We start from the raw sequence: 57,658 nt of genomic DNA, 5'->3' as shown, positions 1-57,658 counted from the left end.
TAACCTGCTGTGACGTCACCTGTTCTTTCCTCCATCCTCCATCTTATTTTTTTTTCTCCCTTTTTCCTCCCCAAACACTGAGCCTCCCGGTCGACGGCTCCTCTCAACCCACATTTTAAAAAAACGTGACGTCAGCCCCTCTCTTGTTCCCGCCCTTTCTTATCCTCCTTCATCTGTCCTTGTTAAACCTCGGACCAATCTCTCAGCACTTTTTTCCTCATTCTGTCAAAGCGGTGAGGCTTCCTGGTGTTTCCACTTTGCTGCCTCAGCAGCACAGAAAAGGTTACATCACCCAAAAGAACAAGGTTCCCTGTAAGTCTTCCCAAAGATGCTAATGTTCAGGCTTGTCAGTATGAAAAAGGGCAGATACAAGGGAGGCACTGGGGAAATAAGCAACAAATGTGAGTAGAATGATATTATTCTAAACTGAATTTATGGTTGCGACTTGGTGGGAATTTAATTTAGATTCAAACCAGTGTCAAGTGAGTTCACGCAATGCTGATGCGGCGAGTTTGCTCCCTTTGACTCTCTTTCTATAGCAGTTCCATAAGATCTCATGTCACCCAGTGACAAAGCCACAGCAACACGGAGCCAGTGCAGTGACACAGCTGCAAAGAGGCAGGAGTATGACTGAAAACACAAAGAGGAAACCCATGAAAGTGAATTCTCCTGCTCAGAAGTTTGATGGAATAAATCCTTCTTGCTTCTCACGGTGTATACACACACACACATGCTCCGCGGCATATAAATCATTGTTTTTGTTTGTAAAGCCCAAATGTAAGCAGAATAATAACATGAACAAAAAACAAAAAAAAAACACACCAGAGTTTTAAATGTCAAGCATTGAAATGGTGTGTGTGCGTGTGTGTGTGTGTGTGTGTAGTGTGATCAAGGTGAAGGCGTACGTCTTATACATGGTCAACAAGCTGTCAAGGTCACTGCACACTGACCAAGTCACTTAATCTCTGAACTTTCTTGCCTTGAATTCAACTCCTCATGCAGCACTTAATCCCACGCTGTCCCCAGCAAGCTCCACCAATCATGATTAAATCCTCACAAAGACACCGAGATTTGTAAACAGGCACAGTGTCGTCTGGAACATGACGTTTTTTGTTCATTTTTGTTTTTTAAAACAAGACGTACTATGATTATACATGTAAAAATGCAAATGTGCTTACATTTCAAAAAGTAACGTTCAATGTGAAATGATTACACAATTAAAGGGATTAGCATGTTATGTTTACTATCTCGGTAATTTTGGCAGGACAGAGCACTTAATGTTCCCTATAAGCCTAATGTGCATCTGGGACAGGTTTGAACTACATTATCCTCCTTATTTTCTCAAACAAGACATGTGCCACAACAAAGTAATCACCCTTAGTCAATGCAGGAGGGGGTAAAAGTGAAAAACAACAAAAAGACAGGGTTTTTACTGCAAGACATTAAAGTTTGTTCCACCTCTTTACAGAGCACAATTCTTTACAGAATTATTTTCTAACAAGCGCTGATCTTGGTCGGTTTAAATTGGTTGAATGTACGCTACAACTGTAGAGGGAGAAAGGGAGGAAGACTCTTTCCTACCTTGCCAAACTTGACATTATGACTCATTATATGACTCATATTAAAAATGTAAAATCCTATATATCACATGCTTCACTATGCACAGACTTGTAAAAATGTAATTAAAAATCAGCAAAAGCGTATTAGCTGAGTCATGTTCGGCCTGACTATTTCTTCTTTTTGGGAGAACAATATTTGTGACACAGTTGGAGAATTATGTCTTTGAAGTGACTCATGACATTCCTACTAATTTATAGTCATTCATTTTCACAAGTTTTACTTTTTTTTTTTTTTTCAAATACATATTAAAAAAAATTTTCGACACTTTGTTTACAGGTTTTACTTTGACTTTTATTGGACACAAACACAAACTTTTAAATATATTGGTTGAAATCACATCAATAGTAGACTAAAATGAAATATGTCTTGAATCTATTAAGTTTCATTTCTTCCATGGCCCAGGACGTGAGAAGAAAAGTAGGATACAGATACTTAATAAGACAAATGAGTTGTCTGGTATGGAATTATTAACCACGCTGAGGCACAAATGATGTCCTTGAGCACAAATACAAATTCTTCTAAAGTGTCTTTAACTTGTGTTTTACCTGACACAAAATCTGTCAGTGACGCATTGCATTGGCTTGGATTGCGACAACAGTCTAAACTAATGCAGTATTTATTGCAGTCTCTGAAAGTGAGAAGAGGTCCTGCTGGTCGCTCCTGGAATCTCTTCGTGTTGCACTGATCACCTTTTATTATCTGATTTATGTGATTTCTCTGAAGGATAATCCGATTCTGATATGTTGAAATGAGATTACGACCCGCCGATCAAAGTACTCTTGAGTAAGACACAGTAACACAGGGTTTGAGCATTAAAAAAATAAATAAATGTGTCTCTATGTTTTTCAACAATCGTCAGAGCCAAAAAGAAAAAAAGGGCCCGGGACAAAGCTTTAAACCCAGGTTTAAATACTCTGAGCTCTTCCTCATGAATAATTAAGAAGCCCACAATGGCAAGGTGCCCTGGTTTCGATCCCAGGCTAATGAATATATCACTAATGGCTCACTTAGCTCATCAGACTTGACATCTGTAGACGCAACATTTAACCAGCAACACTTCATAGTGACTCTGTTCGGGTTGAAGTGTCAAATGCTCGTCTCCCGTCTCGTCTCCAGCGACTCTTATTTCCCCCGGGGGACGAGAGCGGAGGAGTTAAACAACAGTTGTGTGTTTGTTGTCTCGCTCGTCCAACTCTCCCGAAGTACTGAGGGCTTTCAAAAGGCCGCAGATAAGACCGACTGACCTTCTGTTGTTTTTGCTGCATTGAGATGCTTGTGCTCTTTGGGGCGGATTCATCTGCTTGAATAAACGATTAAACCAAAGTGAGCACTATACGACAATATCTTTAGAGACCGTCCAATTTCATGAAGCGCAGTCATGGGAGGAGGAAGCATATGACACGACGGCTGCTCTGCTCACTGGAAACATTATGTATTGAGGAAACGTAAACACTGAAGGCGCCGGGGCGGACAGATGGCAAGAATCCTGACGTCGCTGTGGCAGAATATGAGAAGATCACTGTCGTATCAGTTGGATTTCTACTTTGAGCAAAGAGATTATGTGCTAATTAGAAATTGTCAAATCATATTTTGTGCAGCCTCTTTAACATTTTGTACTAATTTAAACACATTCCTAAGGAGCCCCTAAACATCGAAAAAAATACTTTCTCGTTCGCACCAGATAGTATCTCGTGCTCACGAGAAAGTATCTTGTGCTCACCAGAAAGTATTGTATGCGTGCGTGATGTCCCCGAACGCAGTTTTAAGATCATTTGAGGCGTGAAAATAGTCATTTAGAATTCAAAAATGTGGTTTGGGTATTAAGATACGAGCGTCCGCTGAGGCGGGGCTGATCACCTCCGATACCGTCGCTGCCAAACTATAAATACGTCATATCTTAATTTCACGACTCAAATGGTCTTAAAACTGCGTTCGGGGACATCACACCCACATATAATACTTTCTGGTGTGCACGAGATACTTTCTCTTGAGCACGAGATACTTTCTCGTGAGCACGAGATACTTTCTCGTGAGCACGAGATACTTTCTCGTGAGCACGAGATACTTTCTGGTGTGCACGAGATACTTTCTGGTGCGCACGAGATACTTTCTGTTGCGTACGAGATACTTTCTAGTGCTCACAAGATACTTTCTGGTGCTCACGAGATACTTTCTGGTGCTCACGAGATACTTTCTGGTGTGCACGAGATACTTTCTCTTGAGCACGAGATACTTTCTGGTGCTCACGAGATACTTTCTGGTGCTCACAAGATACTTTCTGGTGCTCACGAGATACTTTCTGGTGTGCACGAGATACTTTCTCTTGAGCACGAGATACTTTCTCGTGAGCACGAGATACTTTCTCGTGAGCACGAGATACTTTCTCGTGAGCACGAGATACTTTCTGGTGCTCACGAGATACTTTCTCTTGAGCACGAGATACTTTCTCGTGAGCACGAGATACTTTCTCGTGAGCACGAGATACTTTCTGGTGCTCACGAGATACTTTCTGGTGCTCACGAGATACTTTCTGGTGCGCACGAGATACTTTCTGGTGCTCACAAGATACTTTCTGGTGCGCACAAGATACTTTCTGTTGCGTACGAGATACTTTCTAGTGCTCACAAGATACTTTCTGTTGCGTACGAGATACTTTCTGGTGCTCACGAGATACTTTCTGTTGCGTACGAGATACTTTCTGGTGCTCACAAGATACTTTCTGGTGCGCACAAGATACTTTCTGTTGCGTACGAGATACTTTCTAGTGCTCACAAGATACTTTCTGTTGCGTACGAGATACTTTCTGGTGCTCACGAGATACTTTCTGTTGCGTACAAGATGCAACAGAGATACTTTCTGTTGCGTACGAGATACTTTCTGGTGCTCACAAGATACTTTCTGGTGCGAATCTCGTGCTCACGAGAACGAGATACTTTCTTGTGCGAACAAGATACTTTCTTGTGCGAACAAGATACTTTCTGGTGCGAACGAGATACTTTCTGTTGCGTACAAGATACTTTCTGGTGCTCACAAGATACTTTCTGGTATCTAAAGTATCTCGTGCGCACAAGAAAGTATCTCGTGCGCACGAGATACTTTAGTTTCGATGTCCCTTTAGGGGCTCTGTACATTCCCCCTTGAGTTAAACAATTATTATACAAAATATCTCTGTGTTGATGAGGTCTATACCTTAAATAAATATACATCTATATCTATATAGATATAGATGTCGACTCTGTCCATTCATTTTTGCTTTGTTTTACTGAAAAAACCTCCCTCGCTCGTATCGGTCGCTGCAGAAGCAAAATGATCTGACTATTCAACAACAAACACGTATTATTTGTCTCTCATGAATGCAGCATTCTGAAAAATCCCAACACCGGTGCCACCCACTAACTGGGAGGTCACAGGATAAATATTGGTTTCCAGCAAAGCAAAACAATATTCATGAACGCCGTGGGCAGAAAACTCTCAGCTGATTACACACTACCTGGACAGGACAAAATGGCAGCGGGCCAAAGTAAACAAGTGGCTGCTGAAGATAGTGAAAGCATCCAGCAAGGCATGAAATCTCAATGTTGTTTCTCAGCATTCCGGCACAGAAAACCAGTGTTGTTATTTCAGTTTAAAATGGGTGGCAATAGATTAGTTTTCAGGGTTTCTCAATCACCGGGAAAGAAGACATCGACCTTAATCGAGCCACGGATGAGACATTTACAACTTTGTATATGTCTTTAAATATCGAGTGTACCTGATACAAGCTGTAAGATTCACAGCATCTCTTGTTGGAAGTCATTTTTGAAGCAAACTGCCATTTTGATGAACAATCGGATGTTATTGTTACAGTTACAGTGTATTGTAATTCATGACAAATATCAAAGACACATGTCATCAAAAGGTAACAAATGAAACAGTCTGATCAACTGATTTCTATTTGAAGTGCGTGTCAAAAACATTGCATTAATCCCGTTGTTTTAAGTCATTACCGTGACGAAGTGTTACACGTTATATCTTTTAAATGAAATAAATCAGTGTGATTAAACAGAATCAATGATAAAAAATGAGGTTTGTTGAAGATAGTGGATTGTAGGAACACTGGATGTTCTTTTTAATTATTCATTGCTCTCTATTACAAGCTTGCCATAAATCTGCTTTGGATGACTCAGAGTCAGTCTGCCTACTTACATCACACAGTCATGCATCACATGTAAAAAACCTTTGGCGTGCTGTGCAGCCACTATGACCCCTTGGACAGATATCCATGTACTATATGCAAAGGCTCCAGCTGAGTGGGGGAAGCTGGCAGCGTCCTGCCACTGACTGGCTGATGCTGTAACCATGAGGAAGCTTTTAAGAAAATGAGTTTTCAGAGCCAGAGCACGCAGCCACTGATGGACTGCTCTCATTTGTTTTTGTTTTATCTGCATGGACACCAGGACACAAGGTCTCCACCCGTGTTGCTCCGTGCGTGAGAACTCAGTCTGAGAATCTCACCGAATTGTGCATGTATTTTTAGTTTCGTTTCAATTTCTTTGGCGTCCCTTTGACACAACGCCTGGTTTCGAGCTGATAATGAAATCGCACCATAAACCAACACGATGTCGTGCAGAGCAGCAGCGGATGTCGACAGCAGCTGTCTGGGCCATGTGACCGGGCGGCCCATCGTGATTGATAAGCGCCGACATTGCTCTAATTGAAGACGGTGTGTCCGTCAGACATTTGTACATCCAGTCCTTCTCATGAGCACTCCTGTTCATTATCTGTCTTCTCTTTACTTCATTTCCTGCTTTCTTTGTTTCGTTCAAATCTGACTTCATCTTCAAACTGATAATGTAGTGGGTGTAGCATGTTGGTGACACAGTATACTGGTCCACCTCTCCTTCTCTTTGCCAACTTTTCTTCATTTTCTTCCTATAAATATGCTTTATGAGTAAAATCTGTTTGTTTTTAGATGCTGTCATCACCTGGTAATGAGCTGAGCTTAATATTCTACTGTAAAAACTTATATTTTTATTCCAGCCTTCAACTAGCTCCTTTGTATTCCACCCTGTGTTGTGTTTCATTTGCATTTTTATTGCAGTTTATTTTAAAGTTTTAACCTCTTGCCTCTAGCCTTTTCCTATTTTATTCCACCCTGTGTTGTATTTGACTTTTTTTTTGTTTTATTTGAAAGTTAAAACAGGGTTTTCACTCTTTGACTTCAGACTGTGTTGTGTTTTATTGTTGTATTTGCTCTTTTAAATTGTATTGTAAAGCACTTTGAGCTGCAATCCTTAGATTTTTAAATATTACTGTATATGTGCAATGTCCCTTGAATTATGTGTCAAAGGGAAAAGTCGATATCGATGTCATGATAATGGCGTTATTCTTTATACAGTGGCTTTCTTAAGGTACTTGCATTCATCACCTCGAATAAAACTGGGGGAGAGACTCAAATCATCTTACTCTATGTCACATTCCCATTGCATTATATCTGTGACACTTAAGTTTTAAGGTGAGGTTGTATCTTTTATCTTCCGGCACATAAAAGAAGACTCCATCCATTCTGGGAGGAGGTGAGTCATCTGGAATTTCCATATGAATGGATAATAAATAGTGTATGTTGAGCATTTTGTCCATTTTAATTAATAATGATATCCTGCACCTTATTACCAAGACATGGCAGTTACAGCATTGTACAGTGAATACACCTTTTTAATGATAAATGAGTACTGTGTATCAGGTATTATAGCGTCTAATCCAGCACATTTACACTATATAATGCATTACTTTCTATTGCAAGTGTTTGTCCTCTCTAGGCTTCATCTCTGTGCCAATTCTGTCCGTCGACGAGTCCAGGGTGCATCTGTAAACACAGCCTGGGTACCTGACACCTGGTGTAACAGTAGCCACATCACTCAAAGTGGCACTGCCGATAAGGAGATGACCACAGACAGTCAAATAAAGGACAGTCGCAAACTAACGCACTGAAGTTAATGCTTATTATTTATTGCTACATATATATATGCTAAATAATTCCAGTAACATAACACATCCCTGTTCATTCATTGTTTTGGACCCTTTTTTTTTTTTTTTTTGCTCTATATAAACATCACAGGCATGAGCAAAAATGTATCGTATTTGCAGGTTTTCGTGTAGTGCAGCCGGCACAGTGGGCCGCATGATTAATATCACAGTTGACCAAGAAGTGTGAAATAAATCACAGCCACTGCTTTAAATATCATCTTCAAGGCTTTGGTGTCAGCATAAGAGCTTTTCATGTAGGTCAGGTGAACACATTGTATTTCCATGGATCGCAACATAAATAGTGTAAAATCGGATTTAAAAAAGAAAAAAAAAAGAGGGGAGAATTTAAAGTGCAAAGAGCAGCTGATCCTTTGTCACTAACTGGATATTCTCACGAAAAATAAAAATAAAAATGATATTCCACTTCCTGGTGCTGCACTTTCTCCAAAAGCAGTAGGAGCGGGAATGTGGTTTAATTCTCTAGAAAAGAGAATCAAGCACATATCTGCGCTCTAGAGAGAAACACACACATGTGATAATAGCCAGTGTGGATTGGTTGGTGTCACATTAACAGCACACTCAAGTGAATCTGCCGCCCATCTGAAGCCCTCTTGACCATCTCTGCTCTTCCCCCGCTCTTCAGATTATAGTGCCCCCAGTGCAACAGCCACTTATACGTGTGCTCTCTGCACCAGCATTTATAGGAGACCCATTCATCTGCTTAATACAATATTTCTGTCTGGAATTTTCTGGTATTTTTTTTTTTCTCGATTAAATCATTAGCCAGATAGATCTTTGCAAACAATCATTTAGTCATTCAGACTTTGTTTCTAACATTGAAGTCGTTACAGAGAAGAAAGAACAAGCACAACATGACGTGAACTGTAATGTAAAGCAAGGCCCTTGGTTAAAGGACATATAAAAAATGTTTTCAATAGTAAAAAAATAAATGAGAATGAAATAACATTCAAGTGTGTGAATTTGTTTCCTCCAGGTTCTCCAGTTTCCTCCCACAGTCCAAAAACATGCAGATATGCAAATTGGACACTCTAAATTGATCGTCGGTGTGAGAGTGGACGGTTGTTTGTCTCTATATGTGGCCCTTGCCCCTCCCCCGCGACCCACATGCGGAGGAAGATGAATGAATGAATGTCTGCCCATAAATCCTGCTAAATGTTAAATTCACTGGACCTGTAATTGCACAGTGTTTGTTTTTACAGTGTGACTGTTCCAACGTGTCTACCTTCAAACCCCGCTTCTTTACGATTGTATGATCTCTATTGTGTCCCGTTTTAACATCGTCCACTCTGCAGTTAAGTGTCGTTGAGCATTTGTAAAAAAAAAAAGAAAATAAAGCACACGTTATTATCATTCAGTGAGGCGGATTTATCACACAAACTGCACAATAATATGTCTGCACACACAGAGACTACACTGCTGAAAATACTGTCATTCTGTGAATCATGTCTTTTCTTTGTTTGCTCTTTTCTTCACACCTCCTTTACTTCCTTTCTGCCCATCATACTTTCTCATATGCAACCCAGCTTTTGTCGCTAATATGATGATTCAGGGCGCTCCCTCCTAAACACAAGTCTTTGAGCTATGAAATGACTTGTGTACATTGCACAATAATATATTTATGACTCCTTAAGCTCACAGGCTGCCTAAGGACCCGAGCCTGCATCCTCTCTCTGCCCTGAACGAATGTGCATCAATGCTTATGGTGGTAATGTATACAGTTGCACTCACTACCCAGAAATGATGTTGTCAAAACACAGCACCAGATATCAGTCTGAGACAAATCAATCATTGGAGTTCTGCTGCCAAGCTAACTATCTATAGAAATAATAATAATCATATTGCCCCCCTCACGCCCGCAGTTGGAAATAATTCAAAATTCCTAATCTCCCAGCCCCAAAAAAGATCATCTTAATCCAGCTTGCTCAATTATATAGCTCTCTTTTTTATTATTATTATTATTATCATTATTTTAACTTGTGATCACGGTGAAGCCCTTCAGAACACAACACGGCCAGATGGCAAACGCCAGATGGTCATGATTACTGAGAAAGCAAAATGATTCCTGATTTTAACATCATTAGCAGATTAAAAAAAAAATAAAAATGAGAGGGGAGAGAGGGAGGGAGAGAGAGGGTGAAAGAAAGAAATTCCTGTTTCTGGCTTTGAATCAACAACACAAACTGGATCTCAGAGACCAGGGTCGGGGGGGGGTAGCTGGTGTTCATGTAATCATAGCAGAGGCTGGTCCTGCAAGGTCCTTTTCCCCCCAGATGTTGTTGCATAATTGCTCAATGAAAATGAAAGCGCTGTTGTTCAGTGTTGACTTTCAACCTCCCGGGAGCTGGAGCTGCTGTCAGTGACCACAGGAGGCAAAGCTCCACGCAGCTAGTGATGATGGACTCTGAGCCGAATGATGGATGAACGGACACGCCGCCTTAAAGTGTTTGCAAGCCAGAGATGTGTCAGAGATGATGCTCCACGACAAGGATACACTGAGCATCAGAGGAGATTTTGTGTTCCATGAATGAATTTTACTGCTGCTCATTAGGAAATTGATATAAAGACTTTGATTGTCAGGCCTTGGTTTTAACCACAGTGCTTTACTCTTTACATCCATCTCTGGCTTCTGCACGCATCACTTAATGAGTCAGTGGAGTAGTCATCACTCAATTTCTTGAAGCTTCACTTCCATAAACACCAGGCTTCACACAGCGTGAACAGATTCATGCATTTTCCTCTAGAACACCCCCCTAACGAAAATGACCTTAGAAAGGTAAAAAAGGTGTCACGAAAAAGTCCAGCGTGACGATACCGTGTTGTCCCGTGAGACATGCTTACATTATTAATCCGAGCAATCTCACCAGCTTTGCACCATGTGCCACTTAATCCCATGATACACGTCAGCATTTCAGTCCATAGGCCACTTAAGGTGAAAGACAAAGAGCAAGTTGGAAAAAGCCGATTCAATTATCTTTTTTATCAAGACATTGTAAACTGTATATAAATGTGAAATTGTGAAAGTAATAAAAGGACAAAAGAATGATGGGAAAAAAGGGAAACGGATGAAAATGGCATGGCATATTGGTTCAGTCATTTGTTTGATCAAATCTATTTTTAATCCCACTGCATCACAACTGGAGTGAGTCATATCACATCAGCGGGGTTCACGTGTGTCTTTTAATCAAGATGTGAATTCATTTCCCTCACATTTAGCAAACTGTAAAAAAAACAAAAAGCCTCGCAGACAAGCACAGTCCATATCACATCACTGACTGAAACCGTAGCAGAGTCTTAAATGTCTCCAAGGTACATGGATCACACACTGCCTGTCCTGTAACAGGAGAAGAGAAGGTGCCAGTACTCAGACAAGTGCTTATCAGGCCAGGGACACATCACAGCAGCAGCAGCAGCAGCAGCAGCAGCAGCAGCAGCAGCAGCAGCAGCAGCAGCAGCAGCAGTACGTCACCTCAGCAATCCAATGACCCGTGCCCAAGTGCCCTTGTTTTCACAGCAGCCCTCATTCATTCACTGCCGCGGTGGAATGAGCCTCTCTGATTTGCGAAGGGGTGGTGGCTTGAGGATCAGGTGACCAGTCACATTCTTATGTTGTGCCTCGGTGAAACAATGTAGGTCACGCCCTCCTTTGGCGGTAATTAAAAATGCAGGATGGAGAGACCTGCCTCATTCTCCAGTGGCTTTGCAAACAATCATACAAATTTGAAATCACTCAATGCCACCATAACTTGTAGTCTTGTCATGGTCATGCACATTGCAGCAGATGATACTTAGACTCTTAAATTGCATGGCTCATCTTTCCCAAAATCACTGAAAACATTTGGCACACTTATACATGGTAAATGGTCTGTATTTATATAGCGCTTTCTTGTCTTGACCACTCTGCTGCTGCTTTACACTACAGTTATGCCATTCACCCATTCACTCACACTTTCATACAGCTATATGGGAATGCTTTCCAGCTTTTCCAAACATCGTGTTACTGTTTTTTTTTATTATTAATCGGAATTTTATTAGTCGGAACAAGGGCATTTTTATGTCGATTTAGCATGTTCTCCATGTGTGTGCGCGGGCTTTCTCCAGGTTCTCCGGCTTCCTCCCACAGCCAAAACACATGCAATATGGCAATTAGGTAAATTGGACACAAATGTACCTTAGGTGTGGGTGTGAGAGTGAATGGTCTATGTATGTGTCTATGAATGAATGGATGGATGGAACAAGGGCCTTTTTGCATAGAGTTTGCATGTTTTATCTGTGTGTGTGGGTTTTTTTGTGTGGGTGGGGTTCTCCAGTTTCCTCCCACAGTCCAAAAACATGCAGATTTGGAGATTAGGTCAATTGGACACTCTAACTTGACGAGGTAGGTGTGAGAGTGGATGGTTGTTTGTCTCTATTTGGCCCTGTAAGAGAAAAACGTATATAAATTAGCTGATTACATTCCTAAGCACAAACCTCAACAACAACTCAGGACGGTGCCAGCCACAACTCACTAATCACAAAGGCCTCGGTGTAGCACTGGCACCAGTCATTTATCTAGAAAATGTGCCTCTTTATATCTTTAAAATATGCTGTGTCTCGCCTGACTGGGACAGAGGACTGATAACTCAACTGTGCAGTCCTCCCAAAGGTCAGCTCTATGTATCAGCAGAGAGAGGCCTCCACAACCCTTTCAATATCCTAACTCTGGGACTCACAGGCACACAGACAGAGTTCAGTCTATGAGGCATGACGATGAATGCTACGAATGATACCTAGACAGTAACAGATGGTGCAAAATATGTAAATATATATATATATTATCTGAATGATTTTGTTAAAGTCTTAAGGTCTTAAATCATCTAAAATAGAAGATAATGACAAGCTCATTGAAGTTCTCTAGAACAAATGCTTGATGAGTTTGGATGTTAATGATCCAAAGGAACGTTGATTATCTGCTCTGACGACGTATGAATGGACCTGTATGTTCGTCATCATTTGGACCAAAGATGAGAAAAGGACAAGGATGAGCAGTGAGGAAAGTGTGACGCAGGTCATTGACTGATCCGTAGTCGTGCACTCTCGGATTCCCAGAGCCATTAGTCATTAAGAAGTGTTGTAAAGGGACTATGTCTTTGAGTTTCCTAACTAAGAATATTGTGCACGCGTGTCTCCAGCTTGTATGTAACAATCACGCTGCCCTCCTGTGGGAATTGGCAGCATTACATATTCATAACCGGCTCTGTTCACACTTGAACGAGAAAATGAAGTCTGGTTTTAGTAACTGAGCAGTATTGATCTTCCAACCATGAACATTTTTTAATGAATAAGGTAGCTGTACAAAGTGTATTTTAATATACTGGCTTGCATGACTTAAATGTTGCAAATAAAAAATGCAATTTTACACCTGAGTGAAAGACAGTCCTGTAAAGTAATTGGATATTCCAACATATGCTCATTTGGATGCAGACAAACACGTTTTCCCTCTTGAGTTCTAACCCTTTGTGAAAAGGTTTTTTTTTTTTAATCATTACACTACAAAGGGAAGGTGTGAAATTGTCTTATACTGAAACTAGAGTTATACACAATCTTTTGGCAAGAACAAATTATGAGGATTGAGAAAAAACAACAATGTAGAAATAGTGCCCTCCAGGATTTCTAATTAAACTAGATCAAAAAATAATTCAGCATTTATTTTTTATTTTTTTTACTTTCTTTTAAAATCTGTGTACTGGTTACACTGATCGATGGTTGTTAAATTTATACCTGGTGAGGTCTCTCTCTGAAAAAGCCTCCTTCTCTCAGGTGCAGTGCTGCTGACTGCAGGTTGAATTCAGTTTTTATTGGCTGCACTGCACACTGGGAAAAAAACAGATGGGTAATAAGGTCACAGCAGACGTATCTCTTGCCAGCACAGACAAATTGCAGACTCAACGTGACTGCTGACTCAGGAAAACACTAGACCCGGGGGGGAAGTGAATTAAGATGTGGTTTTGTAATAAGGACAGTTGTTGCGTTGTGTGTTGTTTTCCCTTCATAGAGGGGGGGGGAGAAGATCACAGAGAAGCCCTAAAGCTACGGATAACCTCCCATCTCAATCACTTCCTTACTACATAGGGTCTGTATTTATAAAGCGACCGCTCGACGCTGCTTTACAAGTTTGGACATTCACCCATGCACACGTTCATCTATGCGCAGTGCGTTTTCAATCACACATTTCATACCCATTCACACACAGTGTGGGGTTAAGTGTCTTGCCACAAGTATCAAAGCCACAAATTCTCAGTTGGAAGACGACTCGCTTTACCGCTGAGCCACAGGCGCACAGAAGGCTGAGGCATTACAAAGACACTGAATCGTCACAGTTCACATTCGTCCAACACCGGCTTCAATTTAGCAGCATATGTATGAAAATGGGATGTTTGCTCCAGTTGAGACGTAGTCTGGGTAAAGTGGATTAGTTTGCAAAGAGATTACGGCCTGATTCAATCAACAACTCTGATGTAGTGTAGTGTCATAGTACCGCACAACAATGCAGTGGCCATGTACTGTATTATATGCCCAGTATAATAATCAACGATTATAATAATTATTTATCTTTGTGAAAATAGTGATATATACATTAATTAAGAAATAATAACTACAGCACACCAACATCCGTATTTAAACATTCTTTATTTTACAATATTACGGCCTATGAGTGACAGGTCAATAAATTATTACATATTTTCAAACAGGCACATTAACTCTCCTTGCTGTGGCTTAATCACCTCTATTTATATATATATTATTATTTTTTTTTTCTTCTTATCTTACTGTGTATCCCTGTTGTTTTGATTTATAGTAAGCACTGCGATAATTACAACACCTTGCACAGGAAATCAAAACTACACGTATCTCTAACTCAAACAAACATATACAGGTTTTGGCCAATAAGAAGTTTGTGTTCAGTGCATAATGTGCATGGCATCGGAGAAGATACATTCATTACTGTGTTAATTGCAGCTCTCTCTGCCTCAGTCCTCGGTGTCGGAGCTGTCTGCCGGCTCCGTGTTGTGGGTCAGCATGTAGTTGTCCATGTCGATGGAGGGGCAGTTGTGGATGGAGTACCGCAATCGCTCGGCGAGAACAGCCTGGCTCGTGTAGGGGGGCAGGCGAAGTAGGAAGAAGCAGGTCTGAGCAGTAGGGAGGCCATTGATGGGCTGGATGAGAAGTTTTGTTTTGGTAAATATTAGTATTGGTTCTTGTACATTAGGTTTATTAAACTGCTGTAAATGCACATTCATACGCTTGCTCATTTCTTCCCAACGACCTTACCCTGTCGACCTTGATGATTTGGAACTTTTGTGTGATATCAGCGAGGTTGGAAGGCAACCTGGACCTGCCAGAGACGAAACGGAGGAAGAGCACCCGCTCCTCATTGGTGAACTCCTCGAGGCTCTGCCAGAACCAGCCAATGAGCTGGTGGCTCTCGGTGATGTCCCGGTAACGCACCAGCTTCTTTAGCATCTCAACCGAGACCTCCGGCAGACCACACACCAGCTGTTCCAGCTGCTGCGCTGTGAGCAGGGAGAGAAGGGGCACGGGGATGATGGTGGACATGCCCTCTCTGACTGCTCCCACCTGGACACAGCAGAACCACGTCAGCTTTGATACGTCTTCCGACCAGACACAACATCAGGAACAAACAGTCTGTCTGAGAGCACTAATGGAAACTGGTGGTCAGACTGTGGGTTTTCAAAGACTATAGTGTTTAAGGTCACATAAAGACACACCAAAGGTCTGCTTTGGTAGGAGTTGATTGTTTGTCTGTTTGGATTCAGCACAAACACCTCCAGTATTTGTATGGATTTCATCAGTATAAACACAACTCAGTATTCGCTAATGTGTAAATCTTCGCTTAAGGGGTCGCCACAGCGGATCACCTGTCACCATCTTGCCCTATCGCTATGCTAATTTTGAATCCTGTCCATCTCAGTTACCCAAACCTCAGCATCTTCAGCTCTGCAACCCCCACCTCTGCTTCCTGTCTTTCCGACTACAAGCCATACATCATTAGCAGGTCTGACTAACATGTTGTAACATCTAACATCTTTCTGTCCCACATCCCCCCTGTACAGTGTCCATTTGCTTTGGATGGTTGACCCCAGGTATATAAACTCATCCATTTCCTTACTTGCATCTTCACCATACCACGTCTCACTATCAATTACTAATGTGTTAATATGAAAAAGTAATTTTCTTCAGCCTTCTTGTGTATTTGTGTGTTTTATGTCTCACATCCGTGGTTCTGCCCACATTTCTCTATTGTATCAGAGGCAGTTTTTTTTGTAATGTACTATAATGTATATTCAAATTTCTCTTTTTCCTATCATGTGCAAATAAATAATACTGATAATAATATTGTAGTTTCCAAACTATAAACCTCGGTGTTTACAGCTAAATGCATACCTGTGAATCCATCTCATGCAGCCTGTAGTCCAGAGCTCTCTCCACATATTCAGTCCGGTTGGCAAAAGTTAAAGAAATGTTCTGACCCCCAGGAACCACAGGTACCAACCTTCCATCAGCACTGTGAGCCATAAATGAGTCCAGGGGAATCATCTTCAGACCAAAGCCAGGGCAGAACAGAAAGGATATTATCAACAAATAATCTCTTAAAATGTCTTTTTTTTTTTTTTATCTTGTTAAATTAAAGATCAAGGGAATTAATAAGGAGCTCTCACCACATGGAAATTATCCTCTGTGATTCCACTATTTTCCAGATGAAGGATGCCTTGGAGAGTGCGGTATGTGAGCAAGTCAACCTCCTCAAGGTCGGGCCCTCCCAGGGGCATTGAGCAGAGTTGTTTCCACACCAAAGGAGCGAGATGCAAGTCCAGAGGCTTTTTGGTGCGGATGGCCACGGCCATAAGAATGCCCAAGAAGCGAAACTGGACAATGTGATCCTCGGACAGTGCTGCTGGGTTCAGCAGGAACCTGTAGGGATACACAGGGTAATGCCAGACATGTTTGATCTGTTAAACTATGAGTGTTTATTTATTGTCAGTGCTGATAAAAAAGAAGACACGCAATCTGCACCTGTCAGTGTTACTGCCAACATCTGCAAAGCTGTTGGGCGTATGAATCAGAAGATCCACCACACCAGACTGCAACTCCTGATGAAAACATGTTGTCAATTCATGCAAAGTAGAAGAGTCACAACGCTTTTATGACATTTCTCTACGGTTTCCAACATACCTGGCACATTTCAGTGATGGTGTCATCAAACACGCCGCCAGCATCATCAGCTCCCTCCCCAACAAGCTTTACTTTCCAGGCTCGTGATGGTAACCGAAGCTCCAGAGGATTCAAGCTCACTATCTGCTTTGCAATCTGCACGAAGATGGGCTTGCTCGAACGCCCTCTGTGAAGTTGATCATTAGAGGAGATTTTATACAGCAGTAAAAATATGACACAAACATACAGACACCCTCAATATAGCAAATAATAAAATAATAACACATGGAGCTGGAAGATAAATCCCAGATATGTACAGTATCTTACAACCCAACAACAAGAATCTAAATCAGACGAGGTACCAAGAGGTACCAAATGCTTCCTCGTCGTTATCCTCTAACAGGCTTTGGTTGTTCTGGCCACCTTATTTTTCTTCCTACGACACAAATGGATGGATGTTTTCATCAAACTGACAGTTACCTTGTGGAAATGCGCTTCACAGTGATCTGTGGCCCATATGTTTTGCCCTGGGTCATTGTTCTGCCGATACAGCGCACCAGAGGAAGAGTGTTGACCTTGGGTGATAGTAGACCTCGGAGCTCGCCCCGGATGATGGCGGCTGTCCCTGAACTGTAGCGTGAAGTAGACACCTGAACAGGAGGAAGTGTTTGAGGGACCACACAGAAAAAAATGACAGCGCAGCAGGAATACGACGACAAAGCAGGAGGGATGTGATTATCAGCAAGAGATTCTGGTATGTCCATAGACTGTGTATACATATATATATATATACATACAGTATATACAATATATGTGTGTGTATATATATATATATATATATATATATATATATACACACACATATATTGTATATACATATGTATATATAAGTGCATATAGTCTTCCAGTTGCAAAATTAACTCATTCTTTGAAGCGGTTTTGAAACCAGAAGTTTACAGATTTAATCTGCAACACGGCACACATTGGATGGTACCAGCTGTCAATGACATGGTCTCCTCATATGTGTCATGCTTTATCATTTATTTTCCTTTGAATGGGAACATAATTTACAAAATTGACAACATGTCCCATTGAAGAAGACCTTAAACGAGCAATTGAGACAATTGAGTCCTCAGGAAAATGGTTACTGATATTGATATTGATAATTCAAGAGAGAAGTAGGCTCATTTCCCTAGACTTCGGTTCAAATTGAGTTCTTTTTGAAACCAGCAGAGTCACCCCCTTGTTGCTAACTGCTACGTCCATCCTACTTTCAATGCTTTTCAAAGTCTGTGATTAATTCTCTCTAACATTTGTTTTTATAATGACATAAAAGGGCAGAAAAGAGGATAAATCATTACTGGATTTTTGGTGTCCAGGTTGAGCAGCCTCCAGGACTTGTACATGAGATCAGAGAAGTGGTAAAGAACTCTAAGGCGCATGCTGAGGACATCAGGACTGCAGTCTTTCAGGGTGTTGTACTGAGGAGGGACTGACTGGGGAAGACCAAGTTGGAAATTTCCAGAGCCACCTGGAGATGAAGTTAACAAATGAGGTTTCATGCTTGTTGCCTTTCATGGACAATAGATTCAAAGTATATTTGCTTGTTCACATGTGTTGCGAGACTGTGGGTGTACCCGAGTTTTTCAGCGAGGTAGAGGGGGTGGTCCATGCTGAGCTGTGGCAGCGGCCAGCAGAAATCTGCCTGATGTTTTTCCCCTGAAGGGCTGTTACGAGTGTGGGCTCCCTCACTGGGTTGTTGTGACCAAGACCGAGCTGAAACGCAAACATTCACAGTCTTTATAGAGTACTTTTCATTCGCAGTATGTACACATTTTTTATTTGAGCATGATGATTACCTGTCCCTCACTGTTGCAGCCCCAGGCATAGACATCCCCAGTGGAGGACAGAGCGAGGACATGTTCACAGCCCACAGCTACGTCTTCTATGAACAACCCTTCCAGTGACGGCACCACCTGGGGGCAGGACTTGTTCTTCAGCATGGAGTCGGGCAGACCGATCAGACGTTCTGACGAGTGACCAGAGAGAAGATAAGATACACAATCATGCAAAATTAATATTTGATTTTGTTGGTGAATGAAGTTAATTTTAATATTAAATCAGTTGTAAATATTGAAGAAGATTCCTTTCATATCGGTGACACATCTTTCTCAAACTTGGATTTTCAGAAATTGTGCACGTTAAGAAAAATATTAATCAAGCCCCCACAAATTAAACATTTACTAAAACATTAAATGGGTCACGGCTAAGTGTTAGTCTCGGTAGAACACAGTGACAATGAGCAATGGAGGTCCATGCAATTGCCTTAACCTACTTCCTTACATTGCATAAAAATTGTTTGGAGGGTCCATTTATTACATTCCCAAACAAATAATTTACAGTTAGTAAGACGTCATTTTATAACCTTTAGGGAATTAAAAAAAGGAAGTGAACAGTCGAGGGTAATGTGGAGTTGTACCTCAACAATATTGTTAATTACATGGCTGCTATTCAAATCCAGATTTAGTAGACATATACCTTGTCCAAATGTGTAAACATGTCCATCGCAGGACAATGCAGCGGAAAACTGAGTTCCACAGTTGACCTTCTTAATTCCCTTGTTGCACAGCTGCTCCACTTTCTGAAAATATGAACAGGCAAATATCACATTTCATCGACAGTATAATGTAGAAGCACCTGTAAATACATGGAGGGGGGAAATACAAGGTAATGAAGCAGATTGATACAAAATAATACATTTAAAGGTGTTGTTCTGGTGTTTCTCATTGTGTTACCAAAGGAATCTGCCAGGTAATGTAAACAATCTTACCTGGGGATAGTACTTTGCTGTAGAGGAACCAGTTCCTAATTTGCCATAATCCCCATCTCCGAATGCCCACACAACCGTGCCGTCAAGGGAAAGCACCAGAGTGTGGTTGAGGCCACAGGATACCTGAGAAAAGTCATACCATGTGAATGTATTCTATTTGTTCCACAGTGGAAACTACAGAATCCTTGTTTGAGTTTATGAATTCGAAATAAGAATAATAATAGTAAAAAAAATATGCTCTATTCTATACCTGCCCCACATGATATCCCTCCAACGCTGCCACTCGTTCAGGCAGCATCTTATTGGATGTTGACCGCTGACCAAGGCGGCCAGATTCACCACTGCCAAAGGTGAACAGTTTCCCATCTGCTGTTACCACAGCTGAGTGACGGAAACCACAAGAAAGCTACGAGGAGAAGAAAGCAAGATTTACTTTAAATACCAGCATGTAAAAATGTATGTAACTGTAAAAAACCTGTAATTATTGCATTACCAATAACTTCCTCGATGCTTCAAACACATAGGAAATACAGAGGAGATGTTAGCTTTACCTGAATGACCTCTTCTCCTTGTAAGGCCTCAATCTGTTTGGGTCTTCTCTGCCTTTCACTGTTGCCGTGCCCCAGTTTTCCAAAATCTCCGTCACCCCAACTGAACACCTCCCCCGTCTCAGTCAAGGCCATGGAGTGTCCATCTGATCCACATGATGTCGCCAGCTGAGTCACCACATACCCTGCCCACAAATAAAGAAGTCAGTAAAGATTGAACGAGAAGCTCTGTCCTTTCTCTTGTGTAAAAAAAAAAAAAAGACCGGATGCAAGGAATGTGAAACCTAAACATCTAAAAGCAGACAAAGCTCTGACATAGTTTGTTAGGCTCTTGATAAATACTGTACCTTGAAAAGCAAAAATAACAGTGGGGACATAGAGATCGTCGGAATTCCCCAGACCCAGTCTGCCATATTGTCCTTCCCCGACAGCTAACACAGTCCCATTGGACTGGACCAGGAAGGTACAGTTCTGACCACACACAACCTAGATGACAATGACACACACACACACAAAAAGAGACATTTTAGAAAACAACAGCGATGTAGGACAAATACTGTGTCCTGAGTGAAAAAGCTGCTACCTGCTGTGTCTGCGATAGAGTAGGTGCAAGAGTTGGCATCATGAGGTTGGTTCCCATTCCTGCCAGCTGTCCATAACGTCCATTCCCCCACAGGTAAACCTCACTCTTACCCCCCTGTTGCCAGTCCTAACAAACACAGCAGGTGAATTGGAAATCACTCTCTAGCAAAAATAGATTTTTCTTGTACAAACACTGAAGAAGAATTCTGGAGCTTTAAATATGACACAAGCTGTTACCTCGGGTCTAGTGGTTGCCCAAGACATCAGCTGTTCATCCATCCGGAAACTCCACTTGCTATTATCCTGAAAGACAGAAGAGTCTCAGTAGATGTCTACACCAGGGAAACTTGTTCCACATTCCTGAAGTATATACAGCTATTCACCAGTGCCTTGATGCTTTCACTGGCTTCCACCTCCTGAAACTCTGAAACAATGAAAGACTCCGGGAATGCAGTGCCACTGGCAATAGCCTCAGCACTGCGCACAGTAATGGCGTAGGTGGCGAGCCAGCTCCACTCTGAAGGGCAGGAGTTGGCGTCAGTGCTGGTGTGATGAGGAGGGTGTGGGAAACGGCACAGGTGTTTCTCCAAGGACAGACCGACCGCCAAGGAGGCCAGACTCTGAAGGAAGGCACTGTGGACGAGCTGATCGCCTGCCGCTACGTGGGTCTGTGTACACAGAAGGGATTTTAAAGTCCAAGCAGAGAGCACTTGGACACAGACATGCAAGGAGTTGTGAAATGTTTTGGGTGTCGCTGATTAAAAAAAAAAAATTAAAAACGAAATAACCGAAGGTATCCGCAGAACTAATAATCAAATTAAACAAATGTAAAATAAACTACTTTCAACACGTAGTTGTGTTAATGACCCGCTCATGGTTGTACTGCTCCTGCAACAGCAAAGGCAGCCTCTCCAGGAAGACAGCCAGACATGGGGCACGATTTAGACCCAGGATGTTCTGGCTTCTGAGAACCATTCGGCAGGAAGGTAGGACGTGATTTTGACTGATCCAGTCAGGGTTGCAGCAAATCAACAGAACATCCTGGGAATGAAACAACGACAGAACATTGAGTAAGTAAGTCATAGAAGCAAAACTTTAGTTTTAAAGTAGTAACAAGGCAAATTGTGATATTGTGGCACAAGTTTAAGAAAAGCATCTTTCAATTGTAGATATCAATATACAATAAATAACAATTGATGTATACGAGTATGGTATCAATTTTCTGATACACCTTTCTGAAAGCAGACAAATATGTTGATCTATTCCTTTAAAGTTTAGTTTAAATGCATGTTATCCTAATTACCTTTGACCTTCCAAAGCAGGCAGCAACACCCAAGTTTGGTATCCAGGTAGTACTGACGACTGAACCCAAACCTGTTACGGTCTGTAAGACTGAACCATCCTGAATGAGACATAAGGATCCTGAAATCAGACTTGAAAACATTCAAACACTTTTTACAATGACATTGTAAGATACAATACACGTTTTTCTCTGACCTGTAAGGACCAGATGTTGAGCAGTCCCCCTATCCCTCCAGAAACCAGAGTCAGTCCACTGGAGCAAAATGATAATGACTTCACTGCTGTAATGTGTCCATGGAGAACAAACACACACTTTGCACTGTCCTGCAATAAATAAGGCGCAGAAACAGATGATTTCATGAGATGAAATAGCTATGAAAAACGGTTGCATTAAACCTTTAAAAAACAAACAAACCCATTTTCATGAATTTCAAGATAAGAGTGCAGAAGAAAACCCAACAAAACAGCCCATCTGACCTTGACATCATTGTCTTTATCTTGGCTTGAAGAGTTGTTCAGTATGTTGTACAAAGACACAGTGGTGCCCCCTTGTGGCAAAGTCCAGACATACACAGAGCCATTCTGACAGCCTCTACAGAAACAGGGACAAGAAAAAATTAACATCAGTGGTACAAACATATTAGTGTATAAGCTTTTGTACTTAAGAGAAAGTTGCTTTACAAATTATTAATATTTTGCTCTACCATGTTCCTACAGCAGCCAGTGTGTGCATTATGAAGGAGAAGCTTACTACGCAAGAATGACATCCTTTCTTATACATATAAACGCCACCGTAGTTCTCTTTCTCCTGGTGGTTACCTTTAAAAAGAGGCAGAATATTCACAGAAGGGAAGAATGAGTAAGGGGAACTCACACAGCCATCATGAGCCTGGGATCAGGTGCTCTGCCAGCGAGTGGACACCATTCAGCAATGTTAACAGAGCTGCTGTGTACGAGGGAGTGCAGGGTCACCCAGGTGCCTCCAGAGCGTCCAAGAATCTTTGTTACCTCTGACCTCCCAGAACAGAGCAGCAGGTGTCCTGTAGGGTCCCATTTTAAAGAAGTCACGCTGTCCTGTAGGGAGAAAGAGAGAAGAGAGTCAATGAGAATAAATATTATTCACAATGTGTAGACAAGTCACAGTCACATATTCATTTAAGTTTTAAAGGCACAGTGTTACATTTAGCAACATTTATTATTTAGTGTGTTGGAGAGAACTTTCAGTTCGAATCAAAACTCAAAACATGTTAGTTTGTCTATTGTGGGCTACTGTAAAAACATGATGGTCAAAAATGTACATCATGATATATTAATATTGAAGGCTCATGTTGGGGTAATGAAAAATCTATATTTCTGCTAACTAAAAATAAGTGTTCCTACATTTTACACACTGTACCTTTAAGTTCTTCGACTACTTGCAATCAATTAGAACTAAAGTTTGCAGCCAAACCTGGAAGACAGACAGCACAACAGGCTGCTCATTCTCGTAATTCTCAGTTGTGGCCAAAAGGATCTTTCCATTGGAATAGCCCACTGCAAATGGCTTGTCCTCACTGTGCCAAGCAACACATTGTGGGGCTAGAAGGAATTATTGGGAAGATTAACGATCTTTGTAACAAAAAAAACCAAAAAAAAACTTTCAAGAATGCACATTTACTTGCCAAGAGGACATGAGAAGATTAATATCACTCTAGGGTTACATATGGAGGCCACAGCCAGGAGTAATTTAACAATGAAGACTGAAAGCAACTAAGTAGCCTAGCACTCACTAAAATCACCACTTGTCATTCCATTTTATTTACAGTTTGTATACAGCTCAATAAGCCTGTTTCTTTCAGACACAGTCAGAAAAGCATTTTCCCCTCCAGAACCTATTCAAACACATCTGTGGAAAAGGAATTATTGACAATAGGTCTTTTTCATTACTGACATTTTGATATGTCAAAGTAGAGAAAGCCACAGCCTTTACATTGACATGAAAATAAATGTGAAATGTGCATTTCCTTGACAACCCCATGTTATTCTCTGTGCTGAGCAGCCTCCTCACCTTCATTTCTGTGGCAGGAATTAAGTTCAGTGCTCTTCACTTGCAAATCGATTTCCTGCATTGTGACCTGCAGCCAACAGAGAGAGCCGTCCAGCCGACCCACTAACAGGCTTTCGGCAGGTCTCTTCTTATTTCCTGTAGGCTGCTCAAGAACCCACAAGTTGAAGGTCTGAGCCCAGCAAAGGGCCGTGACCCGGGACACCTGAGCCTCCACATGACAGTGAGAGCCTGGGAAGGTGGAGAAAATTAAAATGTTAGTGACTAATGTTGTAATTACTAGTTATCTTACACTGGTTAGGTCCTGCTATATTCAAAACTGCATTTAGATGATGATTTAGAAGAACTGTTTCCAACTGTGAAAAACATGCCTGGCAATGGTTAAGGTCTTTCAGTAAGATTTCATGAAGATAACAATTTCACATTTATTATATTAGCAGCTGTGTTAAAAAACATATAAATCTTGGACGAGTGAAAAAGACAGATTTACCCCTGATGCTCATGATGTTGATGTGTTTGTTTTCAGGGGCAGCCAGGAAGTTTCCCCCTGTGCTCCAGCAGACAGGAGACATGTGATGACACCGACCTGCAATCTCACTGTTGGAGCGGTCTGTCTTACTGGAGAGTCAAAGGGAGAGAAAAAAAAACTAGAGTTGACATCCAGTTTCTCTGAGAGCAACCAATCTGTGACATTTCCCAAAACTTCTAAGTTTAGTCGATAGAAACCATTAACTTAATAGAATCATAACACAAAAAATAAAATTAAGCACACAATTTTGGACTTTACCTACAATAAAGACAAGTTTGGATTGATAATGGAATACGTGCTTTTACAAATTAGCTGATTTGGAGCTGATCTAACCTTGTAATACAGGAGAAGGTGGTCTGTAACTCGGCTGTGTTGTGGCTCATGCTCCATAGTTGCACCACCTTGTCCTGAGAGCATGTAGCCAGCAAATTCTGCTCACTACTCCAGTAACAGCTGGCCACCTGCAAAGAAGGAATATGTTACAACTTTTCACAAAATCATAATACATCTGTGTCTTTTAGCTTTGATAATACACACAGTGCATACATATATAATCCTGTACTCCAGACTAGTTAACATGCATATTTCTCTCAATAAATTAGAAATTCCCTGGAGTATAGTGACATACTTTTTTTCTAAACTAAGAAAATCCAAAAATATAGTGGCTTTGAACCAGCAAATTTATAATGCAGACTGCTCACATGAACTCTACTGAACTGACTGTCCCTCACCTTGTTGTAATGTCCTTCCAGCCTCTTGAGAGGACATTTGCGTAAATCACCAGCCAGGTCACTGTAAGTTTGGGGACGATTAGGAATGTCTCTTCCTGTGGCAGCTAAGGCCTGGACGAGCTGCTGTGCTGCCCAGTGGCGATGTACACTGGTCAGCCTGGCTGAGAGAACACACGCTGCCAACGCATTAGCCAGCTCCAGGGGGCTGACCCTGGAGCTCAGGAGGGGTAAAGGGGAAGGAGGCAAGGACGAAGAAGACCCCCCATGGTTTCCTGCATCTATGTTAAACAGACATGAGGCAACAACGATTAAAAAGAAAAAAAAACATTTCAAACACTAATAGATATATAAGTACACACAATAAAACATCAGAGACAAAAGAGCTCCTTTCTCACCATTCCCCTCGTGTTCAGCCTTGTCTGGGCTGGAGCAGTGAACACCCTTTTCAGTCAGCAGGGACACCAGACTTTGTGTGACCAGGAACGTTGGTGGTGTCTGGTCACTGCAGTCTCTCTGTGGCTGTGCAGCAGCTGATGTACGAGAGTTCAGAGAACCTCGCTGCTGTGAATCACTGATGGCACCGATGTTCAGCCCCGTAGCTGCTGCCATTAGGTTCTACAGACAGATATCACATTTTAATATTGACATAAAACACTTACATGTGTTAATGTTAAATTGTCTCTTGATTTAACGACGTTTTTCTTATTTCAATTTATAATTTTCTTGAAATCTAATCTAATAAATTGATGTTATATTGCTTTCTTAATCTGGTTTAAATACATTTAGAAAAACAATCAACAATCTAGATGCTCAACAAATTATGAGTCTACATTTTTGTCCCACAAGTCCAAAGTGCAAGTAATTCGACTAAAATCAATTGTAATAACAAATATGAAAACAAGAGAGACAATGTAATTTAAAGGTTTATCAAAACGATTTTTATCTAGTAATATTTAATATGACACACTGTGATATAGAACCAATAAAGTGATATACTGTAATTCTTGTGCCCAGCCTTAATAAATAGCACATAGAGTGTTTACAAATAGTGAATTGACCAAAGAAAACTGACCTGAGTGCATATCGCCACTAGCTGTCTGTAAGCAGTAGAGCTGTGGGATACCACACTGCCGATGGCCGAGGTTAGGAAGCTGAGGCAAGTGAAGTTGTTTCGCTCGGTCGCCAGCCCTTTCACACCTGACTGTCTGTCTACACAGGTGTGCGCCCTGCCCCCCGCTGCTAGGGTCATCAGTCGCACCAGGATACGAATATCTGCCAGACCCAAGGACTCCAATCCATTAGACTGGCTGCCAACTGAGGCGCTGGAGGAGAGCAGAAGAAAAATGAACCTTGAAAACACACTGATGATGTTGTGAAAAAAATTAAAATATTGAGACATATTCTGTTCGAACACGCTGTACCTAGAAGCCGTCTGAGACAGTGCTCTCATCACCATGTTGTAGGCTAACAGAATCTGGGCTGTAGAGGTGACTCTTCTCAAAGCTCTCAGTCTATCTTGAGAGTCTCTCAGTGATACCGCCTGCTGTCCAAGGCTCAGACACGTCTTCTGCTCAACGAGGACATTTCCTGGTGGGGAAAGAAACAAAACAAAATTTAACAGAAGCACTAAATAAATGGAGTAAGTAAATGGAGAGAAAGTGTATGGTTAAAAAAAAAAACAAAAAAAAAAAACACTGTGCAGGATCACTGGCACAAATGTTAGCCCAGCAATGATAAATGACTACTAACTCACTATTCTGCAGTAAGTTTAACTGTGGATGGATTGTACTGCTATACTGCTAACAAGCACAGAGGGAATGTGGGTGTGTGTTGTAAGTGAGCTAAATCTTTCATTAAAGACGAAGTCAAAGAAACATTAGTTTCATCAGGAACACAAGGACGATTAACCTCTCAGCAAAATGTCAAATGGATATAATTCACATAATTCAAATGGAATTCCGTTTAAATGCTCAATATTCTTTTCAAATATCACATTTTAACTATATAATTAACACTCATGAATACCTTTGGGAGGTACTACTCTCGCTGGGTCAGCAGAGCTGTAAACCCGGGCCCCGAGTGGATCTGGTTCAGTGAAACCAATGGGGTCTGGTACCAGCTTCTTTTCAGTCAGCCCCAGTGGTCTCAGCAGGAGCCCAATGTCCTCCAGTCCAGTGAGCTTGTCTGTGTCACACTCTTGGTGGCTTATTTCCCAATCATCTGAAGAAACAGAGGCGCCATTTGTATAAGAAGAACCAATTCATATATCCTACCTGTATTGTGGAGTAAAAATATCCTTCCCTACCATCAGATGTGCTGTCCAACTGGCCAATCAAATCAGATGTCAGACCTTTAATCCTAAAAGCAAAGGAAAGACAAACCAATCATAGATAATATGGAATATAAGTAAAATAAAAGTATGGGAACACTAAACCAGCTCAAGGTATTGTACTTAGTTGCCATATCATATGAAGGATGTTGCATGCGTCACCTTTACCTTTCATACTTGGAGTTTGTGTCGCTTAGGTTTGCGGCCAGATACTTTTCCCTGCAGGAGCTGCAGAGGAGGTAGAACGGAAAGTTGGAGCCACATTCCCCTTTGAACCACACATCCACGTAGGCCCCAGTGCTGTCGTAACCCTTTCGCGCAGCACTCTGCCCACAACCTGGGTGACGCCGCTTTATATGATTGTTAAATTGCAGGGTGAGGGTGTTGCACAATTCACACTTCACCATCTGACTGTGTTCTTCTCCGGTCTAAAATGAGGGTGATAGAATAAGACGGATGAAAGTATTAAGAATTTAAAGGGCAAGAAGCAAACAGAATATGAACAACCTGCAAGAATGTGAACAAAGCAAGTCAAGACATGCCTATATTTATCATAAAACAGGTATTATTATGTGTTGCAACCATAGTGATGATAATATGTGTGTATCACCTCTACTATCTGGAGTGTGTCTCTCTCCAAATTGAAGAAAGAGGGAGTGAGCAGGTCCTCATAGGTTTCCTCGTGGTATGGGTCATCCATGTAGCCTAACTCTGACTCCTCCTCAGCAGAATAAGGATGAAACTCTACCTGCTCGGGCCACTCACTGACTACTGTGTGCTGTTGGTAAAGCTGTGGGAGTGGGTTTGGTGATGGCAGGTCTAGAAAGATTATGTTTGTTTCAGATGAAAACAATGTATCAGCAAAATACACAGTGAAAACGGTCCCTTTTCAAATAATATTTGAAAAGTTCAAAAATGAACTATTCAATCAGGCAAAAATGATTTAGGTATGATTTCAAACTTTAAGTGATTTTGTTTTATTTGATGTTGATTTTAATATTCTGCCCGTTTATTCTTTGTGAAAGTAAACAATGTAAAATGATTTGTATGCTGCATCCTTCATCTGAAAATGTCTTTTCAATCCTACTCCAATGTTTTAGCGGTCATCTTCTTTTATATCTGCTGTTGCTTAATATAAATCAAATGACGTCCTGTGTACAGCACAGGAATGTCACACAAGATCTATCCACTATACTGAGAAACACAGGGACACACATATTTGAAAGTTACACGCTACAGTTTTAACACAGGCATGAAGTGTACATTTACTGTCATTTCTGATTCAAAGCTGTTATTCTGACCTGCCCTTCGAAAGGACGTCCTCTGAGTTGAGCCTGAGCGACGAAGCCGCGCTGGAGGAGGTCTGTTCCTGGTCAGGTGTACATCCAAGAAGTTCTCCCTCTCTATCCAGTCTAACCCTGGCAACAGACTGTGAATAAAAATATAACAGCATCAGCAAACATTGATAACATTAATAGTGTGACAAATGGAAAATGTTAGTGTGTTTCTAAAATCTGTGACCTCTCATTGGGTTGACTTGTGGCGCGCTCGGGACATTGCACAGTCTCTGGCCCGTCTGGGGACGGGGTCTCAGGTGAATCCTCAGGCCTTGGTGTTTCAGCTGCCTGCTGCTCCTCAGTCAGGGGGTGCTCCAACATCCAGCTGGCCAACACCTCAATGGTCTGCGAGTCCAAGTCACCTGCTACATCTGGGAGGGACCACAGGGAAGTTGAACAGTCAGAGTTCAAAAAGAAAGGATGAATCATAGCGTGTTGCATTTTGTTCATCCAAAACTTGAAAAATGCAATAAATTACTATAATCATTAAAAATACAAAGGACAGAAGGTTGCAGCGCACACACAGTGAAGGACAGATGTTTAAAATAGAAAGCACATGAAGCAAAAATGTTATGGCATCAGACACACTCCACAAAGCAATACCTGCTGCCTCCATGGCCCAGTAGATATGTCTCATAGAGAATCCCATTTCTAGCAACCGACTGGTGACAAACATTTGTGTCCGTTCTGGTGGTTGAGGAGAAAAGGAAAAGTACACAAAAATAGAAAACAAAACTGACCCATAGCTGCATTTAATTTTGACACATGGTTAGTGTTAAGGAATTTAGCAGAGAACTAAATTACCTTTTTAATTACTTCAGTTTGTGTCTCCATCCTATCTACAATGCACCCCATCAATTTAGGTAACATCCTCAGTTCTGGGATTAGACCTACCAATCAACTGGCCTGTTAATCCTTATGTAATCTGAGTTCTGAGTTTAATGCACTCCTCTGAAATGTTCAAAAACAATACCAAGGAAACTCACAATGGAAAAATGGTGCCATTCAAGCATGTAAGTGCACAAACTGTGTTGTGCATGCAGTGGATAGTTCAGTAACATGTGTATATATATATATATATGTTTTTAATAGCAGAGCAAAAAACATGCTGTTATGTGTAGCAAAGAAGTTGTGACAAGTAGCTGGACATAAATGGTCATGCAAGAAACAGAGTTTCCAGTGAGTAATCATCATTTTACTGCCCTGGTCTTAAGATAAAATCACAGTTTAGCTTTTTTAGATTCACTATACATTTTAAAATAGCATTTTGAATATGGAGCCAGAGTGGGGAAATTGAAGTGCAGATCTGTAATTAGCAAAACAAATGAAAAGTATATATATTTTTGTACAGCTATATGTTGATTTCTGGCTTTTTTTTCTCTCTCCCATTAACATCTCTGTGTTTCCTCTTACCCAGGCTGCTTCTGGCCTGTGTGCTGCAGGGACCCGGTTCCATAAAGCTAGTCTGCTGCTCTGTGAAGGCATCACAAGAAGCAGAGCTGGCCAGGCTGAAGCAGGGGTGCAGAACAGGGGGAGCACTAACCAGGCCGGTAAGCGTAGGGAACCGAGTTAGCACCATGTGCCTAGAAGGGGTGGAGATACAGTGGATACAGTACACAAGTGGTGCCGCATTAGCAATCATCAGTCCCAAACAAACTTCTGAAATATTAAGTATCAAAAAATAAGGTAATTTTCATGAACACATGTTAAGCATGTATCCTTTTGTGTAAACATTTCTGATCAAGCTTGATTGATTGATAAATGATTGTGTGTGTGTTTTGAAAGAGCCTTGTACTAATCCTGTAAAAAGTATCCATCCAGGAGAGCTTTGAATTTATCCTGTTTAATTGCACAACAAAGCCGTTTGTTTGCAGGAATAACACTGACTCCTTGGTCAGCTGGCAGGGTTAGGATAAAGACAAACAGGCAGAGCTGCAGCTTAGACTTAAGATAGTGCAAGCAGAATCCCCACACTCTTATTTTCACAGTGACACTAACTCACCCATTCCCTGGACTTCAGAGAAACTGGGGCTGCCAAAAGATACAGGTCTATAGCAATCAGTAAAATTATACTCACACAACTCCTGTCACTGTGTTTGTGTTCTTTAAAGGAAGTCAGGTTAACGTGTTGTTCTAAGATTTTAGTGTAATGTTCTCAACAAACTTTAAAATTTCATATTGAACCCATTCTCTACTCACTGGAGGAGGCTGATGGGGAGGAAAGGGTTAAAATTTTCCAGGCCATCTGCCTGCAGGTTTATTGGCAGAGAAGATGCCAAGTCGGTGTTAGAGGATGATGCAGAGGCTCTGTTGGATTGGCCAAAGATGGCAGTGCCTTCTGAACCTGCACTGTACAAGGACACAGAGCTGGAGGACTTGGAGATGGGCTGAGAGGACGCATGGTGGCCTGACTCTGCAAGGAAGATGTAGTGATAAAGGTCAAATTATATCCATTAGTAGTTGCCACACTGTATATTCATGTACACAAAAATCGATTTTTAGTCAATGCAAATCCCCAGTTCTTTGAGCACAGGTCTAAGCCAAGTCTTTAAAGAAAACTGTGAGCTGTAAGTATGTAGAAGATGTCACCTTTGGCTCCAGGATCTGTCTGTTTACTTCCTGATATTAACAGTGTTAAGCCACATAATTATGTAGTATGGCTATTGGCTAACTCACCATCGTATTTACCTCTTAATTGTCAGTAGATTTAGTAAGTAAAAACTGACAAACTCAAATCATGAGCGATATCTTTCTGTGACTTAAGTCCAAAACATGTGCAACATAGATACCTTTGCGGTCTTTGTCCTCCTGCAGTCTGTTCAGGGCTCCTTTGTAGATCATGACCTGAGCCCTTTCCAGGTCAGTCAGAGACACACTCTGTTTGATGGGACAAGGTCTGACTGCCCACTTCACCATGCTCTGTACCACATACTGCAGCACTGATCTCAGCTCAGCACTCTCATCCCACTGTTTGCAGCTGGCCTTAGCCTGGTCAGGGTTTAGGCTGGAAACAGGAATCGGTGAAGAGCTGGAAGCATCGTGTTTAGGCACCAAAAGCATATCCGAAAGCTTCTCACAGCTAAAAATGACAGTAAGGGATTTCAAAGCTCCAGTGAGAAGATATGAGACCCGGACTGCTCTCAGTTCAAGTGCAAAGGCATCTACTTTAGAGGTCTGAGATGTTTGGTGAGGTAGGGGTAGACAGGGCGACTCCTGTTGGTCTGTTATTGTGACATCTTTGGTTGAGGATGGTAAAATGAAAGGGTCTGACTCAACTTTCTGATCCTTCAACTTCTTCCTCTCGTCTTCCGTCTGCCATCTGAATTCATCCGACCTGTCTTCGTCTAGACAGCTCTGGGTCTCCGAGTTCTCCTCTGAGTGTTTCCTTTTAGGGGCGGAATAAGCTCCCAGCCACCCCTGCTCCTCCAACAGCCCCATCAAATAAATCAGATCTAACAGCACCGTGGGCTTGAGGCCACCGAGTCTGGTGACATCGCAGCAGGAAATGTCACAGGGCTCCAGAGAGATGATTGGCGTGTCGCTGGGTGACCAAGAATTCATGGAGCTTAGTTATTTGGAAGGATGAGAAGAACCCACAGATAGAGCACGGTTTGACACCAGGACGGATTCAATGGATTCAACAGGGATTAATGGATTTAAGAATGAAGAAGAAGAAGCAAGAAGAAAGTAAGATCAGAGGAGTAGATGATGAAAATAAAGTAAAATGTTAAGACAACTTACAGAGAAGGAAAAAATAAACACTAACAGAAAAGAATCGTACAGAGTAGTAAAGATGCTGACAAGACCAAGACGAGAAAAATATAATTGTATAATGGAGGTTAATGAGAATCCTCAACTAAGACATTTCCTTATCAGGATGTGGAATATATATATGATTGTGTATTTGTAATACCTGACAGAGAGGTCTGCTTCCTCCCACTGGAGCTTGGTCAGTGAGCTTCCTTCTTTCAGGACACCAAGCAGAATCGCCCTGCGTCCACTGGGCTTGTGCATGCACAGACCTCCAGCCCGAAGACCATTGTCGACTCCACCGATCAGGGCCAGAACTGGCCACACTTCACTGCACAGAGCAGACAGCTTGGCCTCTGACAGGGGCCGGCGATGTGCGAGCAGCTCCCCCGTGTTGTCCCCAGCCAAGTCTTTGTCTCTCTGGTTTTCTTCTCTCTCAAAGTGTGAGGGACTGAACCCTTTGGGAGAATGCAAGACAGTGCAAACTTAACACACTCAATCCTGGCTTTACATAATATTTGGAAACATGTCAGAGTGACAATATGATACATTGTACTTATTTTTAACTTAATTTGCAATTTAGAAAACTCTCACATATCTGTAAATAAAAAGAATATTTAAGTTAATTTTAATTTCGTATAGATCTCATTGGATATAATGAAAAGTATTTATAATACTAGTGTGTCTATTATATAAAGTTGAAAGTCCCAAATTAAGAAAGCTAAAATCCCTTTGTTCACTACTGATTATAGCCTATACATCAGATGACATTAAAACTATACTGGGTAACTTTTAGATAAAACAAATATCTGTTCCAGTAAACTATTATCAAATGAGTTCACACAATAATGATTTAGTCTATCACCTTCACACGACTCTCTCTGTTCTTCTCAGTATACTAGTGTTTAGATCTCGTGTAACCTGGCAACAATTCTGCTCAAACCAGCAGTGTGTATATAAATAAAGACTCTCTCAGTATAATAGTAGTATACAACAGAGCCCATTTTCAGCTGAAGAATGCCACATCCAAATAATGTAACATAGTTTTTGTTCACGAAGACCAAACGGAGGCAAAATAATAACATCAACAACACAAATCACTAAACACTGAAAAAATTTACATTTTCTGAACTGACTTAAGTAGTATAAAAGAAAATGGAAGAATCATAACAAACCCTGACTGAGGTTTCCAAAGTCGTCCTCTTTCAACAAGATTCCAATGAGCTCCAGGTGACTGTGGATGTACTGGTTGATGTGCAAGGCCCAGTGGTCACACTGATGGAGCCTCCGCAGGAGCCGCACTGTCGACTCCAGCAGCACCATCAACCGAGGGCTGCAGAGAGGATCTCCAGGAAGCAGATTACTGGGCATGCCTCTCATTTGGAGGTCATGCAGTGCCACCTGGGAGAAATACAGAGTTTTGTTGCACTGCAAAACATTGCAATTTGACTAAAAACCTATATAAACAGTAAAGAGTATTGATCAAGAGTATTAATAATATTCATTCATTCACTTATGGCGCAGGTTTCTACAGTATGTAGAGCAAAATAGGTACCTTCTCTCCAGGATTACTGCTGTAGAACAAAACGCATGGATACAGTTCAGAGGCAACCACACCTTCAAATGCCAACTTTGGCTCCTAGAATAAAAACACAAACACACATAATTGCATCAGCACTGACTATGACTTGGGAGCAACAAGGCTCCTGAACGCTCATTGTGAATATTTGACCAGACCTTGTCATTCTTAGCAAATGATATAGTGTGACCCTCCATGTCTAGGATGCAGGTAATGGTGTCACCCTGGGTAAAAGAGGGAAGCGTGCGAACCAGTTCCCCTCCGTGGTACAGGTTCCCGCTATAAGCACGATAAAGCCACATGTCGGTGGTGGTATGGTGGTTGTGATCTTTGACTGGCCAGCGTGAAACACCAATGCATGTGCCCTCATTGCCTCTGTTCTCTTTGGTGATCTGGAACTGAGGAGAGAAGAGTGGGTCCATATCAATTTGGGTAAATGGTAGACTGTGGTCAATAAACAAGAAAGAGAAAGCAGATACCAGTCCTCACTTTCCATATGAAACAGCCAGAGGTGATAGCAGTGGTCGCAAGGCCATAACCTTTCCCTCCTGAACCATGCGAGAGGACGTTCCCACTCTCCAAAGAACAACAGACAATCTTGTGTGGGTCAAAGGAAAAATCTCCAATGGGAATGCATTCATCATAGCTGCCAGGGTTCTGCAAAACACACAGGGGATAACAGTTAAGCCACAGTGTACCAGTATTGTTAATTAACTGACAAAATATGTTACATGTTACAATGTGCACGTGATGAGTCACAGTCACACGATCAAATGCTAACTATTGCTTTATATTCATGTAATTCTTGTAAAACTACTTATTTGACTTTTCATCCTGCCCACACAATAGAGAACATGCCCATCTGCTCTATCAAGTATCCCTGCTGTTTTTCTTTCATTTCTGCCAGGAGAGCATTACACTTCTTCCTAAAGACAGCATTTATTCACCCTTTTCAAATAATAATATTCACCAGCCACTTTTGCTTTGATATATCAATGTTATAAAAGGCCAGGTAGTTGTAAACATTTTTGATTGAAATACCATGCATGTAGAATGTACTGTATAGTATAAATATGTCGTCGGAAAATACGTTAAAATGCTACTATATTATACTACTATGACATACCAATATAATATAGTAAACATATAGTGTAGTATGTTGTATGCTACATAGTATTACTTAAAAGTTCATTATTACCCCGGTGTCTTTTTCAGCCATTTCATGGTTTCTCTCAGCTTGTGGTTCCTCCCACATATAAACAGACAAGAGCTGAAAGAGTTGTTTAATAATCTAAGTCAAAGAAAAAAAAAACATATTAATATACTATCTTAAATTCAGGGAGCCATTCATTTTCATGACAAATGCACAACTGTCTGAAACTTGAACTGAATCCCATGCCTGTTGAATTTGAACTGGCTCGGAACAAGCAGGTAACAACCTTTCTAGCACATGAAAGGCCAAGAGCTTAGTGCGAAGGTTCTGGAAACAGGGGAAGCCTAAAAAGAGAACAGTGGTGTCGGTGGGGATGATAATCACATAATCTTTCACCATTCTGAGCTGTAAACAATATTTGCTTTAAACGATTTGCTGCTTTAAAATATTTGAAATGTGTCTTACCTAAAGGGCACTTATGCGAAATAATGGCCATGAGTGGATCAAGCCATTTGACAAAAGTGGAGAGTCTTTTCATGATTCTTAATGACATCACACGCCTCAGGAATACCAAGAAATCCGCGAGCTGAGATTCAACCACTTTGATGCTTTCCACTCCTAAATCAACAAGACAGAGAGAACAAAACGTTCAAAAAAAGAAAGGCCATTTATGGCTTAACTAATGGCCCTTAAAAGAAATGCCAGGAATTCAATATAGCTGAATTTGCCACACCAACTAGATTTGCGCTCCTGCCGTTAGAGTCTGGATCGGTTCTCTCAGCTGTGTGCTGCTGGTGAAAAGTGTGCAGGACATTTTGGAGCTGATCACACATCACCTCCATTAGAGCATGGGATACCTCAATCGGCAGTAAATCCTCACTGGAGCTGAAGGCATGAAACAATTTGTCAAGCAAATATTGTAGTTTATATTTTCAGTGACTTGAATTGTAGAAAAAGCCCTGAACACTAATCATTTTCATATTCTCACCTTGCAGCTACAGTCAGTATCTGAAGCAGGCGTGTAGAAGCTAATCTGACAGCCCCACTTAGTAGCATGGATCCAGATGTAGACGCCGCAAACCAGCTCTGGTTCATCAGAGCACAGCTGTTGTTGGTCAGCTTTGAAAGGACTTCCAGGATGCCACATTTGATGACCAGCACCAGGTCCACGGGTTGATAACAAAAATTAAGTGCAAACATTGTGGCTAGGAGGAGATGATGGCAGGAACCTGAAGAGTGAAAATTTACTGCCGCAAACTGTGACCAAAGCAACAATAACATGGCAAACCGATGCAAAACAACAACCAGAACAAACCTGTATGTTCTTCTTCCAACAGAACTCTCTGTCTTAGGACACATACCACCTGCTGGTAGAAGGTGTGAGCTGCAGATTGTAGCTCTCTTTGTGTATCCATAGAGGCTGCGCATGTGCCAGACTGGATTGAGATAAGACGTATGACAGATTGATTAAACAAGTAAGATATTAATCTAACTTCAGTGTTATCCCTTCCCCATCTGACTGAATTAAACATTAGTCCTTTCAGTCACAAACAAGGCGAGAGAATGATTACTTCATGTACCATGTAATGCTGCGTCTCATAGTTAACTCCAGAGTGAGAGCCAATGATTTGTGTTCCCAAAGCAAAGCATCCAGAGAGGAACTGTAGCTGCACAGACTGCAACAACGCGGGAAACGGAAGGGCAACTTCTGTGAGCCCACTGTTCTTGTCCTCCATTTTGGAAAGGAAGGATGACATCTGACACAAAGCCTCCAGGCGCATCTAATCATAACAAAGAACAGATAAAAGTGAGTTTTAGCCATAAAATGTTATTAGAGCACATATCCTTTATTATTTCCACCCACACTTAACAATATGTAAAACTACAAACCTACAGAAATCATTTGGTAAACAATCAGCTGGAAAAAAAAATTGTAACAACCTCAGCCCTCTGTTGTTGCTGCAGAATAGCAAAGGTAATGGCTTTTGGATCTGCCTGACTGCACATCTGTCCACCCGGCAGTGACTGTGAGGAGGATGACAAGTGGATGAGGCTTCCACATGCAAAGTGGAAGACCTGGTTGAGAATTGGCAAAGTGTTGTTGCCAGAGTGGGACATGGTGGTGGTCGGGCTGATACACTGCCGCAGGCGGTCCCAGGCGTCTTTCATGATACCCAGAGAACACAGAGGTAAGCCTGGGAGAGACAGAGCAAAGGGATTTTATCTCAGTGTTTTCTGATATAAAACCACAAGGCCTCCTGTAGTGTTAATCATTCAGTGTTAACTCTGGTATGAAAAAAAGATGGTGTGAGTCCTCTCACTGACGAAAAAAAAATGTGTAAACAAGTTCTGCTCCAAAGCAGGAGATTTCCAGTGAGAACACGTTTCATACTGACTAATATATTTTGAAACAGTGATGAAATGCTATAAAACAAAATGAGTGAATATTTTGGAGATCTGGTTTTGTTACAGATTTTTTCCTCCAAAGACAAAAGTAAAACTTTGAATAACAGTACAGTAACTACATGGTGTTCTTACCAAGCTTGAAATTGCAACAGATGGTTTAACCATAATACTGTTGTGTTACTGAAAGAAGTTATGTTAATCTGATTGAATCATAAAGTGTTAAAAAATTGATTTGTGATTTTAAAGGGGCTTCGGAAATGTAAAGACAGTGGTGCTGATATATTCATACAAGAAAATGATTGATAATAATAGAGGATTGTGAGGCATGTTGTTTCTGAAGGAATGCATTATCTGTTATTGTGTCCTTTTACACTTACCCATTTTATTCTTAGAGGATCCCAATGCGTTTTTGGATTGCTCAGACTAAATGAGACAACGACAGTATGTTAGCACCGATGCGAAGGTGTAGGAGTAACATTTTGGTGATGGGGGAAAAAAAAGACTAACCTGTTTACGGCCATCAACACCCATTGCAAAAAAGTCTGGTGATGACTTCCTAAAAGTGGAATGATTTGGACACATAAAAAAACAACAGTTGTAAAAAAAAAAAAAACATCCATCACTGACACAAACTCTACCTTGATCCTGTGTTCATAGACGGACTCTTCTCTCTCTCGCTGGGTTCCACCCAAGCAGGTCTGACTCCCAAAAGGAGGAAGAGACAGCGGGACACCACCAAATGGCAGGCAGCAGGGAAAGACAAGCTTTCCTCCGAATCCCCCTTCTTCTCCCACTGCTGCTTGGGGTCTGGCTCCCTGTCGGGACTCATGGGGCTTTCCATGCTGCTTGGGAGGGTGGAAGTGCCAAAGGACTCGTACACCGTCACATTCTGCTGAACTTGCATGGCCTCCCGGGTGGCCATGAATGATTCTAGGACTTCTGCCGAGACAGGAGAGCCACTTAAGAATCAGGTGTGTTGTGAATATGTAGTGCTAGTTTGGTCTGCCTACACATCTGTAAGTACAAGAGTACATTATATATAGAGATACATATTTCTAACCTGACAGGTACATACGGCCACTGCCAAATGCATCCTCCTCTGTAACATCCTCCTGGTTGTGATTGGCTGTGGGAGGTGGTGTCACCTGCACCTCCCGGCTACAGTGACCTCCTGACTGCTGCACATGATCCTTCACCTGTTGTTCCACAGATATCCCTGGCTCTTGCCTGTCTGTATCAGGACTTTGGGGAGATGGAGCAGTCTGCAAGTCACCAAAAAACAAGCAAAGTTACATGTGCCTGTTTTTTTTTCTCTTTTTGAATCACACGGTGTCTACTGTAGTGGAAAAATGAAAGAAGCTCCTTAAAAAGTGTACTTGGAAAGTACAATTTTTGGTTTTTAATGTTTTTTTACCTTCTAAAAATAGCATATATTACATTGTGACAAGTTTTGTAATCATACCTGTTTAGTAACAGCCTGCACCGGCGATGTCTTTAGAGAGTTTTTGTGTGCCAACAGAGTGCTTTTTATTTTATAAACCGTTTCATAGACATCTACCAGCATCTCACAGGGCTCATATCTGTCTCAAAAAAAAGAGTTGATAAGTGGATGATTAGTATTATGCTGCTTTGCAGTAAATAGAGGTTACAATGACAGTTCATTCACATCACTGTACATCTCATTATGTAAGAATTGTTGATTTGGTAATGTGCAGAAAAAAAGTAGGCATATTTCATTTAATGTTACTGACCTGTCCTGCCAGCAGGCCTCATTCTGCAGACCTGTGTGTTTCAGAAGAGCAGCAAGACTGCAACGACAGACCGCCTGCAGCAAACACTCGACTGAAGAGCCTCCGCTCTCCCATTCTGCTCCCGCAACAAAAAACAAAAAACACCATAATTATAACAGAGTCACAAACAGGAAGAATCCACTCCCTAAAACCCAGAGTCTAAATCAAATGATAACTGTGTTATAATATTCATAAAGTCTGGTTCAAGCAACATTTTCAACATTTAGTCTATGATCACCTGGGTATTTACATAATAAACACTCAAACACAGTCATGCATGCATACACACAAACAGAGACGTGCAAGTGGAAATACCTTTGCTGTAAGCATACTCCTCCATCTTCTGCCACAAACCACATGCAGGTCCTCTTGAGGATCCCAGTGCCAGTTCCAGTAAAGTCCTGGTTTCCTCATTCATGCTCAGCTCTGCGAGTCTAGAATCGCTGTTGCCCAGCAGCACCATCTCAGCCAGCCACGCCACACCAGAGTCTACGGGACAAAAGTATAACATCAGAAACTGGACAAGAAAGAAGCTAGAAACTCAATGACATGATAAAATGATATATTTAAAGCTGCAGATTATAACATTTGGTGATTTTGTTTTTGTTGTCGTTGATGACATTACATCACACTCCAACATGTTTGTAGCCATCTCACTTTAATAGCTGAACGTCAAAAAATGACTTCCTGTGTGTAACTGTGTGCAACATGTCACTGGGTGACAAGAGACATATACCACTATAATGAGAAACACAGAAAGAGTTGTGTGAAGATGACAGGATAAATCAGAATTTGTAAATGTAAATTAAGATGTATAAACAACAATAATAATAACTTTACAGAACATGGACACATCGGTCTATATTGAACTGCATTTGGTTAGCATCTAAGAACCAAAACATTGACACATGTGAACGCATGTGCAGACAGTTCAGTTTTACTACCCAGCTGTTCATAGTCCATCTCAAGGCCATTCCTGAGGAGGACATTTGATAGCCAGAACTCTGATGTTTTCTCCTGGAGAGAGGGTGACGGGCCTTGCAGCATTCCACCAAGGCAACGGCCAACTGCCAACGCTACAGACCGTTCCAGGTCCAAGAGCCAAACCCACTCCCCCTCCTGCTGCTGCTGTCCAAGGCATGAGTTACCTTCACTTTTATCTGTGGAGAAGAACATTTTGTATTTTTCATAGATTTGTAAATTACACTAAAACTTAAAAATCATCATTATCATAAAAGATAAATGTGGATCAATCAGATAGGTCTAAATCCACTGACCTAAATGGGACTTTTGAGCCTCCAACCGTAGTTCCTGTTCCTCCAGTAGAGCGGTCTCTGGCAGCAACTGATTGAAATCATTGAGATGCTCCAACAAGGCCAGTAAATGGCTGAGGAGAGGTTGTACTGTGCTCAGGGGGAGCAGCAGTAAGGAGTACATTACCTGGCACAGCAGGCTGCCAGCCACTGAGTTATACAACACCACTGGGAGAAAGGGTGAGACAAGGCAGAGGGATCAGACTCGAACAATTTAAACATTTAAATGGATTTAAGGATCAATTTATTGAATTTGTTAATATTCTAGTCATTAGATCAGCCGACACCTCAGTGTTGACTCATCCGACTTTTGTATACATTTGGAAAATGCCTTCTCCACTGGTCATTAAACAATGAAAAGGTAAAATGACTTCCCTGGTGGTTTCTAATTATATTTGTGTGTAAAAGAATGTACACGACACACAATTAATGACAACAAAACAACAAGTTGAGTCAATATTCTTACAATTGAGCTTCTTGATAATGTGTTTATCCAGGGAACTGTCCTTTAACAGTTTGGTGGATCTCTTGAGAGTCTCGGCAGCACAAGGAAGCAGCAGGCACAGATGCTCACGAAGCAGCATCACACTACTGTCATCCTACAAAACAGCAAAGTCAGTGTGAGTTACTAAATACAGTTACTAAATACGGTTATAAACCTTTTTAGGTTTGATAATATATCAGCATAAGGTGTGAAAAGGAAAGAGAAGAAGGAGTGTCAACTGCCTTAAATCACCAAAAAAGGAGATTACCGTGTAATACAAAAAAAAGGAATTCTGTAATGACAGGACAATTAACATGTTTTTGTTTTGTGAAGCTGTGACTGTCGTGTACCTCAGAGCTGGAATAGATGTAGCAGTGGGCAAGTAGGTGTTTGTGAAGTCCAGACAGCAGCTGGTGGAAGTGACAGGGAGGATCACTCTGTCCCTCTCGGTTGATAGAAAGCTGCTTGTCACTGTTTTTCTCCAATTCCCCATATGCACGTTCCTGTATGAACGCACAACCAAAGAAAAAAAACATGTGACTGAATGACATTGTGCACCAAAAGGTCGCGAAATTAGAAGAACAGTAGGGAAACGGGTAAAACAATGCAGCGCATTTACACCTAAATTAAATATTTTACCAATTCAATGCACCTTAAATAAAGTTAAACACATACTGTAGATGGGAGGTCCTTACCGTGTAAAAGCCTATGCTGAGGAGCAGGGTTTTGAGGAGCACCTCTGCTAAGTGCAGTGGGTCATAGGGGTCAACGGAGGATGAGGATGACGGCCGGACTGACAGAGCAGGTGTCAGAGGGGGTCCCAGAGCTGCTACCTCCCCAAAATTACTGTAGCCTAGTAAAGAAGCTATATGACTCTGGTCTTGAAGACTGCTGAGGACCATGTCCAACTGCAGACGCTTTGTAAGATACAGATAAAAGAAGAAGAAGAGACAAGTGTCTAGCATTTGCTAATGTGAGATTGTCAATATTCCTGCAGTGAAGAAATAATAATTTCACAGCAACACATTCTCTCACAACATTCAAGAAGTGTTCACATATTGTCTGGCAATGCTCCAAGTCGTCGCTGCGATTATGTGTGATACACAGTTTGCTCACACCATCCATTTCATAGCTTACTCACTCTATCAGAATCGTACTGTTGGTAATTTAAAAAAAGAAAGACAGCACTTTATCCTGCATGTACACTAGCATCATCTATATCTACATCTACAAAATCACATTCTGCCATGATAACATGTTATACTGTACATTTATAAAATAAACAACCTGTACATACCTGTCCTTTGGAGAGGACATTTAAGCTCTGAGGGCCCTGAGGAAGGAGGGAGAGCAGCAGTTCTGTTCTTTCTCTAAGTGGAGGCAGCAGCAGAGTTGCACCAATGGACAACGTGTTCAAAACAGCCTGAGGATGGAGCAAGAAGTTATCAAAATGAGTTTGTATATGCTCTAATAGATGCATGATTTAGACACAGAGCATAGTTATTATCCAGGATTTTGCTCCGACATTAGACCCAAATAATTCCTCCCATTCCTCCTGTCATATGTGACCATTAGTAGATTATTAAAACATTTTAGAAAACCCTTAGTTTACCTGTTGTATGGAATCTGGCATACTGGTGTCTATGAGCCTGAAGAGCAGGTTTCGGAGAGGTCTGCTTTGAGCCCCCAAAACCATGGCACCAGTGCCCCCAGCATGGGCCAAAGATAAGTGGATAGACAGCAGCTTCATGCACAGGAGAAGGAACTGATGATGGTCCCTGAGGAACAAATACAGACAGAGATTAAGGGTTTGGCTCACAGAGACAGGAAGGATGTTTTTGTGTGATAAACAAAGTTTCAAACAGAAAAGAAACAAACTTTATGTAACAGAGTAATCATAACTAGGTGTAATTAAAGTACTGTCATACCTTTTGGATAAGAATGGAGCAGGGGGTGTGTCATTCCCGATGCCATCACAGTAACTTTCTAGGAAGTTGCGAAGATAAGTGAAAGTACTCTCTTCCAAGTCGACACAAAAGGGCCTGTGCCATGCCACAAGTTGCCTGGAAAAAAAGATTGACTCACTTGAAAATAGCTGTACTTTGCCAAAACCCAGTAAGAGTGAAACAAATTAGAAAAAAAGAAGAGATACTGTAATTCTTAAGCAGCTGCTGATGTGATCCTGATTTGCTTAAGAAGACTAATTCACCTGTCAGTTGGAACTGCGGTCCAGGCCAGGCTGTGAGAAGTGCCAGCAGTGATTTGCTGAATGGACACCCCCTCCAAACCAAGGACTTTCTTAGGTTTGGTAATCGGTGTAGATGTGTGGCCTTGGCCGCACTGGCCCATGGTGTTGTTCCCCCAGGCATACACTTCATTCTCTGATAGAAGAAGGAGGAGGAGACATAGCACACTGCATAAATAACACATATAATCCTCAGAGTAACAGACAAAGAACTGTTGCATCTGCATCTTACCATGGGACAGAGCCAGACAGTGGCTGTCTCCACAGGAGATATCAATGATCTTGGTGATACTAAGATCCTCTATGAACCTGGGCCTCAGAGAGGTCATCTCAGAGGAGCCACACCCTAAACACGAGCCACAGCCCCATGCAAACACCTAAAGGATTGACGTGTAATAAACAAATATTTATGCATCATTGACACATTATTTCTTATATTTTCTAATATTCTAATAACCCAAATACATAACTGAGTCAGGCTGAATAGTTGGGCGAGTCCAAATCATTCAATTATTAAACAGAACAAGTTCTTGTTCTCAGACATTTGATAAATCCTGCTGTCACTAAAACTTTATTTTTTTTTATAACCAAAAGGCTTATTTGACAAAGTTTTGCAATAAATATTTAATGTATCTAATATTAAGCTCATACATTATTTTCATTTAAAATATATAAGTGCACTACAAAATGCAGATTGGAGGGACAGAGGATGGGTTTTGTTCAATACATGTTAATTTAAGTCAAACATTTTGGTGTACATATGTTATTATTTTATTAAATGGGGAGCAAAATTGTCTGTAAAAACTGTATTTCATATTGATCAACAGCTGCACGGATTTCTGAAGACTGGCATCAGCAAAAGAAAAACCCATATTATTTAACCTCTAAAGAAGAATACAAGCTCTGGATGACAAATTCCCTCAGAATAAAAGCTTGCCAAAGACAGTATAAAACATATGGAGTTAGCTTTGTTGTAATGACAGCTTTTGTATATTGTTTTTAGTTTAAACAAGTAAGAACTATGTGTACAAATTTTAAAAATAGATAAATACATAAAGGACTTCGTCACACGGCACTGTGAAGAATCATCTCTGATGCAAAATACGAAGTCTCACCTGTCCAGCGGAGGTAAGAGCCAGTGACGACTGACTGCCTGCACATATTTTCCTGATGATGAATCCATGCAGGGCCTCTACGACCTTGGGGCGATACACACGATTGGTGTCTCCGTGACCTAGTTTACCTGCAAGGTTGAGCCACAGCAGGATATCAGTGCTGAATCGCACAGTAGCTCAAGATGCTTCTGTTAGGATAAACCACCAACTGTTTCCACAAAGGGCAAAACAAGCATCTGTTTTTGTAAATTTTCTGTTACGTTTTTCTGTTTATGCTAATTTTCATATTTTGTATCAAAATGAAAAGCCTGTCAGTGAGCGTGTGGTTGACATCTATTTAACATACCGTTGTCTCCTCCCCCAAAGGACCACACAGTGTGTCCGTCCTGTGCTACAGCAATGGTGTGAGAGCTGCCACAAGCCACCTGACCTACGCCACTGATGTCCTTCACCAGTGTGGGCATGTTTCGACTCTGGCTGTCACTATGGCCTGGAGAGGAGGGGAAAAATCAGCATAATGATTGATTGCACAAATCTGAGACAGACGGGGTACACGCAACTGGAAAAATAATGTGTTTACCAAGTCGGCCAAAGTCCCCTTCTCCCCATGTATAAAGCTCTCCATCATTAGTCACAGCAGCACTGTGTCTGTAGCCAGCAGACACACAGACTACAACCTGGCAAAGACATCACCATATATTGAAAAAATGCTATATCACTTTATTGGTTTTCAAAGTTGTCTGTATTCTTACTTTGCCTAACAGTGGTCCTTGTATGATTTTGGGGTATTTCTGTGTAGCACTGTTGCCATGGCCCAGCTTCCCATACTCTCCATCACCCCAGCTGAACACCTGGAACAAAGTTAAGTAAGAGCAGGTGAAAAATTCTGAACAGGTGGAATTCTAGTTACTATTCTCATGTCTTGTTGTTCTGTTAGTATAATGTAACACAAATAAACACTGTCAGAGCTACAATCGCAGTCGCAGCAATCATTTTAACTTCTTACCTCGCCCTCTACAGTGATGGCCAAAGTGTGACCATCTGAGCCCTTGGAGGACGACACTTTCTTCATGTTCCTATGTGGCTCCAGCACAAGTTTCTTGGGCATGGACTGGTTATTCGAGTCGCCCAGGCCCAGACGACCATAGCTGCCTTTTCCACACGCTTTCACGGAACCATCCGCAGATACAGAAAATGTACAGTACTGACCTGCTTCAATCTAAAGGAAGTATAGATATGTACGATATTTAAGAAAGGTGAGATGTAATGGGGCAGAATATCAATTGAAACAATACATTCTTGGTTTTTTTTCCTCTCCAAAAATACACATAGATATCAGACATACAAAGTGCAGTGATTTTGGTGTGTGCTGCATTAATGGACAATGCAACAAGGACAGCATAACATTACTGTCTTTGAAAGTTTATATGTTACTGAATGGAAGTAACATCCAAACAGGAGAAACAGGAGGGTCACGGGGGGTGCTGTGCCAATCTCAGCTGGCATATACAGACAAACAACCATTCATCCATTCACTCTCACTCTCACACCTATTGTCAATTTTACCTAATCCCCATATTGCATGTTTTTGAACTGTGGGAGGAAGCCAGTGAACCCGGAGGAAAACCCACGCACACATGGGGAGAACATGCAAACTCCATGCAGAAAAGGTCTCGTTCCAACCGGGGCTCGAACCCTGTACTGTATAGTTGTATAGGTATCAAATGTATTAATAGTTATTCAATTAAATATGATATTCTAAACATTAACTTAATATGTGATGATGTTTAAAAATGAGTAAAACTATAAAATAAATAATGTGACACACATAGTAAGTAGCGCTGTCCTTGCGAAAAGTCATACCATTTGAGCATCGCTGAAACCCTGCGTCAGTTTCGGGAGCAGGATTTTCTCCAATGTTCCCTCTGCGAGCTGATGGCTGCTGTTGCTGCCCCACACGTACACCATGACCGTGTCACTCTCTGTACTAGGAGAAGCTGTGTCAGTGCTACATGAGCACAGGCAGTAGGATGCCAGATTACAAATCTGCCAAAATGAGAGGAAGGTAAATCAGATCACAAGTATTACAATCACCAACATGTTTTTCCTAGTATCTGTATAGTATAGTCCATAACGGCGTTCAGTGTTACCTCCTCAAAGAGGCATAGAGCAGCCTGGGAGAGCTGGCAAAGTCCATCTGCGTCCTTCTTTAGCACCTGAGTATTTGCAGAGTCTCCACGGAAACCCTAGAGGAAAAATATGTCAATCTAGGCTACATCTTTTTTTTTTTTACATTTCAAGAGTGATATATTACATGTTAATTACCCTAAAACCAGAGATGCAGTGTTTATCAGAATAAGAAAATCCCCAATTCAAGGATCTGTATGAAAACTGTAATTATCTGTGAAGCTGACATATGACTCTATATGTACATCTAGAGAGGACAGGAAGACTGACCCAGGCTTAATTCTTAGCCACCCCAAGCTTCAAATGAGAATGTTTAATAAAAAAAAAGTCTATAGCAGATAAGGAAGTGGCATTTAAGAGCCATTTTCCTTCTCAACAGGCAAAGGGATTCAAATATTTAGAGGCTTAATTTACCAGAAATGTATAAACTAGCTTCTCCTGCAATAAAAATACATGTATGTATTACTATATGTGATCTAGTGATGTTGTATGGAAATAATAAAGTCTTAATAACTAATAAAAAGGGGACTTAGAATTTAAAATTACACAGGTAGCTTTCAATGCTGCCATCAGTCTTATGATGACATTTATCAACCATTATTTCTGAACAGAGCTGAAAGGAGGAAGAAGAAAACAAAGGTCCACATCAAATAGAATGTGACATACCGAGTATTGCCTCATTTGATATAGAGTTTGATGGATGACATCAAATCCAACACAAGCTGCCTGTTGTGAGCTCAATGAGGAGGAAGACAAACTGGAGGTTGAGGAAGACATGGAAGCAGCCAAAGCTACTTCCACCCACTCCAGCAGGAACTTGAGAGAGCCTCTCTGCATGGCCAGACCAAGCAGTAGCTCCAGCGCTAGCCTTCGACCAGTGGGATCTGCACCACCAGTCCCACTGCTCACTGATGTCTTCTTCAAGAAGTCAGCCACCTGAGCCAGGCAGTCGAGCCCGACAGACGGGATCTTGTTCTCGTTAGCCAAAGAAAGTGGCGGAAGAGAAGTGAGCACCGAGGACGCTGTGGCCAGCACATCATTACAAAGCACCGACTCCGGATGCACGGACGCCGCAAATCTCCAGTTCTGCTGCAGTAGTGAGAAGAGCAGACTCAAACCTGTCCTCACACCCATCTCTATCAGAACATCCGTACCTGACTTGACTTTGCACGCTCCCCCCGGCAGGCATGGCTCTGAGGGCAGCTCGAGCTGCCCACACTCAGCCCCGCTGTCTGTGGACTGGGAGGGCAGCTGCATACGGAACTTGTCATGGTATTTGCTGTGAAGTGCATAGTAGATCCTCTGGAGAACTACCAGCCTGTGGTGGAGGCCCAAGGTGTAGGAGGTTTGCGTCAGCATGCGGTGAGCCAGCCATCGCTGGCTGTGAAGAAGAGATGACAGGTAATCTTCCTTCTCTGCTGAGGCACTGGACTCGCACTCAAAGTCTGGCAGGCGTGGGCCTATGAGTTCTTGCACGGGCTGCGCCAAAGTCACCACTTCCTTGTTGTAAAGCAGCTTACTGTAGAGCTCAGCAGCTCTGTGCCTCCTTACTGTCTCGACACCGTCTTCTGCTGCCCAGGAGCTGTTGAAGTGCTCCTGCCACTTTAGCAACACATGGGTCTGACACGGTACCATATCTGAGCATTATCTAAATGATAGTGTACACCTGAATAAAAGAGAAGAAAATATGGTTAGGGGAGATGAAGACTGTATATTGACAAAAAATAAAGAATTCACCTACATTTCCTTCACATTAGATTAATATAATTAAATGTCATATTGATTACCATTATTGATATGCAGGCAACATTTGCTGATGAAAGCTAATGGCCTAATGCAATTCAATGTCAAGGTGTCCGATTTCTCCAGAGTGTTGGGCCTTTTCCAATATCTAGTGAATTCAGTAAGGTGGGTCATCTTAGTTTAGTTTAGTTTATTTAATTCAAAAACATGATAAAATAACAACTCAAATTAGAAAAGACTGCTAAACCTTTCGATAAATAACAAAAAAGGAAATATTTGGGCATTGAAGTCCTACAAGGGCTGCTCAGTTACTTGTTTTCAAATTGAAATTAGAAACAACACAATTAGCAGCACATAAGCAAGATTAATGTGTTCATCATATCTCATGTAACAATGCTCCATCACTTTTTCTAACTATTACAAAATGAAGGCTGACACTAGATAAAAAGAAATGATCAAAAATCTAATCGTTATCAAAGAACAAACAAACTCGCAATTAGATATTTTCCCCAAATTGTTCAGTCCTAAGTCCTAGCAACTACTACCTTATTTGTTTCTATTTTCTTTTCCTTTCCCTAATGAATTTCTGTCTTACAATCCAAATGTATTCTGTCATTTTTAATGAAAAATTACTTATTTCATAAAATGGTTGTTAAAGATTGAAAGAATTAAGCCTGTTTCCAGCGATTAGGCACCTGTGTTGGTAATTATACTTGGATCACACTGTCAATTCATTCATATCCTGTGTCTTTAGTGAGAAAGTAGTTGTCATGGTCATCCTGTCAACACTGACCACCTGATGCTCTGACACAGAATCCCCTGCAACGACAACTGAGACTCAGCCCGAGTCCGCCTGTCTGCATTACTCTTAACTTTCATCACAAATAAAAGACTGAGCCTGATGCTGTTGTTTAGTGGAAATACATGACATCCAACGTAATCTCTTCAATGTGATAATTGCTACGACTGTCACAATGTTGAGGTCACCATTCATCATCTGGTGGGTAATTTCATGGGAATATCGGCCGGCATAACGTTCTCACTTAGTAACTTAAGTGAAAGTAACTATATTTAAAAACCACTAGGATGCCGTGATAATTACTTGAACATAATCTCAAATTAGGTGTAAAACTAAGCCTTCACTATGAATGTGTTTCTCTCAAGAGTTTTCATTCCTGTCAAGTGTCACACAAATTTGAGAGTGAACAAAAAAGTGACAACAACTGCTAACATGCGGGAGAGAAATCTCACTCTTGAGTCAAGAGACTCCTTGCTATTATTAAAGCTTGTAGAAAAACACAAACTGGCACGAGTGAGAGAATTCAAGTTACAGCGTGCTAAATGTGAGCATGACCCACAGTCACAGAACCTGAGGCCTGTGGGGCTATATGGTTTCCACTCTGGCCAAAAATAACAGCAAACATTGATATAGTAAAGGGCTCGTTGGTTTGTCGACCACCAGCAAGCAACCACACCAACAACGTACGGCAAAGCTATCAAAAATTAGGATCTCTACAAAGTTGTGGAGTACACAAACATTCAGGACAAGGGAACAAAGTTTAGATCTCTTTCCTTGAGCACACATTGCTTCAGCTTTATAGGGATTCATTTAAAATGTGCATATACTGTATCAAAACTTGTACTTATCATTATTTACAAACAAAAGTAAGAATAATATAGAAATAACATAAACACAGTTGGGCCTGTTTGTCTGTGTGTATATTCATTTGATTGCAGGATTACAGAAAAAGTGGTGAAACTATTTGAAACACACTTGCTGGAGGGGTGGAGTACGTAACAGCAGAGATTCCAAAAACACATTTAACACTTATGAAATTGTGAGAGATTCTCAGACATTTTGCTCCAGCAGTAATGTGGACTGATCTTGGTGTAAACAAACAGACATATTTATGGTGCGCAGATCTACGAGTTTGCACAACATAAACAAGATAAACAGACTTTCTTTTTTTCCCTTTTCAATGACATTTCTATGGCCATGGCCAATTGAGTGTTTTACAAGGTAAGGTCTATTTTAAACTTTAAAAACTCAATTCCATTCCATTTTGGCCAGCTATCGTTCCTTTTTTCAATGTCACGATGATCTACAGACATCGTGTAGACACACTGCATTTCTCTGCAAGTGTGCTCTTATCTCCATCCTTCTTTCTTTACATCAAGACAAAATGTGTCTCCTGCATGTCCCTTCACTCCTGGAACCCCTAGCAGGACTAACAGCATGACATTAACCCTCAAAGCACAGTCAGGGTTTTTGAAAGTCCCTTCTCCTGAGCCAACCAAGGCACGTTTGGGCAGCTATTGCCATGACAACCCTCAACACCATAGGTATTCTATTCAGACAACGGGTGCCTGATAACTGATATTAAAAGAAAAAAAAAGGTGTTAATGGAGTAGAAGATTTTTGATCTCATATATCACTTCAAGCCAGTATGACAGCAGTAAAGCATATAGTTACAGCATTTTACTGCAAAAACTGCAAATATTGGCACACGTTGTGCCAATATTTCCTGACAGTATAGTTGTGTTCATTTAAATACAGGTTATTTTAATGATGATGGTTGAAATGTTCTCTATATATAAAAGCCATACAATCATTGCTCTCAATATGACATAATTGTCAACGTTATTGCATGTTTTCCTTACAATGCAGCCCTAGTAAAGTTATCGGGGGTTTTGGGCAACTCCTTAATTACAAACGGTGTGTTTTTAATATTCTCTCTGTGCAAAGAAAGAAAGAAAGAAAGCGTCCGTCAACACTGTAGCATGGACGTTGTATCGTATAGCCCTTTAATAGACCACCGTTATATTCATTACACTGACACAGAAATACCGTGAATTTGTCGCGCAGTCGTTGCCGTGACATTGACAAACACCGGCGCTAATGTCATTACCGCGCATATACTTGCGGTGACAGCGGAGCTAAGGCTGTCTGCAGTGCAGCAGCAGCAGCTAGTCTGTCAAACACGACCAAGCCCCTCCGCTACTTTCGTCAAAAACGCTCGTCAGCGCCGCACCAAGGCGTTACACCTGCGCCCTGTAACATCAAAACAAACGAGACATATGTGGGTTACCTTGACAGTAAACATCCGCGGCTGAGAGGTCTGGCGTTTACCTGCCCGTCCCACTGAGGTATCCTCTCCCTCACTCAGACGCAAATATCACATCAACCTTCTCCTCTTTCCTCCTCCTCTTCTTCTTCTTCTTCTTCCTGCACTCGCGACATAAACCACAGAGGGCGACCACCGCCGGAAGACCACAATACCGCCACCGTGTGTCAGGGAGGAAGAGAGCACCACCGTCATCTTAATCTTCATGATAGATAGATAGATAGATAGATAGATAGATAGAAACATTTGCTTATTTAAATAATATGCTTTATTAAATACTTAAATTTGTGGCTTTATTTATTGTATCATTATTATTATTTGTGTTAAACGTATTTAAAGTGTATCATACATTATTTAATAAGAGTAATATGCACGTGTCTGTCCTCGAGGCTAAACTATAATTTTCTTTTTTGCCTCTTTTCATTTAACTTGCATATCTTGTTTTGGTTAATTATGCAGCATGGGACTGGTTGGTTTTCTCTTCGGGTCAGACAGGTTCGGGTGTTTGGGGGTTCCGCTCCATCACCCATACAAAAACAAACCAAAGATAACTTATGACATCAGGTCACAGACGGATTTCAATTCCTGGATGGCGGTGCGGAGTTGATCCCACTTCCAAGCCGGATTTCTAAAAAGGGGCCTGGCTGACTGGCAAGAGGGACGACAACACCGGAATGAGGAAATTGACGAGGGCAAGCCATGTGCAAAACAAAGTTGTTCATCGCTGATAACCGCGCAACCTGATGAACCGCAGGTCACTCCACTCAAGTCTCTCACAGCTGATGCGCTCGTCCGTCTCGTCCCCGAACAACCGCTCGCCCCAAAAGACAGCGAGCTCCCCGGACTCCATCCAGTGATGTCTCTCCTCCTCATCACGGTGCTGTCTTCACTTCTCGTGCAAGATGCTGAGGCGTGGGGCGCCAATGTCAAGTACGCCGTGAACTGCCCGGACAGATGCAGCGCGGAGCTGTGCGGCGGGACGCAGCAGCGGTGCGCACGGACGGTGCTGGATGACTGCGGCTGTTGCCAGGTGTGTGCAGCCGGCAGAGGCGAGCACTGTTACCGCACCGTGTCGGGGATGCACGGGGTGAAGTGCGGACCGGGATTATTCTGCGAGTTCTACAAAGACGAGGACGATTATGGAGACGAATATGGGGTCTGCAAAGGTACGTTTTCCACATTGAAACAGTATAGCACATCTCTGCTGTTTGTGCATGCTGCATTTTCAACAGAGGGATGCTCCGCTGCACCATGATCACACCATTCCACAATCTTATTTGATGATCACAATTAATAACAACAGAATCACTAGATACAGGTGCAAACATGTGCCTCTTCTCTTCAATATGGATTAAATATTTGATATATTCTCTTAAGTGCAATCATGCTGATCAATAACATTCATGTATCAATGAGTCATAAAGGCTTCTATCCCAGTCTTACAGGGTCACTAATACTGTTTTTTTTACATTCTTTCATTTGCACAGACTGTCTCTATGGGACCTATGGGGTTGAGTGCCGCAAGACATGCAACTGCAAAGGAGGCATCTGTGACAGGGAGACAGGAGCATGTCTCACCCTCAAATTCTTTGCCAAAATTGCCAGCGTGCTTAAAACTGAGCCACAAGCAGGTAAAACTAAGTTTAAATCACTCGGCTTTTTTTCTCCCAAAGACTGCAATTACAGCAAATATCTCACCAAGCAGAATAAACTTTTTTTAAAAAAAAAGATGTGAAAATATTGTATATTTTGTATCACATTAAATGATGTTGTGTTGTATTGTCAGGAGGAGAGTTGGGCTCAGGAGAGGTCACTGCGTCCCAGAACAGAGACCAGCACATGGACAGATCCACCGCCCCAAAGAAGCTCAACCCTCGCTGACCAGTGCTGACCAGACTGAATCTCTTCAGTGTAAATGTAGCATTAACTTATAAATGATGTGAAATATATATTTTATTATGTTAAATGACAAAAAGGGACTCTTTGTTTTCTTCTTTTTTTTTTACACCATTTGGATGTTTTTATTTAGTATGTTTGGTCCCTATTTGAAATGTCACATTTTCTAATGAAATATGCAGAGTATGTCATTATTTTTTAAAGCTCTCTCTTCTTTCTTTCTTTTTTCTCTTGCTATTTATCCATGTGTATTTAGAATGCCTTCATACATTATTGATGAAGAAATGAGAGTGCAAATGTTTAAAGAAAGTGAAACGTGTTCGTATTCAAACTGAACTGCAGCAGTATTTTAAAGGTCACCATAAGGATCCTTAATGTCTATTGTATATATGAAAGAACATGAACAATATCATATCTAAGACACCAGCTAATGTAAAAAAAAAGACCTTACAATTAAACCAAAGTTATCACTGACTGTTGTCATTTCATTTCTAATGCTGAGTTTTTCTATTGACTTTATAAACTGCATCCTTTTTTAAACAGTTAACATCATGAGGAAATGGGGTCACTGCTTTTATGACTTTCTATTTCTATCTAAATAGTTGAAAATAAGAATTAAATTAAAATGCATGACACACATTTGGCATTTTTTTAAGACACATTATCACTATATTGTAAAACTAATTGATAATGTGAAGCACAGTTTCCTTCCAAAGTGCATTGTTCAAACACTTCAGCTCCTTCACAGGTTCAAACCGTCTCTCTCCGCTTCATAAAGATCTGGATTTGGACAGTGTGGATCCTCACAAAGCGAGATCTTTTGAGTTGTCATGGCATATTTTCAACCCGTTCCAACCAAAGCTTGGGAGGAGACAGTACAAGTATTGGGAAACTTGTGTGTTTCCACTGCTTCATTTCACTTTACTGTCATATTATTGTAAACAACTGTGTGATGCCAAGACATGTTGAATATTTTGACCAGTTCTCACATCCAGTAAGACAATAATAAAGCTCGTATTATAACATCAGTACTGGATTAATGAATTCATGCCAGATGAGTGAATTAACTTAATTTTATGTGGGGACATGACTGGAATATGATGCAGCGTTAACTTAAACATCTCTGGGTTTTCTTAGGTTATAACTTAAGTCAAAGAAAAAGACTTAAAACGATCTCTGACAGTCAACATTTTGTGCTTAATTATGCGTTATTTATAGAAATTGACACCTCCATCTGTAACAGAGACACCTGGCACTTTTGAAAACTGGACACAAAGACTGTGCTAAATTAGACGTTTATTTAAGGGATGTGGAAAAAGTGTATAAAAGAAAAAAAAAGAAGAAGAAGTCTGCATCGATGGTTCCCACAGTGATAGTGGATGTAACTTTATACCCAAACACAGGAGCAGAAATATGTTTTTAGCGCTGAGAGACGTTCAGGAATCCTTGTCAAGCATCCTTGACTGTAAACTGTGGAGCGCAGTATTTTCTCAGCTTCCACAAATGGCAAAGTATTCCCGTTCCCATGCAGAAAACATCCCAGTCATGCAAAATATAACCGTCAATAGATTAAACACTGAAGAGCAAAGACAGAGTTTAATGGATGTACGGGAGGGAATGGAGGGAATTTATCTTTGTGGGCACATGGAGAGTTTTTCATAATTAACATACTTAGCTTTGACTACAACAATAAAGTGAAATAGATGAGGCTCCCAGGATGAACCGAAAAATGTGCTATAGACTTATATTCATCAAAATCAGAGGAAAAAGAAATAGAATTTTATTTCGAGACAATGTTCAAGTACGAAAGAATTCCTTTCCTGGAGGAAAACTTATCATGAATGGTTTTTAGTTCTTCTCTCAGTCTACAGAATTGAGATGACATATTTTTTATCCTGTGAGTGAGTGGCATAATTATTTTTAGTGCTTCTTTGTCTAAGAGTAAAGCAAAAAAACATGAGGGTTTGATTAGAATATAATATATCTCTATATATCTTAAGTGTCCTTAGATTGGTCCATGATGAAGCTGACATCTATATAAATGTCTTTCTAATGTTGAATTCTAACACACTCTGTCAGAAACAATGCTTTTTCCTCTTTATTCCAATACAATAGCTCAGGCAGGCAGTAAACATCTGATGGAGGTTGAAATTGATGTCATACATCGTGAGACAAAATGTTAAAATAATCCTGTCCCGGTTAAAAATAACTCTTATTAGCCTCACGTCTGACTCTGACTGGTACAAAAATGTTTTCCAGTATCCAGCTTGTTTATTTCCTGTGCTTCCTGACACCTGTGAAAATGTCCCTTCTTCCTGTTGTTGTTGTGTCTGTCCACAGCAGGAATTTGAAAAGCAAGGATTTCTTTTTTTTTCATGTGACACTCTAAAAGCTTGAAATTCACAAGTGACACACAAGTGCAAAGGCCTTATCTTCCTGTCCAATTTAAAAAAAATAAAATAAAAATAATTCCAATGTACATGTATGAATTGTGTGAATAAGATTAGTTCAAATGACAAAAAACTTAAGTATAAGTATGATTTACAAAATATTCTCCTCTGAATTTGCCATTTTGTTGCAGTTATTACGATTTAAAACCAGGATATTAGTGAATTTCAGTGTTAAATGATTTTTTATTTGGTCACACGTGGTGAATTCCCACAAATTACATTTGTTAAATACATGGATGTAGCCTAAAGTATCTCCTTAATCCAAGAACAGTGACACACACACACACACACACACACACCGTTTTACAGGTATGCGAGCGGCCTGTGTATGAACGTGCTTCGTGCTCATATGTTCCTCTCATTCCCCTGAGAACCGACAGGCCGAGGCCTCGCATCCAAACAAAGGACCCTGGAAAATAACAGGAAAGCGTTGGTGAGAAATACCCTTTATCTGACTCCCTGAACACGTCACTGCCGTCTCTGCAGAAACAAAGGTGCGTGAACGGTGTAGTAAATAACACTGATTTACTGCAAATAGTTGCTCGGATATTTACAGTTTGGCCTGGCCACTGCATGTTGTTTATTGTAGCAGCAGAATGACAAGGCTAATTGGAGACAACACATAAACACTGTGAACCAGGAAATTAAAGTGATTTGATGGATTATATTGATAGCGGAGGCTTATGAAAAAAACACTGGAACTCACACACCGTCACAACACCTACGTACGGTCCGATAAATCAAAAGTTTCCCCATACTTGTTTGTGTGTGTGTGTTTTCATGATTCTCAGTGAACTGAAAATAGTGAAACAAGTGGCCTTGACCTCAGTGACCTGAAAGACATCTGACCCCCATAGGAATTGTCTTCTTCTGAACAATGTGACTTTAAAAAGATCAGGTTCACGTCTCTGTGTTAGTTTGAACTGCCATCACATTTTACATGTCGGATTATCTCTTATTCTTTTTACATGTCAGATTATCTCTTGTCACTGTCAGAACATCCTCAACTATAACACTTTTGTTTTCATATGGACTGAGGTATACGTAGAATAAAAAGATATTTATGAGGCTAAATGGATCTATAAATCGCAAAAACAGACAGAAATAAAACAAAATCAAAAATGAAGTAAATAATAACATAAGGAAAAGGGTACTTCAAACACAAAACAAGTGTAAAATGTAAAATGTAAAACTTGATAAACACGATTGATAATTAAAACATGTGTTCCCCTATGCTGTCAGAGCATCCTCGACTATTTGTGGCCACAAGACCTGTTCTCTGTTATGAAGGAAGTTCACTGAACACATCACTGACATGTTCATATAACTAGTT

The 57,658-nt window shown here is 41.1% G+C and overlaps 2 protein-coding genes across 2 annotated transcripts; one reads left to right on the top strand and one right to left on the bottom strand.

Moving 5' to 3' along the window:
* Nucleotides 1-14,294: 14,294 nt before the first annotated feature.
* On the bottom strand, nucleotides 14,295-52,071 carry LOC131445922 (probable E3 ubiquitin-protein ligase HERC1). The gene is made up of 80 exons (XM_058616685.1): nucleotides 51,944-52,071; nucleotides 47,778-48,777; nucleotides 47,075-47,170; nucleotides 46,788-46,970; nucleotides 45,931-46,143; nucleotides 45,677-45,775; nucleotides 45,505-45,601; nucleotides 45,271-45,414; nucleotides 44,925-45,052; nucleotides 44,042-44,186; nucleotides 43,774-43,945; nucleotides 43,493-43,627; nucleotides 43,177-43,342; nucleotides 42,862-42,987; nucleotides 42,260-42,481; nucleotides 41,915-42,067; nucleotides 41,547-41,679; nucleotides 41,045-41,248; nucleotides 40,712-40,927; nucleotides 40,083-40,256; nucleotides 39,729-39,843; nucleotides 39,440-39,557; nucleotides 39,038-39,239; nucleotides 38,616-38,916; nucleotides 38,485-38,533; nucleotides 38,355-38,400; nucleotides 37,513-37,766; nucleotides 37,152-37,352; nucleotides 36,887-37,007; nucleotides 36,560-36,800; nucleotides 36,305-36,456; nucleotides 36,037-36,189; nucleotides 35,818-35,915; nucleotides 35,617-35,709; nucleotides 34,908-35,075; nucleotides 34,577-34,816; nucleotides 34,395-34,478; nucleotides 34,015-34,240; nucleotides 33,003-33,297; nucleotides 31,879-32,654; nucleotides 31,289-31,502; nucleotides 30,503-30,672; nucleotides 29,693-29,776; nucleotides 29,274-29,460; nucleotides 29,054-29,181; nucleotides 28,363-28,571; nucleotides 27,921-28,180; nucleotides 27,729-27,781; nucleotides 27,449-27,643; nucleotides 26,845-27,010; nucleotides 26,496-26,745; nucleotides 25,819-26,038; nucleotides 25,424-25,701; nucleotides 25,026-25,153; nucleotides 24,654-24,781; nucleotides 24,167-24,394; nucleotides 23,570-23,697; nucleotides 22,994-23,193; nucleotides 22,597-22,711; nucleotides 22,315-22,443; nucleotides 22,121-22,219; nucleotides 21,685-21,858; nucleotides 21,201-21,485; nucleotides 21,055-21,120; nucleotides 20,819-20,944; nucleotides 20,583-20,721; nucleotides 20,239-20,420; nucleotides 19,938-20,093; nucleotides 19,688-19,810; nucleotides 19,396-19,498; nucleotides 18,717-18,886; nucleotides 18,495-18,633; nucleotides 18,219-18,388; nucleotides 17,338-17,507; nucleotides 16,879-17,044; nucleotides 16,720-16,796; nucleotides 16,365-16,617; nucleotides 16,090-16,242; nucleotides 14,956-15,261; nucleotides 14,295-14,840 (listed from the first exon to the last, which is right to left on the bottom strand). The coding sequence occupies exons 2-80, from the start codon at nucleotides 48,744-48,746 to the stop codon at nucleotides 14,655-14,657; spliced, it is 14,421 nt and encodes a 4,806-aa protein (XP_058472668.1). The 5' UTR covers nucleotides 48,747-48,777; nucleotides 51,944-52,071; the 3' UTR covers nucleotides 14,295-14,654.
* A 553-nt stretch (nucleotides 52,072-52,624) lies between these two features.
* esm1 (endothelial cell-specific molecule 1) lies at nucleotides 52,625-54,349 on the top strand. The gene is made up of 3 exons (XM_058617658.1): nucleotides 52,625-53,145; nucleotides 53,467-53,610; nucleotides 53,766-54,349. The coding sequence occupies exons 1-3, from the start codon at nucleotides 52,836-52,838 to the stop codon at nucleotides 53,858-53,860; spliced, it is 549 nt and encodes a 182-aa protein (XP_058473641.1). The 5' UTR covers nucleotides 52,625-52,835; the 3' UTR covers nucleotides 53,861-54,349.
* Nucleotides 54,350-57,658: the final 3,309 nt, after the last annotated feature.

This window comes from Solea solea, chromosome 19 (genome assembly GCF_958295425.1).
Source record: "Solea solea chromosome 19, fSolSol10.1, whole genome shotgun sequence".
In the NCBI taxonomy this organism is placed as follows: Eukaryota; Metazoa; Chordata; class Actinopteri; order Pleuronectiformes; family Soleidae; genus Solea; species Solea solea.
The sequence above is the reverse complement of the archived record's forward strand: the minus strand, read 5'-3'. Positions and strand labels throughout refer to the sequence as shown.

Coding starts and splice junctions, on each gene's coding strand:
- LOC131445922 (XM_058616685.1), bottom strand. CDS start 48,746: ATGGTACCGTGTCAGACCCATGTGTTGCTAAAGTGGCAGGAGCACTTC. Junction 45,053..45,270: donor CTTTGGGGGAGGAGACAACG/GTATGTTAAATA, acceptor TCAACCTTGCAG/GTAAACTAGGTCACGGAGAC. Junction 16,618..16,719: donor GTTGGCAGTAACACTGACAG/GTGCAGATTGCG, acceptor GTATCCCTACAG/GTTCCTGCTGAACCCAGCAG.
- esm1 (XM_058617658.1), top strand. CDS start 52,836: ATGTCTCTCCTCCTCATCACGGTGCTGTCTTCACTTCTCGTGCAAGAT. Junction 53,146..53,466: donor CGAATATGGGGTCTGCAAAG/GTACGTTTTCCA, acceptor TCATTTGCACAG/ACTGTCTCTATGGGACCTAT. Junction 53,611..53,765: donor TAAAACTGAGCCACAAGCAG/GTAAAACTAAGT, acceptor TTGTATTGTCAG/GAGGAGAGTTGGGCTCAGGA.